The 51,532-nt window shown below is 30.7% G+C and overlaps 7 protein-coding genes, 1 long non-coding RNA gene and 1 pseudogene across 16 annotated transcripts; 4 read left to right on the forward strand and 5 right to left on the reverse strand.

Moving 5' to 3' along the window:
- Nucleotides 1-5,457: 5,457 nt before the first annotated feature.
- LOC103838620 lies at nt 5,458-13,127 on the reverse strand (annotated as a pseudogene).
- On the forward strand, nt 9,339-26,039 carry LOC103838621 (beta-glucosidase 15). Its single transcript, XM_009115073.3, has 3 exons — nt 9,339-15,131; nt 15,284-24,015; nt 24,054-26,039. The coding sequence occupies exons 1-2, from the start codon at nt 14,355-14,357 to the stop codon at nt 16,028-16,030; spliced, it is 1,524 nt and encodes a 507-aa protein (XP_009113321.1). The 5' UTR covers nt 9,339-14,354; the 3' UTR covers nt 16,031-24,015; nt 24,054-26,039.
- LOC103838622 (protein PLANT CADMIUM RESISTANCE 9) lies at nt 23,003-26,281 on the forward strand. Its single transcript, XM_009115074.2, has 4 exons — nt 23,003-23,121; nt 23,250-23,321; nt 23,806-24,015; nt 25,412-26,281. Exons 1-4 carry the CDS (start codon nt 23,028-23,030, stop codon nt 25,486-25,488), a joined length of 453 nt encoding a protein of 150 aa, XP_009113322.1. The 5' UTR covers nt 23,003-23,027; the 3' UTR covers nt 25,489-26,281.
- A 2,693-nt stretch (nt 26,282-28,974) lies between these two features.
- Nucleotides 28,975-31,410, reverse strand: LOC103838623 (syntaxin-71). Of its 7 annotated transcripts, none has more exons than XR_004451959.1 (4): nt 29,762-30,314; nt 29,494-29,624; nt 29,327-29,399; nt 28,975-29,213 (listed from the first exon to the last, which is right to left on the reverse strand). XR_004451959.1 is itself a non-coding variant. In XM_009115076.3 (4 exons), the coding sequence occupies exons 1-4, from the start codon at nt 29,811-29,813 to the stop codon at nt 29,207-29,209; spliced, it is 258 nt and encodes an 85-aa protein (XP_009113324.1). In that variant the 5' UTR covers nt 29,814-31,410; the 3' UTR covers nt 28,975-29,206. The 7 variants fall into 7 exon arrangements, 1 of the variants encoding a protein (XP_009113324.1); XR_004451958.1 differs by having other exon boundaries at nt 28,975-29,210; nt 29,734-30,306; XR_627181.3 differs by having other exon boundaries at nt 29,784-30,291.
- Nucleotides 31,411-32,866: 1,456 nt separating this feature from the next.
- On the forward strand, nt 32,867-35,432 carry LOC103838624 (glutamyl-tRNA reductase 1, chloroplastic). The gene is made up of 3 exons (XM_009115077.3): nt 32,867-33,337; nt 33,429-33,670; nt 34,039-35,432. Exons 1-3 carry the CDS (start codon nt 33,106-33,108, stop codon nt 35,161-35,163), a joined length of 1,599 nt encoding a protein of 532 aa, XP_009113325.1. The 5' UTR covers nt 32,867-33,105; the 3' UTR covers nt 35,164-35,432.
- Nucleotides 35,193-42,412, reverse strand: LOC103838625 (heme oxygenase 4, chloroplastic). The gene is made up of 4 exons (XM_009115078.3): nt 41,338-42,412; nt 36,871-37,097; nt 36,665-36,772; nt 35,193-36,579 (listed from the first exon to the last, which is right to left on the reverse strand). Exons 1-4 carry the CDS (start codon nt 41,768-41,770, stop codon nt 36,478-36,480), a joined length of 870 nt encoding a protein of 289 aa, XP_009113326.1. The 5' UTR covers nt 41,771-42,412; the 3' UTR covers nt 35,193-36,477.
- LOC117128590 lies at nt 37,502-42,700 on the forward strand. The gene is made up of 3 exons (XR_004451960.1): nt 37,502-37,515; nt 37,952-37,962; nt 42,577-42,700. It is a non-coding gene; the product is annotated as an uncharacterized LOC117128590 (long non-coding RNA).
- On the reverse strand, nt 42,659-46,647 carry LOC103838626 (cytosolic sulfotransferase 18-like). Of its 3 annotated transcripts, none has more exons than XM_033281321.1 (5): nt 46,608-46,647; nt 43,818-46,415; nt 43,448-43,639; nt 42,945-43,168; nt 42,659-42,859 (listed from the first exon to the last, which is right to left on the reverse strand). In XM_033281321.1, exon 2 carries the CDS (start codon nt 45,430-45,432, stop codon nt 44,404-44,406), a length of 1,029 nt encoding a protein of 342 aa, XP_033137212.1. In that variant the 5' UTR covers nt 45,433-46,415; nt 46,608-46,647; the 3' UTR covers nt 42,659-42,859; nt 42,945-43,168; nt 43,448-43,639; nt 43,818-44,403. The 3 variants fall into 3 exon arrangements, with proteins under 3 accessions (XP_033137212.1, XP_033137213.1, XP_033137214.1); XM_033281322.1 differs by lacking the exon at nt 46,608-46,647 and adding an exon at nt 43,250-43,370 and having other exon boundaries at nt 43,818-46,600; XM_033281323.1 differs by lacking the exon at nt 46,608-46,647 and having other exon boundaries at nt 43,717-46,600.
- LOC117127687 lies at nt 42,812-43,880 on the reverse strand. Its single transcript, XM_033278297.1, has 6 exons — nt 43,818-43,880; nt 43,717-43,721; nt 43,448-43,639; nt 43,250-43,370; nt 42,945-43,118; nt 42,812-42,859 (listed from the first exon to the last, which is right to left on the reverse strand). Exons 1-6 carry the CDS (start codon nt 43,878-43,880, stop codon nt 42,812-42,814), a joined length of 603 nt encoding a protein of 200 aa, XP_033134188.1.
- Nucleotides 46,648-51,532: the final 4,885 nt, after the last annotated feature.

The raw sequence follows: 51,532 nt of genomic DNA on the forward strand, positions 1-51,532 counted from the left end.
ATATAAACATATTTAGAATTAATTTCTATTAAAATAAATTTGTTAAGGAAATATAATCTTGCGTTGTCGTTGTTTATTTCTGTAGCTTGTAATGAATTGCTCTTATTTATAGATAGGCCAAAAACATTGATTATTAAGATGTCTATCAAGTATACCTAGATTTTTTGAACTAAAGGATAAATTTTGGAAAAAAGTTGAGATTTAGGAAAGATAATAAGTTAGATATTACGTGATTTTGGAAGATCGATCTTAAAGTTAGTATATGTGTGGTTTTTGGTGTGATATTGAGTAATAGATGTGATCTTAGGTTGACGAAAACGGTTTATTTTCAAAATCTATGTATATTTTAGCAGATACTCTAAATATACCATATTCGAAGGACATTTATAAATTTTATACCAAAATTATTTGGTATGGCCGATTCAGTTTATTTTATCCAATCCCGGTTTAGTTTTATCCAATCCCGGTTTAGTTTAATAATTGGAAATTTTAAATTGTATAGTGTATACCATTCGTAGGTCGAGAGATAAAGTAGAAGTGGATCATTCTGTAGGGAAGAAGAAACAAACCAATACAAATTCAGGTTCGGTGCAAGGTGCAACAGAATGTTTTTAGAATCTTACTACAATTAAATAATATGTTTATCATGGATTGAATCGGTTTCAAAACTATGTCCTTAGAGTATGAATTAAATTAAATTGGAAGTATCAATAATGGAGTGTACCGGTTTTAAACATGATACACATATGAAATACAAAATGGAAATATATCACATAATACGGTCGGTTTAGTTACAAGTTATTTTAGGATAAATAACGTCAATTTGTTTACGGTGATTTAGGAAAATTTTAAAAGGATAGATTTTTAAAACCAGTGGCAATCAAATGTAATTATTTGGCAAAAATTAGGGGTAAATACTATTTGTACTTTAATTTTAATAGTTTAGATGTGTCTGACAAAAAGAAAGAAAATAGGTATATATGTAATTAGTACTACTACCGCATGTTTTTTTACGGAACTTTTACAACTACTACTGCTCTTGTTCTTTGATAAAAAAAAATGTTAATAGTTTTTTTTTTGAGAAAAAAAAATTGATAATAGTTGTAAAATACGATAGTTTTACAGTAGAGAACCGTACAAAGTGGAATGATAAACAAGGACCAACTAAAATCACTAGCATTAAATATTACATTGATTAGACATATAGAACCTGTCACATTGGTACAAAACTAAGCATCAAAGGCTCGATGTAGAGTGGAGATGCGTTGCACCAAATCAAAGATGCTTTTATTCTACCACACTAAAAAGCAAAGAGTGAAAAAACCTGAAAAGCAAAAACGAATTAGTACTCATAGCACATGATAACGTTGCCTCAGTTAATTTTAATCATACGATTATTTAGACAAAAAAAAAAAGAAATTGTCTCATCGAGGGTGTCCATCACCTAAACTGCACACACGAATCCAATTCCTCCGCGCCAATTGGGTGGTTTCCCAATCTCTAAACCAAATCTTGCATCACAGAAAGAAGCATCTTTACGTACCGTTTTTTTCCGACATGTATCGCAGAAGTTGCATCTTTCAACAGTTCTTTCTTCAATCCCACAACTGTTTTTTTTAACATGTAGTAATCATGAAGCAACCGTGCACTAAGTATTGTACTACGCAGTAACGAATTATAATCCGTAATATCATGAGAATTCCCGAAAGTAAAGAAAGTTCAATAACTATAATGGACGACAATTCAATTCCGTATGTACTTATTGTGCTCATATGGTGCGACAAAGATTTGGATCGATTTTTCTTTATTAAAGTACTCATAAAGAATGAGTTTTCAATAGCTTCATAATGTTTAACCCAAGTGCACGAGTATTACACGCTCACATTAGTGGCAACTAGCTACTAGGCATTTTCGCTTCGGTTTTTGCTTTGTTTTTTAGGGTTTAGTATATTCAGATTTAAGAAAAACACTCCGAACTAAATATATGAGTATTATATGAGTATTATTTTGGCTATTTTGTTATGAATTATATGTTTATGTGAAGACATGAGCGATTTGTATTTATTAGGGGTGGACAAAACAACCGAACCGAACCGAGTCAAACCGAACCGAAACCGATTCAAACTGAACCAAAGTCTATTTCAAACCATTCGGTTGACGATTTCTCCAACCCGAATGGTTCGGTTTTAAACCGAACCAAACTGAGAAACCGATGTATTTTTGTAATTATTTAAATTAAAAATATTAGTAATACCAATATAGTAAAATTCTAATACCATACCACGTATTTTCCATTTTTCATTTATTAACATATATTCTTCTAACCGAATATGTAATCATTAAAATATTTCATTTAAAAAATAGAAAAGTATGTATCTTTATATTCTTATATATGTAAACATGAATGTTAAATCTAAACCTAAAACGTAAAGCAAATTTTATTAAAAACAAAAGTTTTTCTCCATAGCGTCACATGAAAGATGATTCATTGCTAGTTTTTTTAATAATGATGTAAGAGACATTACTAATGATGTTGGTTTTTCTTAGTTAACTTTCATTTGTTTTAATTCTTATATATGTTTACATAATTTATGCTTTAAAACATAATTTTTCTTAAAAAAATTAAACTAAGAAGAACCTAAGTAAACTGATCCAAAAAATAAATCCAACGGAACCGAATACAAACCAAACCGAATATAAACTGAACCGAACACAAACCGAGTCGAACCAAACCAAACTAACTATAGTTTATTTTAATTGGAAAAATAGTAGAACCGAACTAACCGAACCAACTCGAACCAAACCGAGAAAATAACCAAAGTGCCCACCCCTAGTATTTATGATTTGCGTAATAAAAAGTTTTCATATTTTTTAGGTTAAAATTATTGTATTATAATGTTGACGTGAGCATTCTCTGCGATGTTTCAATTTTGTTGTTGCTCGTATGCTTAACCTAAGTTATATTGAGGTTTAACTATTAATTTTTTTCTGGATATAGAAAATAATGGCACAAGGAGTAACATATATCAAAACGTATCTAAACATATTATATATTTACATATATATCCTTAGAAAAAACCAGAGAACAATACATTTCATGTTTAATGTAGTTTTTCATTTCTTATATTGTATATTTACTTATTATTTACATTTTCTTATATTGTATATTTACTTATTCTAATTATCTTGTTTTAATATCAAATGATTTATTACGATATATGTTTAATGTAATATTTTTTTCTTATATAGTATATTTACTTATTATTTATTTATTCTTATATTGTATATTTACTTATTCTAGTTACGATAGATGTTTAATGTAGTATTTTTTTTTGACAGCAAACATTTACAGATTCATATTGACTCTGTAAACCAGATCGATAACTCCGCATCCATGTGAACGACGAAGGACGTTTGTTTAATGTAGTAATTTTTCTTATATAGTACATTTAATTACTATTTATTTTTCCTATATTTTATATTTTATATTTCTGATAGATGTGTAATGTAGTTTTTCTATTTATTATATTTTATATTTATTTATTATAGGTTTCTTGATTTTATATCAAATAGTAATATTATTATAGATGTTTAATGTAATATTTTTATTGTATGCTTGTTTTTCTTATTTATATTTACATATAAAGATATTTGGAATTTTGCCAAAAAGGAATTAAAAACTAACATTTTGTCCCCTTTTATAATCATTTTAGGAGTTCTTGTCCACTTAGAACTAATATTATTGTTAATCCCATTCTAATCCTCTAATTGTACAATTAAATTTTTATACAAAATAAATTTTATTTTAAAATAAATTTTATATATTAATTTTTTACATGTGTTAAAACATAAAAGTGATTTAGGTAAAAAAAAATCGACGTTAACCCTATTACGTCTTTTCACCACTCCATCCAACCAACCAAGAAGAAGAGGTGATTTCCGTCGTTGTCGAAGCCTTCTTTCCGGCCTGTGAAGTTTGAGCTTTTTTTCATTCTGGGTTTTCAATTCTCTATCTTTCTCAACTTAATCGTGGTGGTTTCTCTCGCTGGATGGCGTCAGTTTCTACTAATGCACAAACAATAGTGTTTCACAAATTTGTCTCTGTTTCAATATTTTCTAAACGCTTGATCGGTTTTGTTTCGAGTTAACAACAATAGTGTTCAATGATCTTAACTCGATTTCTGATTTGATTCTTTGTTCAGCCGCGAGAACATATCAATTACGAAATGTGTGAAACCAATGTGTATATATACGTGTGAAGACAAACGCAAACACCTCACCAAAACTGTTTCAACGTTAAATTAAATTTTATAATTGTTAAATTCTCACATTTTGTGATTGAGGAACCAGACGTGCTGGATTTGTAAAATCTTATTAAACTCCAGTGTAATTTGGGTGACATCATGAAGATATCAAGATAATGGGTATGTTTATTTTTGAGGTAAGAGTTTTAAAAGATTCTTCACAAAAGTAGAGAAAATACTTTCAAGATCGCTAAATATTTACTAACTGTTTTTGAACTACATTTTTCAAAACATCCAGTAGAAATTAGATTCTACTATAAGTAGGTTATAGAGGACACCGTAGATCAGAGGCCCACGTGTAGTCGGACTCGATAAAGGAGTGACAAGGAGATGCCTTTGATGAAGTAAGTGAGAGACGAGGACTCGATCAGACCTCTGAGTTGTAAACAGGGAGCGAATCGTCATAAACTATTCCAACATCAGATTGAGAAACAACCGGATGAAGGATCAAAACGGAGAGCATGCAAAAACATCAGCAATGGAGATGAGACACATGCAACTTGAAGACAAACCTCCACCGTAGTTCTTGCAGATCCAGGACCTCAAAGCAAGCTAACACAAAACAGATCAAGGACAGATCTGAAGGTTAAGCTTACCACCATCAAAATCAACATGCAAACCACCCGATGAAAACCAAAAGCGAAACGAAACATAAAACTAAAAACGAAACCCGACTCCGGCTCTGAGGAAGCAGCCGGAGCCGGGGAACGGAGATGAAGTTTTGAAGAACTTTTAGAGAGACGGCGGAGAGATTAAGGAGATATAAAAACTGAGGGTAATTCTTATAATTGGGGTTTACTTGGTTTTTTACGCTCTTTAACTCATCATATATCTATACTATTATCTGCGAAGTGATTTTTCGTATTCGAGCTCTCACGTTAAAAGTTAGAGTTGTTAATATGGTTTATACCCTTAATGAATAAAATATATAAAGTAACCACAAAATAAAAATGAATTTTAATTGATTTAGGTAATTGATTAAAATTAATAATGATAAGAGTTATCCAAAATCAAAAATATATTTTAAAATAAAAAGATAACTCATATATATAATGTGTTGTTATCTGAAAAAATATTTTAATAAAAGTTAAAAATTAAAAAAAAAAACAGAAAACACATAATTAAATATTCATCAAGTAAATTCTTTTTTATTTAACATCAATTTATATTAATAAATCGAGTTTACAAAGTCTTTATGTAAAGCATCTGTTATGAAATGAGGAATATAGAAGTAGTATTCATACGGTACATCATTGGGTATATTAGCTTTTGCCAATTTATCAGCCACTTCATTTCCCGTACGCTTGGTCCATGTAAATGTAACCTCCTCAAACTTTGTGCTCCACCATCTTACTTCTCGATTCATCAAGTAAATTCTTAATTTATATAATTGAAAAGATGATGTGTTTAAAAAAAGAAGATATTTCCTAAATATACTGTCATATACAAATAAAATTACAAAAAATTATAAGACATAATAATTTTTAGATGAAAATATAAATTATAATATATATTATATTTTTTATTTAGTAATGAATGTATTAATCAGTAGTTATAAAATATTTATACCCGCATATGCGGGCCAAACACCTAGTTGACATAAATTTACATATCCTATTAAAGTATCTATATTATTTAAAGAGAAGTACAAAAATAAAATACCCCTTAGTTTTTTAAATTATTTACAATGGTATGTCACTGAAGTTATTAATTAACCTACTTTTTATAATTTTTCTCTTCTCCTCTTTAATTAATACATTTCCAAAATTAATTTCTAACTAAAAATTATGGCAACAATAATTTATATACCTAGCTTTTAGTATTCTTTGTCTTTACTTATTTTATTATATATATATATATATATATATATATATATGTGTGTGTGTGTGTGTGTTTGAAAATAATTAATTCCATATATAAATTTCGTAATTTAATACATACATTATATGGTAATTATTTTACTAATTCCTTATATACATAATAAATAGTATACAAAAATTTTATTATACATAATCATAAAAATTATATCCATAAAAATAGTATATACAACAATTTTATTATATATTATCATAAAATTTTGATCCATAAAAAAGAAAAATACATTTGCGCTAATTTACAGGTCATATTCTAAATTAATAGATGATATAATTAAGGGTGTACATGATAAAATAAAAATATTCAGTATAAACTATAAAATTATTGTATTTAGAAATTTCATACTAAATAATTTTTTTAACGGATAAATTTTAAAATATAGATTACCACTTATGCTAATAAATATTCATTTATAAAAAAAAATTAATATCCGCGCAGGTGCGCGGATCAAACTCTAGTTAAGCTTTACAATCACACACGTTTGTGTATGTCTTCTGAGGCCGAGGTTTTGACTTTTGAGTATATGGGTTGGTTGATACTTTCAGACGAAAAGATATTAAAATCTCTTAAATCCTATCAAATTTCAGTAAAAAAAACTGTTAAAATCTACTGGCCCGAAAAACTGCCAGTTATGTTTGATATTACATTATTAGGTTTTTAGGCCGTAATACGTAAATTTTTGCAACATACTTGAGATCACACTCCCATGATGTTATTGGAGTTAATTGGCTTCTATGCCCATAATCGGGTCCCTAATTAGCTCTATACACATGAGTGGATATTAATATTTGTATGACGATTTTGCCATTCCTTCATGTACATCCATAGGTCAGTAGTGTCAGTTCCTCTGAAACCTATTTGTGCATGTATGTTTTGTGATTCATTCCCCTAAACACATAAGTTACTCTCTAGCTTTCTCTCATCTCATTTTTAGTCCTTTTTTTTCCTAATTCTTTCTCATCTTTTTTCCTAACTATTTTTTACTTTCTCTCCTATTTTTCTTTCCTCTCCTACCTTTTCTTTCATCTCATCTCATTTTATAGTCATTTTCAAAAACAAAACGCAACGTTAGACAAGTGAATCAATTCAATGACTTGAGTTTGATACCAACTAATATGAAATAGTTAGATTATTTCTATTAAAACTGTTAAAGGTATAATAGTAAAGTTTAATATGTTACATTCATAAATTGCCTATAACGAATCACTACATCAAAATATGATTTATGTTCTAATGAAAAATAATATGAGGCTTAACAACTAATATATTTATTACCGTGTAGAAAAGAATATTATATCTATGTAAATATGTATGTTTATTATATGTGTTACAAGAAAAGTTTCGGCTAATACCTATGTTAAGAGCTACTATAAATTTTAAGTGATACATTAATTATTAACAACGTACCATAACCCTAACATACCATAACTTATATTTTAGTAACTATTTTATTTTTTACATGATAAATTATATATTTGATTAATAACTAATACTGAATTATAAAAACTTGTATCAGGTTATTGATTTGTGTAACGCCTACATATACCACTTAACTTGGTAATTAAATAAGTATCTTAACATATACTATAGTGTTAACATTTTTGACATGTGTCATATTTTTATAAATATATGATAATACATCATACTTAAGAAATATTGGTAACGCATGTGTCTAACTGTAAATAAAAGATATATGAAAATTACTAACTGTAAATAAACGATATAAGCTCTGATTTGAAGGTCGCATCGTTGACTCTGTGAAAAACTGTCAATGCTTGAAACTAAGAGCACTTTGGTTGTTGTTGACTTATTAAGACCATCTTTAACCCTATAACCCCATATGGATTTCTTAATAATTTTTAATTAATTAAATATACTTTAATTGTACTTAAAAACTCTAGTTAAGAAACCTTTAAAATGTGTGCTCCAGTGGTAGTTTCTTAATTAGGATTCTTAAAAAAATTTAAGTTGTGTTGTTAAGCTTGTGTTGCAAGCAATTGGAGTTTATGATGCCTCCAAGTAATATATATATATATATATATATATATAAATACAGGAGAGGTGGAAGCTGAGGCTGAAAACAATAGAAGATGGCTTGAAGGGTACAAACACGTTTTCTATCTGTCAAACGACTACAAAGACTGAAAAAACTGGCAAGATTTTAGGATTCTTGACGAGTGGCGGTGGAGGATCAAAGAAAAGGTCTAGTTCTCAGCCACGAGGCTCAGTTACAGGAAGAATCCATGCTATGAATCAGCCGAGCAACAGAGCTGCAGAGACTGATGGAAAAGAGAACTCAAAGATTTCAGCAAACGGTTTCAGGGTTTTTGTATGACAGGCTTCAGAAGGAACCATATAGAAGAAAAAAATGAAAGGCATGTCTTTTTACATGGTACTCAGTGTAAGGTGATGTTGCCTGCTGTGTAGAAGCGCAAGCCGTTTGAGGATGAAACGAGTTTGATACCTTTGTAAATCTTGTGAGAGCATCGGCACGGTTTAGGAACAGAGAGGGGTTTGATGGAACAAGCCTTCTCTAGGTCAGGAATTGCGTGTAGGTGAGAAGGAAGATCGATGTTGAACTGTGACAGCTTTGATCACTTTGGATCTATTCCTATGTCCAGTATGGCACATGATACCAACGGTAGCACCTGCATGACAGATGATGATGTGTTAAAGACCTGTATAAGGGATATGAACTAGTTTTCCAGTACGTACCAGAGATACGGTCGGCTGAGGAAGAGAGAAGAGAGGCGGTGAGGATGACGGAGGAGAGTTTGATGTCTTAGCCTGTGCCACAGCACCCTCAAGCACGAAGATGCAGATCTACTTGCTTCAACAGCTCTTCTTGCGTCCGTTTCTTCCTCAAAGCCGAGAAAGCCTTCTCCTTTCCATGTTCCCGGATTAATTCTCTTGCTCCTTCCTTCTCAGCTTCAATTACTTTCTCAACCTAATTTACAAAAAGTTATGAAGGTGGGTTAAAATGGAATAAGCCAAGAACTCAAAAGCTTGAGCCTTTTGTTGTCATCAGTACTAAATAACAATCAAAACCATTTATAACAACATAGGCTTATTCTATCGAATGAAACAAAACTTCAAATGGTTAAACCTATATGATCACAGTTCATATAGAAAGGAGATAAGATTGGATCAAACAATACCTTTGTTTCAACCTTGGAGGTGCGAAGGAGAGCTTGGAGGTGCAAAGGAAAGCCAATTGAACAAACAATACGTTTGTTTCAACCTTGGAGGTGCGTAGGAGAGAACGACAGCCATCGTCGTCTTGCGGAGACAACGGGGGAAGCGGCGGAGAAGCCGAGTGAAACCAAAGAAAAGAAAAAGAGAAAAGAATAATAGAAAAATATATGCTTTGTCTTTCGTTAGCTGACACGTGGAGGAAAAACCTCTTTAGTTATCGATCACAAAAATCCTTTCTTAAGGATCGATAACTCCCCTTTTATTTAGTTTTCATTTAATTAAATACCCAATTAACTTTAAAACCCCATTTAAAATCCCCCGTTAAAGATGCTCTAAGGTGGTTGATGCAATCAGGCAAAGGTCTTCGCATCATCTTCGAGAAACAAAAATATATGTTATGATTTAATATGTTCACAAACCAATTGCTGCAGATAGGAACTGAGGCTCTATTTCTGAAGCGATGATTTAGCATAGATGAAAGTTTAGTTTTCCGTTGAAATAATGACATCATTTAACATTCTGCAATATATGGATGTATGTCATTTAAGATTTATGATGAAGAGCCATTGGTTGGGGGTTGGGGCATAAGTGCCGAACCCAAATTGATCAGAATTTCGTTGTAATCAGACTTAAGATAATTTTTAGGGAATTTTGCTAAAAAAATGACAACTCATCTTAGATATTGTCCCCTTAAAATAAAATCAACTTTAGGCACTTTTAGACAATGACTATCCTTACACTTTGTAAAAATTCATATCAATTTAATGAGAAGTCAAAAAAGTAAAGAAAAATACTAAATCTATACTATTATTTATGAAGTGATTTTGCTTAGTTGTCCTCTTCTCCATGATTTTAGGTAATCTATACTATTATTTATGAAGTGATTTTGCTGATTTGTCACATTCTCCATGATTTTAGCTAATTTTGCTTATTTATCATATTCTTATTAGTTTTTCGATTAGATCATCATTTTATTAATTTAAATAATGTAAATATTTCGATTTCTAATTAATTTATTAATATAAATAATATAAATATTTTGAAATTTCTAATTAGAATTATGATTATAATTATTTTAACTTTCACAATATTTTTATTAGTTTTTAGCTTAAATCATTAATTCATTAATTTAAATAACATTACTATTTCAAACTTTCTAATTGGAATTACAATTATTATTATTTTTAAAAAGATAGGACCAATTCTTATTTTCATATGATGTAAGATGTTTTAAACTCTACTAGATTTTGACACGCGCTTTGAAAGCACGAATTATATGGTTTATATACGAAGTTGGATATGAGATAGTATTTTGAGTATATTGTGTATTATTATGTTATAAGTCGTATTATATCGAATACATAAATTTATTTAAAATTATATAACTTATGAATAGGTTTATTCGAGATTTTATATACACTCTTATGTAACTCTTTCTTAAGTATGAAAATTTTACCTAAATTTGATAAACGAACCAAACCAATACGAAATACAGGTTGAGGTTCGGGATTGGGAAAAAGTACCTATTAGATTTTTTGGACATGCAGGTCTCTGTTGGACTCCGAGTACCCAAAGTACCTAGAATGTTTTGTTCATATTATGTATATTTGAGTAGTTTATATATGTTATGAGTATAAAAATATTATTGTAAATTTTAGATTTGCGTTTTCTGTTATAGTTTCAGGTTTTGAGTAAATTTCAAATTTTAAAATATATTTAAAATATTAGATATTTTTTTAATGAAAGGGTCCTAAATACTCAAACGGAGCTAGACTCATTACGTAGCCAAATTACATAGTAAATTTTACAGATACTTGAATTATTGACTCATACTGACCTGAAACTAAAAAGAACCGATCTGAAAAAAAAGAAAATTCAAATACCTAGTTACTATTATTTATGAAGTGATTTTGCTTAATTGTCCTCTTCTCTATGATTTTAGGTAACTTTTACTTATTTATCATTGCTTATTGCTTATTTGTCATATTTTCAATAATTTAATATAATTTATTTATTTGTCATGTTTTCAATAATTATAGTTTTGCTTATTTTTCATATCCTCAATAATTTTTATTATTTATTATTTTTATGTTCTTTATAATTCTAGTTAGTAATTTTATTTATTTATCATAATTAAAATAATTTTAGGTGGTAATTTTAGTTTTGCTTACCTGTCATATTTTCCATAAGTTTAAGTTATTTTTATTAATTTCATGTTTTATTACTTTTAGAATATTATTTGTCATATTCCATGATTTAATTTAGGCTCAGTCATTAGTTTCAATAAATAACTTTGTGAGTTGTTAGTTTTGAACATATTTCGTGATTATTTAATAAATGTTTTCATTATATTCATAGATAACTATTATTAACGAGTATTAATTTTATAATTTTGTTCATATTATGTTTACTTTTGATATTAAATCTTTTAGTATTTTATTTATTATTTTTAAAATGAAGCTTGCTTCTCTTTTTTACCACCGAATTATCTTATGAATCAAAATATAAGTCCAAAAATATAATCTCTCGCGGTTAAAAATTAAAAAAAAAATACACCTTTTACTAGATATATATAATTTATTACTTTTAGTTTATAATTGTTTTATTAAATAGAAGTATGTTTTTAATTATAGTAAATTTGGTTAATAGGTGTCAATATGAACTTCGAGGAAGAAGAAATTCATATAAAATGCAATTAAGACTTTGATGAAGAGGTGTTTGATTTCATAAGCTTCATTAATAATTTGGTAATTATGGTTTATTTGTAGATTTACCGTCTATATTATTTTTAAAGTAATAACAAAACTTTATTAGATAATTATAATGAAGATACTTTTACATGTGTAGTTTAGTGATAGAATAAATATAAGATTTTACAAATACCAACCATTATTTATGTTGTCATGTGATAGAAAAAGTAAATTATATCTCTACTTAATTTGATATTTGAAACTAATTAAATAATTTAGATTAAAATTAAAAATTATGCTAAATTTTGAATTAGTTGGATATATATTAGTGCGCACAAGTATGCGGGCCACCATCTAGTATGATGGTAATATACATGTGTATTTAGGAAAAATATATTTGTTACTAAATTGTTGTGTAAAGAGCCATTTCAAAAATTGTCTAAAGGTTGTAGAAGATATGATCTTCCATCTACGATAAATTTGAAAGAATGATTTGCAGAAAACACAGTAATCTACTGGAACTAGAAAAACATAATATGCTGCATATGTTTCCATCTACTTTCGTAGAATATTCAATCTATTATTTGTACTATGTTCTAAATGACGGCAGATCTGGTCGTCTACACTTTTACTCATGTCTACTATTTTATCTTTCAACTACTATCAGCAGAATATAACATCTACGGTAGTGGCGGATCCAGAATTCTTTTTACCAGTGTCATAAATTAATTTAATAATTTAAAATTAAATATTATTTAAAATATTTATTATATTTAATATAACTTTTAATTTATTTTATTTTGTGAACAGTAGAAAAATTGGCTAAAATCGATACTACGGTGGAGGTTTATCTTCAAGTTGCATGCGTCTCATCTCCTTTGCAGATGTCTTTGCCTGCTCTTCGTTTCGATTCTTCATCCGGTTGTTTCTCAATCTGATGTTTGAATGGTTTGTGGCGATTCGCTCCATGTCTACGACTCAGAGGTCTGATCGAGTCCTCGTCTCTCACTTGCTTCATCAGAGGCTTCTCCTTGTCACTCCTTTGTCGAGTCCACTCCGCCATTTCTGGGTAATTTTGAAAAAGTATTAATTAAAGAGGAAAAGACAAAAAATTTTAAAAAGTAGGTTAATTAATAACTTCAGTAGCATACAATTGTAAATAAGTTACAAAACTAAGGGGTATTTTATTTTTGTATTTCTCTTTTAATAATATAGATATTTTAATAGAATATGTAAATTTATATCAGCTAGGTGTTTGATCCGCAGATGTGGGCATAAATATTTTATAGCTACTGATTAATACATTCATTACTAAATAAAAACTATAATTTATATTATAATTTATATTTTCATCTAAAAATTATTATGTCTTATAATTGTTTGTAATTTTCTTTGTTTACTACAGTATATTTAGGAAATATCTTCCTTTTTTAAACACATCGATCATCTTTTCAATTATATAAAATTAAGAATTTACTTGATGAATATTTAATTATGTGTTTTTTTTTTTTTTTTAACTTTTATTAAAATATTATTTCAGATAACAACACTATATGATTGAGATGTATTTATGTTTCACTAATTATAACTAATTAACCAGTAATATGATTCAGATAAACTATAAATCTACTATTCTATCTGTTTCATAAAAATTGTTACTTAGACATATCTCATACATATTAAGAATAATGATTGAGATGTATTTATGTTTTCATTAATTATAACTAATTAACCAATAATATTTGAGATAAATAAATTTATTTATAAAATTAATGCATTTTTGCAATTAATATTTAGCTAAAAGTGATTATAAATTACATTGAAATTATAGAATGACCGTCTTTTTATGTAACAATAAAAAAATGCTAAATTGACACTTATTCAGAGATATAGGAAGTATAAACTTGTGTCCTGAACTAGTTTCTCAATAAGGATATACAACCAGATTAATTCTAGACCATCGGGTCATAATCTAGTTTCTCTTTAAATTTAGGATAAACATGAACAGTTAGACAATCGATCAACCTTGTTGAAAAACTAAAAGTACAGAACAGATGGAGATTTGAAAATAACTAGATAAGATTAGTTGAATATTATATTTTACTAATTGAGAAACAACTAGAAATTAGAAAAATGGTGATTACTTTCTATCTTATCAGATTATCTTTCTAAATTTGCTCTAAAAGATTCACTTTCCTTCTCCAAATACGCGCTTTATTCCTGTATAAATACCGACTTAGTTAATCGTCTTGTAATATAACTACATTTAACATCAAAAGAAAAATTAAGAATGAGAGGTAAATATCTTTCTTTACTAGTGGTGCTGATTGTCTTGGCCTGTAACGAAGCCATTGCCAAGAACAGCTCTTCAACACCTAAACTGAAACGAAATGATTTCCCAAAAGATTTTATTTTTGGATCTGCAACGTCTGCTTACCAGGTAGAAGGAGCAGCTCATGAAGATGGTAGAGGACCAAGTATCTGGGATACCTTCTCTGAAAAGTACCCAGAGAAGGTAAAAGATGGTAGCAATGGTTCTGTTGCAGACGACTCTTACCATCTATACAAGGAAGATGTGGCTTTATTGCATCAAATTGGTTTCAATGCATACAGATTCTCAATCTCATGGTCTCGGATCTTGCCTCGTGGGAATCTAAAAGGAGGAATCAACCAGGCTGGTATTGACTATTACAACAACCTAATCAATGAGCTTTTGTCCAGAGGAATCAAGCCTTTTGCCACAATTTTCCATTGGGACACGCCGCAAGCCCTTGAAGATGCTTATGGTGGATTCCGTGGCGCAGAGATTGTGAATGACTTCCACGATTATGCAGATATTTGCTTTAAACATTTTGGAGATAGGGTGAAGCATTGGATGACACTGAACGAGCCATTGACAGTAGTGCAACAAGGGTATGTTGCGGGTGTAATGGCCCCAGGAAGATGCTCCAAATTTACTAACCCTAATTGTACAGCCGGGGATGGAGCCACCGAGCCTTATATCGTAGGTCACAACCTTATCCTTGCTCACGGAGCAGCCGTCAGGGTCTACAGAAAAAAATACAAGGTCAGTGTTAATAAATTTCCGGGTTTTTCTTGTTAGACAAGTTACAAAAATTGATTGTGTATAATTCTATGAATCACCCGATCTTAGTATGTTTACTCCAGTTCTGATTATATATTTAAAAAAAATGCTATTGAATGTTGTATAACGTACAGGCGTTACAAAAAGGTCAAGTCGGTATTGCTTTAAACGCTGGTTGGAACTTGCCCTATACAGAATCAGCCAAGGATAAGTTAGCCGCGGCACGCGCCACGGCCTTCACATTCGACTACTTCATGGAGCCACTTGTGACCGGTAAATACCCGGTCGACATGGTCAACAATGTGAAAGGCGGTCGCTTGCCTACATTCACGGCAAAGCAATCTAAGATGCTTAAGGGCTCTTATGATTTCATTGGCATAAATTATTACTCTTCATCGTACGCGAAGGATGTCCCTTGCTCCACTGAAAACGTTACAATGTTCTCTGATCCTTGTGCAAGCGTCACAGGCGAAAGAAACGGAGTTCCCATCGGTCCAAAGGCTGCATCGGATTGGCTTTTGATATATCCGAAAGGAATTCGTGATCTTGTCCTCTATGCAAAATACAAGTTCAAGGATCCTGTCATGTACATAACCGAAAACGGTAGAGATGAAGCTAGTACCGGTAAAGTTTTCCTTAAAGACGGTGATAGGATTGATTACTACGCTCGACATCTCGAGATGGTTAAAGATGCTATCTCTGTTGGAGCAAATGTGAAGGGATTTTTTGCTTGGTCGTTGCTAGACAATTTCGAATGGGCAATGGGATACACGGTTCGGTTCGGGCTGGTTTATGTGGATTTCAAGGATGGATGTAAGAGATACCCAAAGAAATCAGCTCAATGGTTCAGAAAGTTGTTGAATGGGAAGAAAAGCATGTGATGAGATTATGCATCATTCCATTTTATCAACATCTCTATTATTCTGAGAGATTTACTATTATGTTTTTCTACTTTGGAAATAATAAGCAGTGGTTATTTTATACAACTGAAATAAATGATTGGCAGCACTATAAATGATGAGTAAAATGCACATACATAACTACGACTAATTTAGCTGACCGAAGCGACTATGGTAACAGTATGCCTACACACAGATGTTGGTCAAAGGGGAGTCATGACATGGATGAGAACAGAGAGCTTATTTCTTTGATCACTAATTTAGCTGACCGAAGCGACCAAAAAGCGGAGCCATGACATGGGTGAGAAACTGAGAACAGAGAGTCTAGAACCTTTTTAGCGTGAAAAACGATTTCCAGTGAGAAATTGAGAAACTTAATGATTGGAGATTTCAACATGAAATTCAGAATCATCTTGAAAGTGGGTTTCTAACATTTGAAACGTCATGTTGATCAATTACATTGGAATTCAAAAAGATTACCACTTAATCTGATTATCCATTATCAATTTTTGAGGCGTATTATATTAATAATATAATGATAAAATTGGGAAAATTTCATTTTTACCACTTTATTGGTACCATTATTCATGTTTATCATTACTAAAGAAACATTTTTAAAAATTACTTCTTCATGAAGAATTAAGAAGCAAAAAAACTCGTATACCTTTACTTTCTATATATAATAAATAATTATTTAAATAAATGAAATATAATGAAAAATATTTTTTTTATGTTTTTGAAATATACATTTTCAAATTTGAACTTTTTTATTTTTTTTTTCGATTTTTTTTTTAATTTTCTTTTTGAGATTTGAAAATTCTTTTTGAAACTAATTTTTTAATTTATATATATATTAGAACCCTAAACTTCACATTCCAAAAATCCTACTCCACCCATCAACTCTAAACTCTAATTCTAGATTGATTAACACGATAGTTATAAATGTATTTTCTCTCTTTAAAAGTGAGAATAAAAATGGTACCATGAATGTGATATTTTGGCACTCTAAAATTTAATATTTATTAATAGTATACCAATGACTTTAATCACTCAAAATTTTACGTTATAATTTAATTTCCTTTTTCCTTTTTTATATTTTTAATTAAAATTTTGTGATGGAAAATAGTTTTTGGATAATAACAGAATACATAATATTTTCAAGATAATAACTATCAAAATCACTAAATATTTTTTCTATTATTTAGAATTTAATTTCTTTTTTACTTAATTAATACATAACTGAGTTTTAAAAAAAAAGAACATGTTCAAACCCTAATATTATTTTAAAAAAATGTTCAGCAGCTCGTTCAAGATTTCCTCAGATATTTATAGTCAGTTTGTCGTCCACATGGATGCGGAGTTTCCAAATTAAGTTTGGAGAGTCATCATGAATCTGTTTATCTTGATGACAAAAAAAATAAAATAAACTTTAACTTCTTATTCTTTATATTCCCTTGTAACAAACTCCAATGAAAAACTTAAAATTGGAAAAGTACGAATTCAAAAACAAGTTCGTATTACTAATTTCAACATTAGATGTTTTTCTGTATATGCGGCTATAATCTTCTTACGAATGTTTATATTTTATTAATTCAAATATTCTTGACAATTTTTAACCAGACATCAAATATTTGTATATGAAAAAGTTTTTCATAAAAATAAATATGATTCTATTGAGTCAAATTTTTTAACACTCACATATTAAAAATATTTTTAAAATATCTTTATTCAAATTTTTTTGATTAATTATTTTTTAATTATATTATCTTAATTTTTTAACTTTTATAATAGAAAAATATTATTTTCAAAGAAAAACATAATATATATAAGAATTATCTTTATTTTTTAAAAAATATGATTGACAATAAATAAATAAATGTACCACTGGTTTGATAATATTTAGGCGAATTCTTTTGTTTTAAAATATCTTTTTTTTTCTTTGCATGTTCTTTTTGTATGTTTCTTTAGGACATGTAAATGTGTACTGCTTTGTACCGGTAGAATATAAACAAGAGCTTTTGTGATAACCAGGTTGTGGTAACACATATTAGCAAAATTTACAGTTGTGAAAAAAGAATTTTTACAGCTAAAGACTAATAAATTAAAATAACAAACTGTATATTCTATCGATGATTTTATATTATTAAAATCCAAAAATATATAACTTTTTAATACCAAAAATATAGATATAATCCTTTCATGACATATAAGAGAAGAATATTTTTATATAATTTTAATAAGATAATATCAAATATTTGTTTAGGTGATAATTATCTATTTTTTTAAAACTGTTTATTATTTAATATAAATATTATTAAAATTATTTAATAAAACCATTGACTCACCTAAAATGTTTTTTTAATATAATAATAAATAAGATAATATCAAATTTTTTAATAGATGAAATATTGTAATTTTCATGATTCCAAAATTGCTTATTATTAAGATATATAATAAAATATTTATGAGAAAACTATTAATTAAGCTCAAAATCATAGAGAAGATGATAAATCAACAAATTCACTTCTCAAATAATAGTATAGATATGTAGATAATTAGTTCATAGTAAGAAAATAAAATCTAAATATAATTTGTAATACAAATTTTATTATTTTAAGATTTTGGATAATTATTATTAATTTAATCACTAATCTAATCAAATTAATTTTAAATTATTTTTTTTTGCTAATTTATATATTTTATTTATTAATGGTGTAAATGATATTAGTATATATACTTTAATTAGAGGTATAAACCTAAAGAAAACTATAACTTATCAAGTTTAAACTGTGAATCTTAAGGGTATACATGATTTTTTTTTATGAGCATTATTTTGTGACCTTATGTATGTTATTTTGGGATTAAAAACTTTTTGGTGATATTTATAAATATTTATCATATGTATGTATTAGTTACAGGCCCGGTCCGTTGCTTTTAGGGCTGGAATTATTATCTGAGATCCGGATTCCATCCGAGATCCGATCCAGAGTTGGTCCAAAAATCCGGATATCTAGAGGGGTGGATCCGGATTCGGATAGTAAAATGTTGGATCCATCAAAACCGAATGTGGATCCGGATATCTTGATTTTTTTAGTCTGGATATCCAAATCTGTAATTTTTATTGATAATTATTTCATATAAATTAATTTTATTTATTATATTTTCATTTTATAATAATATATATAAATTTTGTAGTAGCATATATAGAAATAATTAAAAAAATTATTTACATTTTTCTTTTTAAATTATTGTTAATATTTTAATATTATTGTTTATTTTTTTAAGGATCCAAATCCTGATATCGCCGAATATTACAATTTTTAAAAGGATATCCAATATCCGGGAACCCTGGATATGGATACCTTAAAATTAATTTTCCGAATACCCACGAACCTTGCCACCATGAAAGACTAATGACAACTTCAACCACTATGCCAAAGTTAAGTTTTACGAATTTGCTGACCTTTAAATAATTAACGTAATTTGACGCAAGCATGGGCTTTGCCAGGTTTAACCAAACTCTGATTATATATAATGAAAAAAACTAATAACTATTAGTTTCATGTAATCAAGGATATTATACCAGAGGGTGAAAAGGTAGATCAATTGTACAAGCAAAGCTCAAAACTTGGTCGCTTATTGTATCTACTTAGATCATTGTTGGAAATTTTCATAGACATTGACATATAATTTGACCTTTAATCGTCTCAATCAAATGACTTACATTTATAAATTACTTTTTTTGGAGAAATTTTGAAAATCAAATTTTTCTACAGCAGATTACATTACTTAAGATTATCTTATTGACAAAATTGACATTTTTTATCTTTCATTGAAATTTCGGCGTGAATCAAGTATGAACATCGAAGTTTCAGATACCCCAAATGTACAAATAACTTACATTCTAACCAGACTTTGACGATTTCGTCGTCTGAAAACAGTACAGAATTATCTGATTTACAAAAACTTCATAGAAGTTACGTTTAACATTTCAAAGGTAATATAACCATGACGAGTGATGAGGCAATGTCCAAACATATGAATGAAATAAATAGGATATTAAACCATGTGCAAATCTAATCCCATATGTTTAGAGAATAGATTAGCTATCTTGCAATTGAATGTAAACAAAAATGAGTAAGCGGAAGTGAATCGTGTGGAAACGTGGAATCGGTTTTAAAAATAGATTGTATCAGTTTTAAAAGACAATTAAAAATTATATGGTTCAAAATCAAAATCATAATCAAAATCATTATATTCCTTTTAAATACACTATCACTACTATAAATATTCGCTACAATTAGGGCCTAGTCATAGAAAAATCATGGTTATAGAGTCGAATATCATGGTTATATAAATAATAGTTATGTTTCTCAAATGAAAAAAAAATCCATGACTATAGCTTTGCGGTTAAAAAAAGTGTGGATATTTAGCCATGAGTATTGATTTTGCCACGATAATTTTGTAATTAAAATAACTACGGGTTTGTCACTATTTTATCGTGGGTACAAATGATTCAACCAATATGTTATTAGAGACAAAATCGATAGTTATAAAGGATCTTTTAATAATATATAAAATATATGGTCTAGTTCACTTATCACCAATTGATTTTGGGTTGGAAACTCATCTAGATTAATATGGATCGATTCACATCGACCCGATCCAAATTTGGACGTCGATCATTGTCCGAATATTTCGAGGTTGACGCTAAAAAACCATCATTTTGAAGGGATGTATTAGAAACAAAGTCTCACATATCGATAGGTTGAAATGTTCTTTAATAATATATAAGATAGATGGTCAATTCACTTATTACGAGTTGGTTTTAGATTGGAACTATATCTAACTTAATATATGTATGTTGATATTGCTGGAGTTTATTAAATTTATGTCTAATTTTATATTGTTTGATTAGTACAATATTGTTCATTTTGGATCTTATGCAAACCTGCATAGTTTTAGTTTTGTTTTTTTTTTCCAAAATGTCTGATACTAATAATAGTTAGACATATTTTTATATATTAGACTTTTCTTTGCATAATTTTCAATGTGCTGATTTTATTTGATATCTTGCCGATATTATGTAAACAAAAACAAAATAAATTTTGTTAGTTATTTATAAATTAAAATAAAAATATTAAATATATATAATTACATATATTATACATATCACCGTCACTCCACACATCCATCACCGTCAAGCTCGTTCCATCCATCTCTGACATCTCCAGCACCACCAGGTCCACCACTGCTTCTTCATACCGTCGCATCTTCTTCCTCTGATTATGCATGTCGTCATTTCCTTTCACGCATCCAAAATCTTTATCGACGGTATCTTCTTCAAGCTCAACATTAGATGCAATAATCTCATCTTCTTTTTTCTCCTCCTCCTCCACTTTGGGTTTTAGCTCTCCAGTTTCCTCCATATCTTACACCCATCCCGGCCTCTAAGCCAAAGAAGGTTGTTCTCACTGCCCACTAAGTGAAACGAGCCATTCAGTCCGTTTTATCTTAAGTTCAAGTCGACCAATTAGTGATTCATGTTATAGAGTCAATATGATGAAGTATTAGAGATAAGATAAACTGATTCTTTGTTTATATCATAAAGGATTCGTTACAAATGGGCGTTTTACCATAGTTAAGGAAACTAATCACATCATCAGCCAAGTGTTTTTCTAAATACATGGAATCTCTTAAACATTATTTGATATTTGTTTTTTCGAAGTTTGCTTATGTGTCGTCATCACATTCATTTTCATTAGAAAAGATTATATTATTTACAAAAAATGACATGATATGAAAATAATTGTGACATAGATATTTACATTAATATTAATTTAACTTTTTAGTAAAAATTTTAGAATATGGTAATAACTCATATATCATCAATAATTTAATATTCAAAAAGAAGTATAATAATTTTACAAATTTTGAATTATTATTTAATTATATTTTTATAGTCATATAATTTTCATTACTAAAACATTCTTCAAATTGTATGCAACTTTTAAAAATTATAATTTTCTAATCCTAATACATTAATTTCCCTTTAATATCTACAAATTTTATAAATACTATTTATTTCAAAATATATTGTAAATTCAAAACTTTTGTTTCTGTACATGGTGCAAGAAAACACCTAATTTGATTTTTACATGATTTGATATACTATTAGAAAGGTTTATAAATATAGGAAAGAATACCTAAGACCTTCAACAAAATTTAAAGTACAGTGAAACCTGTATAAATTAATACTGTTGGGACTACATCAAAACTATAATTTTTTATTAATTTATAGAGATATTAATTTATCGATACACTAATTGAACTAAACTTAATTTGGGACTATAAAATTATATTATTTTATAGAAATTTTTAGTGTATATTAATTTATAGAGTATTAATTTAAAGATGTTATACTGTATGTTGAAAAAAAAAATTCAGATAACATAGACCAAATAATTAAAAAAAATAAATTTACAGTCAAACTGGGTTCCATTAGTATAGATCTGTGAGACCACCTCCAATGGAGATTCTTTAATTAGAATTCTACTATTAAAAAATACAGAAATAAAAAAATAGGAGAGAAAGTGAAGAAAAGTTCTAAAACAAGTGTTTTTATTACCACTTCTAAACTTTTACATTCCACATGTCTTGTAACTAACATTTTAGAATTAAATAAAAAATAAAAAATTTAGTTATTCAATTAAATTTCTTCTTTTTTTTTAAATCTCACCGAGTTTTTAATGGTTGGAGATGTTCTGAATCACTTATAGTGACCACGCCAATGCAATTTCTAAGAAGTTTGTTTTCTTCTGACCAGCAAAAATATATGTATAAAATTTGGAGTCAATATTCAAAGCTGAGACCGAATGTATAAATCAATTTAAATTAAGGATCTATAAATAACTATAGGAAATACAACAGATTATCTAAAAACACCACTTTCAGTAAGTTCTCTCTATTCAACACAAAAATGTCTGAACATGAAGGAAAATATGCGATGAAAGTCACTGAAGGGCAATGGACCACCGGTTTATACGATTGTTTCTCCGAAGATATCCCTACATGTAATAACATTATTCAGCTTTATAACTATTTCCTATTCGTGTTCCAAAATAAAAATTACTATTTTCTTATTCAAATGGTTTAGTCATAACCATCTTTTTGGTTTTTGCTTGTATATATTGTTATAAAGGTTGCTTTACATGGTTTTGTCCTTGCGTTGCATTTGGGAGGATCGCTGAGATTCTTGACAAAGGCGAAACAGGTATGATCTTTTTTATACTACTATTATAGATTCTCACATCACTAATGAGATGAAACCTAATCCAAAACATGTAAACTGTATTTTGGGTTAAATTTTCTGGACCATTTAACACTTTTACAGAATTGTTGCCAAAAATATATATTATATTATATAACTATGTATTTAAATCATTGTCAAATGGTTATTAGTTAAAATCTTATTATTTATAATAAATACGGGTTAGATGAATTTTACTATTCTGAATGAATAATCATTTTGAGAAAATGATGATTATTTTAAAAATGAAAGTGTGAGACATTTACGCCAAAAAACAATATACAATGCCGCTATTTTTACAGGGTTGATATCATATGTCACTTTCAAACATCGTTGCTTACGATAAGAAGTAAAAACTTTTTTTCTCATCATGATACCTTTATATGCAATGTATTTGTATCTACAATACGTGTTAGCAAATTGGTTAATTGATGGATATGGAATTAAGGCCAAGGATTTGCTGGATTAATGGTGGTGGCAATGTCTCACATTGGATGTGGATGGTACTATGCTTCAACATACAGAGCCAAATTGAGGCGCCAATACTCCTTGCCCGAGGAGCCTTGTTCCGATGGCGCCATCCACTTCTTCTGCTGTTCATGTGCTCTTTCTCAAGAACACCGCGAACTCAAATATCGAGGTCTTGATCCCTCTCTAGGTAACCAATCTCTTTTTTTTTTTTTTTGTCACATCTAGGTAACCAATCTCTATTCTCTCCTCTTTTTAGCAATGATGCTATTTTTAAATTTAAGGGCACCAGTAATCATAGAGACTGTATATACTTTCAGAAAAATGAAAAATATAATATCTAGTTATATAATTTTATTTTGCTTTTTAAAAATGAATTAGTATATAAAATGCCATATATGTATTATGAGTTTCTAATAAAAGAAACTTTATTTGCTCTCTCTATTACTTTTGGATACTTTTATTTATTCTAATGGTGAGAACAGACTGCCAGTAATAGTTGATTAAGGGTGCTTTTCAACACATAAAGCCACCACAAACAAATTGGACTAGGGAAGGCCATTGACATTCTTTAATTAGTATTAAATTCTTGTTTGAAGAAATTCTTCAAACTAGAATACACTATTTATGTAGAAAACAAATAAACTAAACGACAAAGACTTTTTTGTTAAAAAAAGACTTATTTGTTTGTTTGTTAAGAACGACTAAGACAAGACTTTAATTAATCTTTTTACAGAGACTACCACTTTAATAACATAGAAATAGAATATATCAGGAAACCAGCTGCTGCAAGTCATAGGAAAATTATATGTCTCGAGAAATGACATAGTTGATTTATCGATTCGTAATTACATATTAAACAGACTGGAAAATACAGAATGGCTAGGGTAAATATTTTTATCATGTTAGTGTACAAATTCCAAGTAGTAAATTGCATGTACATTATATGCGAAATAATTAGCATATATCTATTTATGGGTAGAAATTTATATACCAAAGTTTAATTTCTAAATAATGGATCTAAATAATTTTACTTCTTTAATACTCCCTTTGTTTCAGAAAAAAATATGTTTTAGAATTTTTACATTTATTAAGAAAATATATGAGATTTTAGTTATCAATACATTATTTTCCGTAGTTAGCTATTTCCTACAATTTTTAACCAATAAGATTTTAACAAACACAATTATATTTTTTGAAGTTTACAGTTTACAATTAGTTTATGCATAATGAAACTGTAAAAAATGTATTTTTTTGAAACAGATTTTTTTTTCTAAAATATGGATCTCTTAGAAAGAGAGTGAGTATATGAGATTAGCACCATATTATCATAACTTGATGAGTAAAACCTACTGGTAATGGTTTGTAAAGACTCTCTTTTTTGGCATCGTTTATAGACTCATGGAAACAAATGTGATCTCGTATCCTAAAATCAATTATCAAAAGAAATCGAAGGTGTGAGAAAATTTTGATACTCCATAAGGCTATAGTTAATTAGCTCATCTATTGATCAACAGAAACAAAATTTAGTTACTATTAGCAGCTTAACAATAATAAAAATATTTTTATTATTTTGGAAAATTAAGGGTGGGAAGGAAACATTGAGAAAGGAACATCGAACACTACTACGCCACCGTTTGTAACGTCAAGCATGGACCGCTGAAGAAACAAATAATGGTTATATATAATTTGATGTTGTAAATATAATATTTGTTTTAATGATAATTTTGTGTGATATCTTCTATGTGAATATCCTGTAATAAAAGAATATTTGCAATCCTGTTTGGCTGTTTTAAAGTACTGTATATGTTGGCATCCGGACGCGGGTAAGATGGTGCTTTGATACATGTTTTTTCTAAGGCATCTACCGAGAAAAAAATTGTGGTAACTTCTGTTTCCTCTTTTCCAATATTGAAAGAATTTCTATTTCATTATGAAAAAAAATTATTCTCTCTGTTTTTTTTAGTAAGTGTTATTTTGACATTTTTCACACAGATTAAAAAGATTGATTGAAATGTATTTAAATTGTTATTAATTACATCTATTTAACCAATAATATTTGAGATAAATAAAATTATTTATAAAACCAATACAGTTTGCAATTAATTTTCAGATTAAAATAAATATAATTTGCATTAAAATTTTAAAGTGACATTTTCTATGTAACAAAAAGTGTTAGAATGACATTTATTATGTAACATAAAGAATACTTTACAAAACCCATCAACTAATTAAGTTGATTGAAAGTGATAGAGATAATTGGCCACTAACTTCGAAAAGAGAATAAGAGATGATAAATGTTTTCAAACCAAAAAACTGATGGCATAGTTGATTACGTTAGCCACTATATCTATGAAAATTTACCATGATTTTTTTTGACAAAGGCTCTTATATTACTCAAATTTGAGGTGTCCAAAGTAATTTGACCAGAATAAAACAAATAATAAAATAGAGAACTCAATGAAAAAACCTCTCTTTTCTAGATAAAAAATCAAAAATTTCATTTTGCGCTCGCGAGATATAAGAGATCTTGAAGGCCGGGAAGCATAGCTGGAGATTCTAAATTGCATTCAATTATGTTGTAAAACTTGGCCATGCATGAGACTCCTTTATCATTGCGATCAGATCCTTGTTGTCTGTCCCAAAGCTCTGACATGTCGAATATTGGATCATGCTTTCCATAGTCCATTGTAGTGCTTCTAATTCTGTATGAAAAGCAGTCTCTCGACGTCTTAAGTTTGGTGTCCCTTTAAGTTGAATATTCCCGAAACTGTCCATCCAAACCATCCGCATCTACTGAACTGAGGTGTTGAGGTCCAAGAGCCATCTACCATACAGATGTTACACAAGCTTAAGACTTGTGATTCCTCATTAAAATGTTCTTACGGAGATAAAGACATCTTTTCATTTGCATTGAACCAAGCTTGCATTCGTTTGACACACTTAAACGGACTACTCACGACTCTACTGTCCCAACTTGTGAGTTTTCTCATCAGTTTTCTTCCTATGAATTTAAATATTGGTAATTTTATAGCTGGTTATTTGAAATGATTTCGCTCTACTTTATCTGGTTCATTTTTATAGCGAATTTATTCAAGAATTCCATAATTAAAAGGAAAAAATATGCACCATACATGAGATGATCATAAGTAAATTATTAGGATAGCAATATGAGTTCATAATTGTTTCCTTTTTTTGTCAAAAATAAATATGAGGTCATAACTATTTGTTTATCATATTCGTTGATATAATATTTTTATACTAATAAAGTTTTATATTATGTTAAATAAATATTGCATATTAGTAATTATAGTTGGCTTAGATAAAACTTATGTTTTCGTATGATTTCATGGTTATATATTGGAATTTGGAAAAATATACAAATATGCAAAAAGCTTGTCCTCTTACTTGGGTATCCCTGTCAATAACTCTGTGTTTTGGTGTGTAGATGCTGCGTTCAAAAACACGAGAATGGAAAGGACAAATAATTTGGGCAGGGATTTGGAGTGGTTCAAGGAACAAGGTTACGACATTCCCGAGCAATTGGCTCACTGTGAAATATATTCAAAGTATTTTAAGGATATAGTAGAGAACGATCCTCCAGCATTCATCTCTGACTTCTACAACATCTACTTTGCACATAGAGCCAGTGGCCGAAAGATTGGGACAATGGTAACAAAAACTTAACTATTCAATAAAATTCACTAGGAACTTCTTTTTAAAATGGTTTACATGCTGTGCAGGTATCTGAGAGGATACTCGACAATAAAGAACTTGAATTCTATAAATGAGAAGGCCACATTTCTGAGTTGTTGAAGAACGTGAGTGAAGAATTGAACAAAGTATCTCAGGTATATAATATAACAAACATTATTATGAAGAAAGAAAGTTTTAAAAGTTTGATGCATTCTTATTCTTAAGCATATTGTATGTTTAATGGGCAGTTGTGGACGAGAGAAGAGAATAATCATTGTTTGGAAGAGACAGAGAGAGCGTTCAAGTTTTATGGGGAGCTTTTTCGTTCCTTGGGGTCCTGATTTGTAACTTCTAGTGGCAACACAAGCGGGAAGGCCATTAATAGTAAAAACACTAAATCTCAAATAACTGAAGTAAGTCTCTATTCACTTTTTTCTCTTTATTGCATAATAACATATGAAGTCTATGTGGTTACTGAAATGTAGGTATCTCACTTCCTTGGTTGTTTCTTTTAAATTTTGGATATTTGTTCCAACTAAATTTTCATCGTTCTATTATATTACCAAGAATAAAGGCAGAAACTGAAAATTTTGCCTATTGAAACATGTGTTTTCAGTTTTTAAGGTTATGATGTTGAAATTCAATGTTAAAACATGGTGCATCTGTGCATTTCCGAGTAACTTCCGATAAATTTATTTCACGGAATGATCGAATTATGAGAGCGAGTGATCGGTGCATCATTGCAAACACTATCATTGAGTGTACTCACATGTAATATTGAAGTTTGTTTGAATGTAAAATATTTATCTTATGCTTGAAAGGCATAAAATGACATATATGAATTGTGGAGAATTTCTAACTAAGTTAAAGACTTTTGGATGACTGTAGAAAGAGCGAACCCATACTAAAAAATGAACGCAGGCCAAGTCGAGCCAAAATGAACACGGGTCTTAGATTTATTTTCGGTATCTTAGAGCATGATTATCCCTATCACCCTTAATGAGTTTCTTAATGATTTTTTAATGAATAAATGTAACTAAGAATCCTTAATTAAGAAACTTCCATTTTAAGTGGTCCAGTGGGAGTTTCTTAATTAAAAGTTCTTAAAAGAATATTTAATTTTTTTTAAAAAATAAAATTTATTTATTAAATAAAACATATTAAAAATAACATTTAAAACATAAATTTTTTTAAAAAAACATAAAAATAAAGATTAGTATATATAATAAACATCAAAATCTTCATCAAATGATCCCTCAAAAAGTGTTTTGAAAAGAAGATGCCATATGTGTGTTTATATGTGTTTTACTTAGACTTTGTGATGAAAAATTTGATTAGTTGAAGAACAGGAAGGAGAATGCAATAAGACATAAGCTGAATGCGGAGGTTTTGAGTAAAATTTTGTAAAAAGAAAAACAAGAATGACAATTGGAATAAGAGAGAAGCTGAGGAGTGGTTCAAGAATGACACACGAGCCTTTATAAGGGAAGCTGATATTTTATTACCAAATCTGTTACACATAAAATTACGAAGAGACACACGAGACTTTCTAGTCCGTGACACATAAAAATACAAAACATTACAAGACTTCCACTCCCAAGTCCGTGACTCGCTATCTCACCTCTGTCAATCAAACATGCAAAATTTCAGTCCGTGATCAAACAACACTTCCACTCCCAAGTCCACTACCTGCTGAGACATAAACAGAAGGCTCTAGGTCAATAACATACACCACAAACAACACTAACTAACCAAAATGAAACCAAACCATAACATTCTTTTAAAGTAATGACATTTCCACTTACGCTCTGAATTGACTGGCCATATTGACTACCTTTGAGTCGATTTCATCCCTCAGAGGAACTTGACGGTCCAGCTCTTGCATTTATCAGTGTCACGTGACATGGTTCATCAGCTCAAATACTGAATAAGTTGGAAGTCTGTTATAAGAGATGTAGTTCAATAAACTCACCTCGTTCATATCAGATGCCATGTTCTTCAAAGCATCTAAACCTGCCTGTTTAATTTTCCGCATCTCAAACTCATGTCTGAACTGGCTGGACTCATGTGATTCTTGAAAGTAATCATCATCAAAACGCCCATCTAATATCCACATTAGAGGTGTCAGATTGCTCCAAAAAAGAATAAACAGTTCATATTATTCTAAGACAATACAATAAGGAACACAAAGCTAGTTGGGTTTTGAATCAACTGAATCAAATTTGATATCAGGACGAGACATTGTAGAAGGAGCCCACGCACTAGTGCTTTTAGGACCACCCGCAGTCCCATCAGGTATAGCTTCAATCCTAGCCGGAAGCGCAAGTACCAAATCGTTTCTAGCAGCAAGCTCTTCCGTTGTAAGGCCCTTTACCTAAACAATTTAATAGATTGCCACCAAGTGTACACAAAGTTAATCAGAACACATAAAGATCAGAACACATCGTGTTTAGGGTTTCGTCTGACGGAGAACACGGAGGAGACGCCGTGATGACCGACAGAGTCGTCGATCGTCTCATACGGAGAAGCGAGAGCAGACATGGTGGGTTTTGACTTTCGATCGTCTAGAAACGGAGAAGACGAGGAACACCAAACGCGTGAAAAGAAAAGAATGAAACAAAAGAAGAAAAAAAATCTTGTTGCATTTCCTCGCCGACACGTGTACCAAACACCCCATTAAAATCGATTCCCAAAACTCCCAGTTAAGGATCGGTAACTAACATTATAATTACTTTTGAATTAATTAAATCACCTATTTTCCTTAAGAAACCAGTTAAGGACCTGGGATAAACATGGTCTTATCAATATATACTGAATTCAAGAAACATTTACACATAAAGACACTTTTCGGAACTTTTTTTGGTTTCAGAACTTATTACATTTAAAGGCACTTTATCTATGCTACACACTTTATCTCTTGTAACATTACTCTATTGTCTTCCAACCTCTTCAACTACACTAACCATTTTTACTTCCATCTCTCTTGGTGTTTGTTTTCATCACTTTTTCAAATTTTCTTCCTTTCCTTAAATTTTTACTTTAGTTATTCTTCAGTTATCTTTGCATTTATAAATATTTATATGTGTCAACATAGACAATATTTTATCATACTATTCACCAATAGTTTATCCACCAAGAACATGTACACCCAAAGTATATTCATAAATACACATTCATGTCGCAATTGTTAACTCAACCTTTATGCCATAAGCACAGTCACCAAAAGGATATCCACCGAACACACATCGGTCTTGTAACTCTTCATCCTTCTCATGTCCTTTTACACAGTTACTGGGCACTAGCTATCCGAAAGACTGGAGACGCATCCTAGAGTTGATCGTTGGATTCTCTTTGGTTAAATTTCACGCTTCTTACTATGTTATGTGTTTCAAATCACAATATATTAAATCTGCTGGGAGAGACATAGAAGGCGACTGGCTAGACAAACATGGGGCTAATGCTACCTCAACAATGCATTGGTAAATAACTTTGCAATCGAATTCATTTCTGGGGGGAAGTAGGTCGCAAACAACATGGAAGGGCCATGGTGATGTGGTTCGCTGAGAAAAATTAATAAAACAAACAAGTGAAGCTTTGTTTCTATCAATATGCTATGTTTTTAGCCCAAGCCCTTGATTGGTAGAGCATTAGCAGTAACAGTATGCTATACAAGCAGTATGTTGCAGGAGCTGTATGCTTTTGCTAAACTGTTTAATTGGATGATTGATAGAGCAGTATGAGTATGTTATTTAAATTATTATAAAATTAGTATATAATATATAATATATTTATTTTTAATGAATATATTTCTAATATATATGTATATATATAAATATATAACATATAAAATTAAAAAGATATATAATTAATTTATTTTATTTAGTAATTTAAAAATATGTTTATATAGAAAAATATTATTTTAAAATAAATTTTATAATTAAATATATAGTTTTAAAAATAATTTTTCAAATTTAAAATAAATTATATTATATTTTAAATGTGAATACTATTTAAAAAATATTGAAAATTTTAGAAATCAAAATTTTTTTATTTTTTGGATATAAAATTTATTTATGATATTATTAAAGAAAATAAATGAATTAATTATATATTTTCTTTAATTTTATAAATGCAAATGCTTTTCTAAAAACTTCATATGAGAGCATTGGCCATAGAGCAATTCGAGAACATTAGCATTTAGTAAATGCTTCTCTAAATGCTTTTCTAAAGATTGTTGATTGGATAATGTAGAGCATAATGCTAATACAAAAGAAAAATGCTATGTTTTTTTTCATCTCTCAATACTTTGGATAGAATTGAATTTATGTTTTAACTTTAAACCAAAGCGGTAATTATTATAAGAGTATTTTTGAAGTGAGTAAATTTTTACTTTCACTAAAAATTTAAAAGCAGGATTAGTTAACTTTTATTTTAGTTGACAATCTTCAAAATTTACTTAGTTATTTTGAACTTCTGACACTTTTATACGATGGAAAAGGTTTAATTCAACATAAACTGTACATATCATGCATTTTTCTTCAAAGACTTTGTAATAGTGCATATTTCATAATGAAATAAATAATATTTTTAAAACTATTTAAATTCTCAAAATCGTGCTTATATATATACATTGGATGTCAAATGTTAATCAACCGTTTATTTATCAAAGCAACATCGTTTTAGATAACTTCTGTAAAATTAAAAAAAAAACTTGTTACTTCTGTGACTCAAACTAGTGCACTGAAACACAAGTAAGAAACATCTTAAGTTATTAACCGTTGTACCAAAATAACTTTCTTGTATTAATGAAGTAAAGTGTAAACATTAAGATATATATATATATATATGTTTAGTTTTATCAAATAAATGTTATCAAACTTTTCTGTTTTAGTTTGACCAAATAATTCTGGAATTATTTTTTTTTTAATTTAAATTTATGAATCCTTATTTTATAAATTTAAATTAATTATTATAATTTATACATTTATTTAAAATGATGTCGTTACAATATTTCTTTTTGAATTTTTATTTAGTTTTTTATAAAATATGCATTATTGCAAAGTTTATGAAAGAAAAGACACAATGAATAAAATTTATGTGGAAATATTCATTTTCTCCTTCATATGGTTTATCTGAAATCTACATTAGATTCCTTTCAGATATCCGAATCATTTGTATGCACACATTATATTTCAGTTTCTTTTTAATTAAAAAAATTCAATTTATTTCTTCATAAAAACAGGTAAAATGTTTTAAACATACGCCGTCTCATAAGAGTCACAAGTCTAATAAGAAAATAACAAACTAAAAAAAATAAAAAAAAGTTGCCGTGGAATGACAAATGCCACCACCAAATCAAGAACGAGTGTGGATAAAACGTGTTCTCCCCCCTCCAATCAAAATCTCTCCATTTCCACTTTAAGATTTCCATCCAATCAGAACCTCCAATTTCAACCCAACTTGTACCAAACCGGTTTGACCCGACCCAAACTCACCTTTTCAATCATATTCCCAACGATCTCCTTCTCCCACATCGCACCCCATCCCTCTCTGCTTGCTCGATTCCTGATCTGGGAGAAGCGATATGGCTGTCTCGAGTGCCTTCGTTGCTTGCCCAAAGCTCGAGACTGTACTCAACCACCATAAGCTCGAGACTCCTTTTGGTCTCATTGGTGTTCGTGCTCTTCCGAGTAACAACAACAGAAGCAGACGTGGTCTGATCCAGAGAGCTCGTTGCGAGCTTTCTGCTTCTGAATCCGCACCTAATGCCGCAAACATCTCAGCTCTCGAACAACTCAAGAACTCTGCAGCTGACAGTAAGACGTTTATGTTTTGGTCTGAAAACGACCGTTCATCGGTTTTGTCATTAAGTTTCTTGTTCTAAGTCTCTGTTTTTTTGTTTATTAGGATATACAAAGGAAAGGAGCAGTATTGTGGTGATTGGACTAAGCATTCACACAGCTCCCGTTGAGATGCGTGAGAAGCTCGCTATCCCTGAAGCTGAGTGGCCACGAGCTATTGCTGAACTGTGCGGTTTGAACCATATCGAAGAGGCTGCTGTACTCAGTACCTGTAACCGTATGGAGATTTATGTTTTGGCTCTGTCTCAGCACCGTGGAGTCAAAGAAGTCACTGAATGGATGTCAAAGGTGTGCCTCTTTTTACTCCCCTACCGCTTTATATGGCACATTGGAGTTGTCTTTGTTAACCGAACACAAATAAGAATTGAAGTTATATGGTACGTGCAGAACAATTGCGGTCCAGTTCTAATTGTAACAAAATCGTATAGATATATATACTAGTAAAACTCCGAATGTTTACAAACCGCACCAGTTAGTAGTAAAAAAATATCTACATATACTGTATCTATATGTTTTTGTTACTATTACGACGGCACCATCCCGCATGTTGCCATTCAGACCCAAGAGTGGTGCGGTGTTATCATTTGGAGCCATATATTATCTTAGCTGTGTTACGATCAGTATCAAGTGTTGATAAATGCTGTGTCTTTTTTCAGACAAGTGGAATACCTGTTTCGGAGATTTGTCAGCACCGTTTCCTGCTCTACAACAAGGACGCGACGCAGCATATATTCGAAGTCTCAGCTGGTCTTGACTCTCTCGTCCTAGGAGAAGGTCAGATCCTTGCGCAGGTGAAACAAGTTGTTAAAGTCGGCCAAGGAGTGAACGGCTTCGGGAGGAACATCAGCGGGCTGTTCAAACACGCCATAACCGTCGGGAAGCGTGTCAGAACGGAGACAAACATCGCCGCTGGAGCTGTGTCCGTTAGCTCAGCAGCTGTCGAGCTTGCTCTGATGAAGCTTCCGGAATCTTCGCACGCCTCCGCTAGGATGCTGATCATCGGTGCGGGGAAGATGGGGAAGCTTGTGATAAAGCATTTGGTAGCGAAAGGGTGCACGAGAATGGTGGTGGTTAACAGAAGCGAAGAGAGAGTTATAGCTATCCGTGAGGAGATCCCTGGTGTTGAGGTTGTGTACCGACCTCTTGATGAGATGCTAGCTTCTGCTGCTGAGGCGGATGTTGTTTTCACAAGCACAGCCTCTGAGACGCCCTTGTTCTTGAAGGAGGATGTAGAGACTCTCCCTCCAGCTTGTCCAGAGATCGGAGGGGTGAGGCTTTTTGTTGACATCTCTGTTCCGAGAAACGTCGGGTCTTGCGTCAATGAAGTGGAAACCGCGCGGGTTTACAATGTGGACGACCTCAAGGAAGTGGTTGCTGCTAATAAAGAAGACAGGTTGAGGAAAGCTATGGAAGCTCAGACCATAATAGCAGAGGAATCAAACCAGTTTGAAGCATGGAGGGACTCGTTAGAGACTGTTCCTACGATCAAGAAGTTGAGAGCGTATGCAGAGAGAATCAGAATGGCTGAGCTGGAGAAGTGCATGTCCAAAATGGGAGATGACATCAACAAGAAAACGACGAGAGCGGTTGATGACTTGAGCAGAGGTATTGTGAACAGATTCTTGCATGGTCCAATGCAGCATTTGAGATGTGATGGGAGTGACAGTAGAACGCTGAGCGAGACCCTTGAGAACATGCATGCTTTGAACAGAATGTACGGTCTGGAGAAGGACATTTTGGAGGAGAAGCTAAAGGCCATGACATCGGGACAACAAAAGTAAAACATAAGAAAGATGTTCCATCTCTTTTGACATACAAAGATTACACCTTAAGCTGGGGATCTATATGATTCACTTAATTTGTGTACAAGAGACTGTTTCTTCAGCTAACATTATATATCGTCGATGTGTTGTGAAGATAAGTGAGTTTTGTGGCATGTTTTGTGCTTCATAGACTCTTGAGTGTAACGGTATTGATCCATGTACCGTTTACTCATGTGTAAAATGTATAAACTTTGGTTCATGCAGTATAGAGAAATGTGTTTTTTCCTTTCGTTTATTTTTTGGCAATACTAATTTAATCTGTTATTTATGTTGGTTGATTTCGTCTGCCAAAGCATCTCTGTTGACGCAAACACCAATGCCAGCAATGTTATGTTGCCTTTTTTTTTGACAAATCTTTGATTTGGTATTTCTTACTCTCTCTGTTTCTTAATGTTACATATTCTAGATTTTTCACACATTTTAATAAAACACATTAAATTTGCATATTTTTTTGTGTTTATCTTCGTTTTATAATTTTAAGCCAATAACAATTCAGTAAATGCAATTAAGTTTTTTTGAAATTTACAATTAGTTAATAAAACATGTCTTGAAAATATAAAAAATAGATCTTTTTAAAACAATTTTTTTTTCTAGAATATATAATATTAAAGAACAGAGGGAGTATCTTTTTACTTCATCGAGTTTGAGTTTCCAAATTCACGTGAGGAGAAATTAATGACTAAAAGAAATTTTATTAAAGAGTAAAAATACATTTAAACTTTAGGCTTAACTAATTTAGACTTAAGATTTAGAGTTAAAAGTATAATTTTGAGAATAGAGTTTCAAATTTTTACAAAACAAAAAAATAAATATTAAAAATTTTCAAAAATAAAAAAGAACTATTTTGGCTATTTTTCTTTTTTGAATGTTATTTTTATGACAAAAATTAAAAAATGTCTATTTGAGAGAATTGCCTTTATAAGTATCGTTTCAGTCTATAATCCTTATGTATTCTGTCTTTTAATTTAACATTTTGTATCTATCTACTCTATTAAATTAGAATTTTTTTATCGACTAGTTTTTGACTATCATTAAAGTTGTACTAGTACAAATGATAAAATGATGGAACTTTAATTAGTTGCAACAAATTTGGAAATGTAAAAGAAACAACCAAGGAAGTCAGGTTCCCATATTTTGGTAACCACAACATAGACTTCATATATTATTATGCAATAAAGAAAATATGTGAATGGAGACTTAGTCCAATTATTTCTAATTTAATTTTCACTCTTGATGGCCTTCCCACCTACTTGTATTGCCACCGCAGGGTCATTACAAATCAGGGGAGACCAAGGAACGAAGAAGGTGCCCATAACACTTGAACGCTTTCTCTGTCTCTTCTAAACAATGATTCTTCTCTTCTCTCGTCCACAACTACCAATGCAAACATAAAATATGCTTAAGAAATCTACCATATTATATTTAATTTCTTTCTTTACAGTAATGGTATGTTCTATACCTCAGAGACTTTGTTCAATTCTTCACTCAGGTTCGTCAACAATTCGGAAATGTCGCCGTCCCATTTATAGAATTCGAGTTTTTTATTGTCGAGTATCCTCTCAGATACCTGTTTTTAAAAGAAGTTCCTAGTGATAAGCCTTTTTTCAAAAAAAAAAAAAAAAGAAGTTCCTAGTGAGTATTTAGTGAATAGTGTTTTTTTATTACCTTTGACCCAATCATTCGACCACCACCAGCGCTATGTCCGAAGTAGATGTTGTAGAAATGACAGATGAATGCTGGTGGATCATTCTCTGCTATATCCTTTAGATACAGAGAATATGTTTTACAATGAGCCTTTGGCTCAGGAAGCTCGTAACCTTGTTCCTTGAACCACTCCAAATCTTTGGCCAAATTATTTGCCCTTTCCAATCCTGTGTTTTTGAATGCAGCATCTACACACGAAAAGACACAGAATTTGACAGGATTACACAAGAAAGAGGACAAACTTTTTGCATACTGGTATACATTTCTAATCTAATACATAACCATGACGTACGTAATGCGAAAGCATAAGATTTTTTTTTTTTTAAATAACTAAATTTCCTGACATGCAATATTTATGTAGCATAGAATACAAAAGTTTATTAGTGTGAAAATATTCTATCAACAACTACGACTACTTGAGTTAAAACTTGAAATATTATTCTAACTAATTTATCATATTCAGTATGACATGAATGATGCATGCTTTGTTTTAATTTATTATGTTACTGTTGAACAAATTCTCTAATAACTCCTTTGAATATATATATACACTACGTACCATATTATATTTTTCAAATAGAAATATAAGCAATATTACAAAAAAAAGTTTTAAAAACAAAACTGAAAATATTTAATGATAATTAACTATATATCAATTCAGAAAAAAATTATAAATAAATAGAATACTAGCTAATTATTATGATTTAGTTATTTGTAAATATTTATATCCATGCAAGAATACAGAATAATCACCTAAATATGTAGTATCAATCTAAAAGAATCAGTTTAACATAGGGCTCTCACAAATAGAAGAAATTCAAGTATTGGTGCAGAAACTAGAAAACATTTTAAAATATTCTGAAACCGTCTAAAATGCTTTTCAAATGGAGGAAAACTAAGCCGTGTATTGTAATTGATAAATCCAAATATAATTTTGCATTTTGTAAGTAGTTTTTATTTTATATATATATATATATATATATACAAATTTTCACACGTTGATTTTTGCTAGTTTAAAAGATTTACATATGTTGTGATGTAGAATCAAAATTTGTGTGGTATTTTAAGTTACTTTTCTTTATTAATTATTAGGGGCGTGCATATATTATTTTTTTGTTGTTAAATATGATTTTTTGATGTTATGTGGTTGTCTTTATTTGTTTTGTTAAGAACATTATTTAATATTTTTATTTTTTTATATGGTAGTGGGTGATATGTCAATAAATTATGTATTTTTTCAGTAATGTATTGTTGTGTGTATTGTAGTATTTGTTAATGGTGAAGTGAACCTTTGATGTAAATCATATTGAATTTCAATAACTTTGCATTTAGGCATCTATTGCTTTTAAGATTAACGGTTTATGCGTCAAAATTATATTTTTTCTTTCATATGTTTGAACATTATTATCTTAACATGTTTTTTGCTCTCTTCCAACCTTGGGCCATCATCATCTATATGTATCGTTTACCTTTATGGTGTGAAGAGCTTCTTATCATCACCGGAAAAAGACTCATCTCATGTTGTTGTTCTTCTTCGCCTTCTTCTCATGTGTGATTATCTGGTGTTTGTTTTAGAACGAGTTTATGAATTTCCAGTTGCGGTTGTTTTTCACAGCATTGTAAGCTGTTCCGGTCAATATTGGGTGTTCTTCTTCTTCCTTAGATTTTGACTGATGTTAGGAACTACATTTCCTTGGATTAGATCAAAGTTTAGTCGTCTTTGATGTTGTCTTCCTCTTCGTTGTCTTGCCGCCTTTTGATTTGGTTTCCTTGTCGAGTCAATTCGTTCTTCCAGTTCTGAAAGACTAGTTATGTCGCAGAGCTGCAGTTTTCCTTTTCTTGTTTTTCGCATAAAAGTTGTTGATTAATAGAAAGCGATCACACCCGTTAATCTCCTATGAATCAAGTAAGGGGGGTCTTGCTTTGATTTCTCTCAGAAAAAAAGAAGATACATGTCGAAGAAGATGAACTATAAGTTGACTACGTTAATTAGCTGCATGCGTCTTGCGTTAAAGAGGTGCTTGCTTTATGAGACTGAATGAAACCTTCTTTCTTCGAGAGGGGCTGTGTAACTGCTCTAAATAACACTATTTGTTGAGTCAACTGGCAACTGGGATTGCAGCGGTTCTAGTGGTTCTCCTAATCTATGGTCTTCCTGCTGAGAGAATAAGAATAGAAAACAGAAGCTCACCCGCGGGCAAAAGACAAGGGATGATTCTTCTAAGATACAAACTTGCGGAAGGAATGAAAAGGTATTCGACTCTCAATTCAATAGAAGTCCAACCAAACAGGTGAATATAAATGTCATGTAGTAAGATGAGTAGTTATGAACCCTGTCGACCACCTCCATGGAGGTGGTCGCCTAATTTGTTACGTCAGCTCGATCGTCCATGCTTGTCTTGGTTTTCAAGATCTGGTTTTTGGTGTTCTGATTCATATGCTTTTTTCATAACTCGAGGACGGCTCAACAGTTTGCTGATTTCTTTTTTTCTCACATTCCCTCTTTGTTCTCTCATCTCGTTACAGATTTCATCAATGCTTGTGTCTCTGGTGGTTCTCCCTTTCGCCATTTTTTCCACGCCATGTTTGAATATATTTTTCCTCTGTGTATGGTATGTGATCTTGTAAGGTTGTTTCTGGTCTCAAGCTTAGGCTTTTGTTTCTCAGTTGTTGGCTTCCATTCTCCCTTTTTAGGTTATTTCTCTTCGTCCCTTGCTTCCCTTGGTATAGGTAAGCGTAGTTAGTCTTTTAGAGCTTTGGTCGCTTCTATCCAGAGCTTTGTGGTTCTTCGCTAGCATATGAGTGTCTTGTATGTGTTTGTTTAGTTTGTAAGGTGCTTCTTATATCTTAGCTGGTGGTTGTGCTTCCGGTGCTTTAGGCATGTGTCTTTCTGTTTCGTGTGACTTTGGGCTTCGTCTTTGTTCTTTGCTTTGGTGTTTTGATCGCGTTCATTTGTATTTGAAAAATTACTTTGTTTAAGATTGGTATATTTATAAGTTTTTCTGACATCTACTTGTTTTGCTCAAGACACTCTATGTCAGGTGAGATAAGTTAGTCTTTGATTTTCAATCCTTTCATCTTTGAACTTTTATTTAGTTAGTGTTCCCATGATATTTTATTTTTCTCTGTAATTATTGAGGTTTTTGATTTAAATTATGTGTAGTGCTCTAATTGCTTCTTTTTAGTTTGGTTGTTTTATGATTTTTAATAGTAAAATAAATATATAATTTGTAAATAAAATAACAGATAGTTATAAAAATAATAAAATAGTAAAAATTATGTTATTTTTAGTTGTGAATAAATAAAATAAATATATTTTAAATGTTTAATGACCAATAAAATAGATTATCAAACTTCAATGATGATGGTTAGTGCGAGAAATATTAAATCATGCACAATTAGAAAGTATAGGATCAAATTGCACTAATCTCAACAAAGAACCTAAAATATAAAAAAAAAATACGAGGACGGAGTGTAAATAAACTATTTTTTACGTGTCATAAGAAAAGAAAAAAATCTACTTTATATATAGATATAGATTTGGTTCTTTTTTTTTTTTAAATTTAGTTTGCGCACACCTTGTTATTTAATATGTATAATAATAATTTAAATGATCGCTTCACTTATACGCTATAAACTTTTTTTGAAACTTATAACCTAAAACTTACTATCGAAGATATGTCTCAAACCAAGGTGTCTCAAAACTTAAAACTATTTTCTTAATTAGGCCAAGCATGTGCATTCTGGTTTTTTTTATTTAGGTGCAGATCGATTCCCATCAAATCCGGATCCTTCCATTCTTAAAGATCTGGATCCATATAGGTATTTGTAAATTTTTGGTCAATTTCAGATTTGATTCTTATCTTTTCAGATCTAAGCTTTTAGAACCGCCAATTACCCCCCAAAACTTTTAGTTATAGTTTGGGTATTACGTACCCAAAGTAGCTGAACTATACGCAAAGATCCGAAAAGTACATGAACCCCAAAAAGTTGATTAAATACCCAAGATTACCAAAATACCAAAATACCTATAAAAACATATAAAGATCCAAAATCTAATTTGAAAATTTGAATCCAAAATTCAAAAATATATGTAATACCAAAATTACCTAATACATATAAAATGTTTGAACTATTCGGGTTCCAATCGGATTTTGGATAGGATTTGGAACTATCCGCAGATCTAAATAAAAATAACCAATTGGTTGAAATGTATATACCCAAAGCCGATCCAAGCTAATTTTTTTTAGATTGATCTAGTTTAAATTTTTGAGTCAAAGTAAAATGTCCATGCCTACTCTTAATTATGTCCAAGCTGAAAACGATTACAATTGAACCAGATCTGAAAGAGTGAAACATGTTTTAAAAATAGCTATAAAACTTACCAATATTTCAATTTATAAGAAGGAAACTGACTAGAAAACTCACAAGTTGGGACGGTAGAGTCGTGAATAATCCCTTCAAGAGTGTCGAACACAAGTTTATTTTCCACGAGAAACTTCAAGTACCCTTCCACTGTGAACTCCCACGTCGCCACAGGACTGTCTTGGGGAGCTGTGGACTCTCTTTTTCCTTCTTTTGACTGGGTTCTCGGGTGCATTTTCATCGCTACGGACCTCATCTCCTCTACAAACCCCTTCGGTTCTCCTGGGTACCTTTTGTTAGGTATCTCCCCAGCTGCAGCTCTCACCACCAAAGTCCGATCTTCGTTTGCTATTTGGACAAGATGGTGTCGACGAGTGGCTATGGTTAGGGGATAGCTAACCCTCGCCGTCCTAGCTTTCAGACCAGCATAGCTCTCGCAGTCGAGTCTTGGACTCGCAGGGAAGCGGAAAGTTACAGTAAATCTTACTGTAGTCATGAGTTTACAATACACAAATCAAAATTGAGATCCGAAATTAGGGGTTGTAGGAGAAAGCCAGAGGAGTTGTTTGTATATATGTACTACTCCTGCATTAAATCTTAAGTTTATATAAAGGTATAGTCTTTCATTAAGTCTTGAATAATAGACTTTCTATATCTAGTTGACCAAAAAAAAAAGACTATAGATCTAGTCAATGGCTTACGAAGACAGCTTTGTATTAGAGTGCGGTTTTCGACAATTTATAAGATAATAGAGAACTGAGTCTGGTGTATAAAGCACGTTCAATATCTGGAAAAAAATGACCAGTAAAATGAAAACTTAAGTTAACTTTTAACGTATAAATCAATAGATCGAATAAGAAAAAATCGAAACGATGATTTCTTTTGGTGGCCTGATGAATGCGTGTATATATGTTTCTAGAAAGCAAAACCCTTGACTGCGGCACGATAACTGTCTTTGTTGCATGGAAACAATTACTCCATGCAAAAGAGGGAGTTGATCAAGTGATAAAAGTTTGATAAGAGAGTTTTGAAACAATTGTTTTGGGCACGTGACTTGGTCAGAAGTCCCACCTAAAAATGTAGTATTTTCTAGGTCAAATTTTAATAAATATTTCTGAATCTGTCTACATCTTTATTATTGGGATTTTGATCAAATATTTGATATTAGTCAGTAACATATTTACCAAGTTTACAAAAAAAAAAAAAACATATTTATCATTTAATTTTTTACAAAAAAAAACATATTTATTATTTTATCAGATTTTTGCTCCTCGCTTAGTGGCTCAGGGTTTACACTTGGAGTGTAAGAGCATCTCCAATGGTGTTACCACCATTGGAGTCCTTATGATTATTAAACTAATTTTTTTTTTTTAGAATAGTTAAGGATTCTAATCAAAATAGTATGTCCAATGGTGTTTTCCTATTTGGAGTCTTTAGCTTAAAAAAAATTAAATTAAAAAACATGAAAAATTTAAAATTTTATTTATAACTAAATTTCACTTTGGAGACTAGCTGCTAACGTTTCAGGTTTACCACTTCAATCGCTTCTGCATCCTTGAAGAAGATATGACGCTTTGGTACGAACCTGTGTCAATAACCACAAAACAAAGATTAAAGACTAGGATCAAAGCAAAAGAAGACAAGTGTTATTTATTTATTTTTCTACTCACTTTTGATGCAAAAGGCCGAAGATCGGTGCTATTGATCTGACAAAAACAGTTTCTGAGAAACACAGCCCACATGTCTCTCAGTACTGGCTTTTCCTCAACCAACTTACTTGACAATAGCCAGTTCTCTGACAAAACCAACATCATGTACTTTCTGAAGAGGTTGCAACTCTTCTCCTTCAGATTGATAGACATCAGAGCGAGCTCATCAAATTCTCGTCGCTCTCCTGAGAATCAAAGACCAGAGTACTGTGTATAAACGCATTGACTCAGAGACTTAATTTGCTTTGAATTGGTAGATAGCTTACCTTATGTTCAAGTAAAACAACAAGCATTTGATTAGCGATGGTACTTCTCAAATGCTTGCTTCGAGCATCAACACCTGCTACGGATTCCACTATCCTCAAACAGTTCATGTCTCGAGGCACTCTGCAAATGAATCAAAACCAGATAAGACAAACGGCACAAGGGTAATAATGGCTACAAGTAAAAAAGGAGGTTCGAACCTGGAAGCAAGAGAGTTTGCTATGTTTTTGCAGCTTGAAACCCATTCTTCCTCTTTGAAGGATTCATTAACAGATATCAAGCTCTCTTGTAGGAGAAGCGAGAGACCTTGAAGACCACGATCTAAGAGCAGCCAAACAAGGATTTCAGCTATTTGCTCAAGTTGAGATGCGGTGAAAATAGGCTTTTTACATCTGAATCAATGAAGTAACAGAGAAGGCATTAGATAATTAAAAGAGTTATACTCAAAAGGGAGTTTTGCGTCACAAACCTAATCTGACAACAAGCAGAGACAAGTTTGAGCCAATTCAACAAGCAATCGAATACTTTTCAATCCCAAATCAAAAACGAAAATCCTCTCTGAAAAGTTACCTGAATCCCGAGAGATCGGAAATCAGAGACGGCGGCGTCGAGGACTTGTTTCCTGCGTCCCATGATGGCGACGGTAGCTCCATGTTTGCCGAACTGAGAAGAGATCTCGAAACTGATTCTGGATCCGCCTCCGGTGATGAGAGCTACCTTGCCTTTGAAGACGTCAGGCTTGAACGGAGATTCCACGTCAACAAGGACCGACTGATTTTAATCCTTAATTACGGACTCCTCCTTAGCTTATTTAGGTGTTATATTATTATTCTAATCCTAACTGCTTAGGAGTATGTGTTAAGGATTCATTATAATCCCCCGTTGCAGATGGTCTAAAAACCCTGACTCGTAAAATTAAGAGTCTATAAAAAAAGCATACAGGGATACACCAACAAAAGGAATAAGCATTATCAAAGCGGAAGGTTGAGGACAATCTAAGCAGCAAATTCAGATTCACACATAGCGAATCAAAACGAGAAACAAGATTTATTCTTAACTTAACACGTGGAATTAAAATGAAAAAGGAGCCAACTTCTGTTGTATAAGAAACATATAATGGATCCCATCATCACCACTCGGAACAAGAACCGGTTACTTACCATTCAAGCAAACCGGAGCCCTTCAATTTCTCTACCATCAATCCATCGATTCGAGCTGCCATCTCCCGAGTCAGGTAGTTTTGCCAATCTCCGATCTCACCCTTCCTAAAAAACGCACTATTCGCAAAACTAGAAGGACGGTTCTCCATATTCTTCTCCCCTTGGTTGGGTTCAAGATTCTTCAACGTATCGAAACTACAAAGATTCACAACTTTATCAACAATCCCTTCCTTCTCTTCCTCAGCTGTGAATCCATAACCCATAAACTCAGCCAGTCTCTTCACATACAGCAAAGGATCAGCTCTCATCTTCTCATACTTGAGGAAAAAGATTTGATCTGGATTCTCTTGGTAAGCTTTCCAGTACGTCAAGACATGATCTAGATAAGGACCGTTGCTAGATAAACCTCGACAGAACATATCAAAAGACTCCTCAAGACTATTGAGAGGGCCATCCTGTGTCTTTTGCTTCTTATAGAAAATCCACATGGAGATGAAAGTGTCTTTAGGGTCTCTCCAGATGTAAACCATTTTACAACTAGATCTTGAAACCGACTCGGGTAATAATCCGTGCGGGAGATGAGTGGCAAACAGAGTGTTCTCTTTGTTATTGATAACATCAATGTGAGGGAAGAAAGCGAATTCGATCTCAATATAAGGAACAAGCTCGTGAGGATTACGTTTTAAGAGAGGGTTTGTGGAATCGTTGAAATGAGATCGGTTGCGGATAGCAAAAGTGAGGGCTTTGAGCCAAGTGGTACCTGTCTTTGGGTAGCTACAGAGGAGTAAGTCACTAGGTCGTGCTTGGAAGAACTCTTGCGCGTACATGCATCCTTCAGCGCGAGGCTGCATTAGCCAGTGACCACCGTACTGGATCAAGGGATTTTTTGGTCTCCAGCCTTTCTCGTGAGGAAAGGTAGCGATGAGTTCTTGGTACCGTTTTTGATTCCTCTCGAACTCTGTTGACTCTGTCACGGTCTCTTCCTGGTTGGGTAAGGTAGTGTCGGTTACAGTTAATAACCCCATTGGAGATAAATAATGCTGATTTGAGGACAAATATCAGAAGAGGAGGTGATAATTTTTAGGAGAGTTTCTAGCGACAAGCTGGAGAAGAGGTGATGACAGCGTTGATTATAGCTTTGGTCTATTTGTATCTATTTGTATAATTAGGTCTGCAGCAGACCAGACACACACTACACAATAAATAAACATGGGTATATACATTTGTTTTTAAAGGTTAATAATTAATTAAAGGAATCAAAGCCTGTTTGATTAAACCAGGTTACTAGGTGACCGGTCTGCAACCTGTGCGGGCATAAGAACATGACCGGCCCGCACCCTGTGTTCCTTTTCGGTCTGCACCTCACGAGAGGGAATACAATAACGTCAGTATGAAGAGGCAGATATTGTGTGTATGTATAATTGCAACGTCACAAAATATTTTATGTGTTTACGAAGATACTTTCATTCAAAAAATGGAATAAAGAGTGTATAGTTTTATAAGTAACAGATTTTATATTATCATTAATTAGAATTGTATTGTATATGTGTCATAATTCTTTATTTTAGGTGAATAATATTATTTTTCCATAAATAATAAACAAACATTTATGTAGATATATTAAAAGAAAATATAATAAAAATCAAAATATTATCCATAAAAAATATAAATTATGAAGTACATTTCTCGATAAAGAAAGCAAATTCAATTAGAAACCTACAAAAAATTATATCTACCAAGCTCTTCTGTCTGCATGCAGATGAAGCAAACATCAATAAGTTAAACAATTCTTCCATATTTGGAAAACATATATATATATATATATATATATAACAATGACAAATTAAATGGTAGAGTATGTAAACACATGTTTTCTACAAGCATGAGTTAGAACACCGCCGTATTTAAGAATCATAAGGGCCTCTACAGGTCTTTCTTCTTCGCCTTCACCATCCCACTTCAGCGGCTTCAGTTGAACCTTCATGTATATTCCTGAGAAATTTCCTCCCTGCGCCATTCCAAAAGGTTCTCTGCTGTGAGAAAATGACCTCATGAATTAAATAAAAAATGCATAATGCTAGCTTACTTATAAAATAGTATATTCAACAAAAAAAATGATATAAGATAGTATTACTAAATGTAACTATGTAATACTTTCCCCGGACTATATTCAACAAAAAAAGAGAAAGTACTAAAGAACCTCTTCAAGAACTGCTTTAACTTGGCGAAGCTTCTCAGCATGTTCAAGGTCTCCTGGATCACTATCACTCTCACGACCTGGTCTACATATAAAAAAAAGAAGACCATATTGTCGTTACCAGTATTCAACACATGAAAAAAATAGATCAGTCATGATTTTTGGAGACAAGACACAAAGAGTTGAGTTCAGGGTTCTAAAGATGAGGAACCTTTGCGTCTAAACACATTTTTCTTAGCACACAAGCAGAATCGTCGTAATACCTTAATAGTATGAGAGGAGAGATTTGTGAATAATACTTTAAAGAATGAAAAGAGAATGTTTGTATTTTAAGACTATGGGCGTCTCCTATATATATACAGTCGATTTATTTCTCATATTAATGACGGACAATATTTTGCACAATAAATAATGAAATCGTTTAAAGAAAGATATTAAATGTATATTGTCAAAAAATGATTTGAATATGATATGATTTTAACTTGCGCAAGTAATCTATATTAAAAAGGTAATTTATTAAAAACAAACAACCTAATTAGAAACATTAAACTATTTTGTAAGCAATGTAATAAATATGATATCAACATGCGCAAGTTTACCGTTTGAATAATAAGAAAAGTTTTTAATATTTGTCTAAATTCTAAATCTTGCCCAAGGGTAAACTAAATCGATAAAATTTAATGATTTCAACTTGCGCAAGTAATCCATATTGTGAATAAGTGATTTGCATATTTAATGATTTCAACTTGCGCAAGTAATCCATATTAGAAAGGTAAGTTAATAAAAACAAATTTTGTCAATAAGTTATTTGCATATTTAATGATTTCAACTTGCGCAAGTAATTCATATTAGAAAGGTAAGTTATTAAAAACAAACAACCTAATTAGCAAGGGTGGGCACTTTACCCGATATCCAAAGTGGCACCCGAACCCGATCCGAAAAACCCGAACTGAAATCCGAATCGAAGTAGCAAAATACCCGAACGGGTATTGAATAAGGAGAGATTGGATACCCGAACCCGAACGAATAATACCCGAACCCGAATGGATATCCGAAGATAACCGAACATATGTATAATTAACCTTATATTTCTAGTTTACATCTCTCATTTTATATAAAATATTTATATTGATACTACACTTACTTTAAGTTCATATGATATACATACAATTACGGAAAAAAATGATTTGCTACTCACTTAAAATGCATGTCAAGTTTTTTATTCCAAAAATTAACAAAAAGTTACATCCAAAATTTTTTAAAAAATAACTAAATTAATGTCTTTTTAGTTTTAAAATGTTATGTCCAAATCTATTAACCATTCAATCTATTAAAAATAAAAAATTAGTTAACTGAAAGTTATATTTTTAAATATAAGAAACTTGAGAAGTGAAAATTTTAATTTTTTTTTTCAAAATCTAAATATCCAAACCCAATCCAAAATAACCGAATCCGAACTAAAAATACCCAAACCCAACCAGAAGTACAGAAATACCCGAACGGGTTCTACACCTCTATACCAAAATACCCAAAAATTCGAAATACCCGACCCGAACCCGAACGGGTACCCAAAGCTAAACTAAATCGATAATTATTATTGTCTAGCTATATATGGGCTTAACGAAATCGACAATAGTTTTGGGTTTGTCTACAACGATTGATTAAAATAAATGAAAAATAAAATTCAAAAAAATCGACCAACAGAATTATAACAATTTTTCTGAGAAGCTCTATATTAATGCCATGTCAGCAGAAATCACTAAAATGACTTCTCTTTTGATGTATAGGAGGATTACAGTTTCTTATTGCAAAAAGTTAGAAAAGACTGCTAAACATTCATTAAAAGAGTTGGTTACACTATAAAATCAAATACAATACATATCTCTAACTACTGGCCTATCAAAACATGAGACATTTTTTTATAAGTCCCCATGTTTCTTTGATTATTTACAGCAGTACAACTGCTATTTAATTTAAAACAATATTATTGTAATTATTTGAAACTAGTAAAGAAATATTCCCTAACAAAACGACACATTTAATTAAGCTGTCATAATTTTCATTTACCTAATGATTTGTTTATAATCTCACCATTTTTTTTGTCGACGGTTAATTATGTTATTATAAACTATGAGAAATATTACAAGGTGATTCTACAGCCGGCAATTCTACCTACCTTATGAAGATTCACGTCTGACTGCATCATCCTGAACCGTCTTGTGAGATCAATGTCTGACGGTACTCCTTACTCCTTGCCGAAGATCTTACGAATGATTTTCTCTGTAAATCTGCATAATTCGCTTTTGTTGTTTATAATCTCACCTAATAATTGATTATATACACTAAGAGCATTTTGGAAATAGAAAGATGCACAACTAACCTCGTTTAACATATTCATATCTCATTTTAGTGCATAACGAATCTCACCTAACATATACATATTTCAACTAATCTCTCTTCTTATATATTTTTCTAATCTCCATTTTCATTTATTTCAGAAATAGAAAAATGCACAACTAATCTCACCTAACATATACGTATCTCAACAATCTCCATTTTTATATATTTTTATTTACCAAAAATGAACTATATAATTCACAAATATTTTAATTAAAATATATGTTCCAAATATTATGTTTATGTTCTTAATTTCCTACTATAGCACGCAGCATTATTTTTGTTTTAAACAAATAATATTTTTAATATTTTATGTATTTTGTGAAGTTATAAAATTTATTTTATTTGTTTTTAAGGTGTGCTAAATATCTGAGATTGAAAAGAATTATGACCCACACCTAAAGAGATAAAAGTTTAATAAGAGAAAATTTTGAAACAAATGTTTTGGGATCATGGAAAAAGTTAAAAACGATCAAATTTTAGAAGTTACAAAGCGATCAAAAACATCATAAATTTGGATCAAAAATCATCCATGTTATTAAAATTCAAGTAATTTTTAATACTATCTGGAAACATGGATAGCAATAAGATGGCTAGGCTCAGCTCAGCTCAATTTTTCATGAGTATGAACTCTATTTTTTAGGCTCATTTAATAAATGAGCTTAATATCGAGCTGAAATTAGAACACGAGTTATATAAACGATCTTTAACTAACACGAGCTAACTCATGAGCTTAGTCGTTTAATATATATATATATATATATATATATATATGTGTGTGTGTGGATGACTTCTGTTTTTCTTATGTAAGAAAAGATAATTTCCATATTAATCATATTTATCTTATGAAATTAAAATGTAAATCAAAAAGTTTTAATATATATATATATATATATAATGTAAAAGAATATTGATATCAATCTTCATATCATATATCTTTACAATTAAAATGTTATTTTTAACAACAAGAATTAAAATTTTAAGACTTTCATGCGGAATATATATCTTTATGATTTGAATAGAAGAATACTTTGAATGAATCATCTTAAGACTTTTATGTGGAATACATTTTTGGATCACTAATTTAGCTTTTATTTTATTTATTATTAGGTTTTGGTTTTATTCAGTATTAATATTAATGTTTTAGTTTTTTAATATTTAAAATTTAAATTAAATTATAAATATTATTTATTAAATATATATATATATAATTTTTATTTTTTATATCTGAACGCGAGTTAGCTCATTTAACTCATGATCTAGATGATCTAAGTTCGAGTTTACATACGAAAGCTCATATAATAAATGAGCTGAGCTAACTCACGAAAGACCCGAGCTCACTATGAGCTGAGCTTAGTTGAGCGAGTCAGCTCATTTTGACATCCCTAAATATAAATGAGAACTGTTTGAAAATACATAAATTAGTATAAAAAAGAAATATATTGTTTTTTTAGTAATTTTATTAATATAATTACATTAATTATTTTCCATGTTTCACTCTGTTTAACAATTTCATTAATTATATTATCTTGGCAATACATCACATCATTAATTATATTACCATAATAATAGTGCAGATTTTTATTTATTAGTTAATCAACAATACCTTTGTGTCAATTATAAAATCAAAATTGTAAAACAACTAGGTTTTGGATATGGTTAAACGTTCAGTTTAGTTTGTTTTACTAAAACGTTTTTTTTAGTTTCAATTCGGTGTAAGATTACGTAACCAAAAACATAATTCAAAGATATGTATTTGTGAATAAAATAATAACTTAAATCAAAACAATAAAAATATATTACATTTATTGTCACTTAATTTTTCACTCCATATAATTATTTTACTCAACAAAAATCTCTTTATATTTTATTTAATTTAGGCAAACACATAGAAAAAATCATTTTTATTAGTTTATAAAATTAGTTAGGAATGAACATTTGCTATCCATTTAGGTACGGATTGTTCTTTTCGGATATTGTTTTTTTTTTGTTTTTTGAAATTAGGCTACGCTTGAATATCATAATTTATATGTGGGTTTTGAGTTAGGTTCTTCTGGGTCTAGATGAGTTTGGTTATGATGTATAGGAACCTAAAAATATCTAAATAACAAATGTATATGAAACGGGTTCGGATATTTGTACCAAATAATCATATTACCCGATTCATTTCAGGTATTTTGAATACAATTTGTTATATTACGACTAATCTAAAATATATAACACTAATTAATAAAAACAAATATCAATATATAAAATATAAGAACCAATATACCGTGGGTGCGCAGTCAATATCTAGTAAGTTGTTAAAAATCATACTCGTAGTTTTAAGTGATCTAGAAGTTAAAAAGCGATCAAAAACCTGCTATGATCAAACATCACACAGCTGGATACAATTTAAACAGAGAACCTGGGGGTTCATAAATAATAGATTACAGTAAATTAAGGGAGTTGATTAAGTAAGTGAAAATTTAGTCAAAAAAAAAAGTTTGTAAGTGAAAGTTTTGAAACAATTGTTTCGGGCAGATGGAAAA

Source organism: Brassica rapa, chromosome A09 (genome assembly GCF_000309985.2).
Source record: "Brassica rapa cultivar Chiifu-401-42 chromosome A09, CAAS_Brap_v3.01, whole genome shotgun sequence".
Classification (NCBI taxonomy): Eukaryota; Viridiplantae; Streptophyta; class Magnoliopsida; order Brassicales; family Brassicaceae; genus Brassica; species Brassica rapa.

Excerpts from the sequence above, each read along its gene's own strand:
- LOC103838621 (XM_009115073.3), top strand. The coding sequence starts at position 14,355 with ATGAGAGGTAAATATCTTTCTTTACTAGTGGTGCTGATTGTCTTGGCC. Across the intron at positions 15,132-15,283 it reads TCTACAGAAAAAAATACAAG|GCGTTACAAAAAGGTCAAGT; the intron begins GTCAGTGTTAAT and ends TATAACGTACAG.
- LOC103838625 (XM_009115078.3), bottom strand. The coding sequence starts at position 41,770 with ATGACTACAGTAAGATTTACTGTAACTTTCCGCTTCCCTGCGAGTCCA. Across the intron at positions 37,098-41,337 it reads CGACTCTACCGTCCCAACTT|ATGCTGCATTCAAAAACACA; the intron begins GTGAGTTTTCTA and ends TTTCGTGTGTAG. Across the intron at positions 36,773-36,870 it reads GTCGAATGATTGGGTCAAAG|GTATCTGAGAGGATACTCGA; the intron begins GTAATAAAAAAA and ends TTTTAAAAACAG.
- LOC117127687 (XM_033278297.1), bottom strand. The coding sequence starts at position 43,880 with ATGGGACGCAGGAAACAAGTCCTCGACGCCGCCGTCTCTGATTTCCGA. Across the intron at positions 43,371-43,447 it reads GCAAACTCTCTTGCTTCCAG|AGTGCCTCGAGACATGAACT; the intron begins GTTCGAACCTCC and ends ATTCATTTGCAG. Across the intron at positions 42,860-42,944 it reads TTCGGCCTTTTGCATCAAAA|GTTCGTACCAAAGCGTCATA; the intron begins GTGAGTAGAAAA and ends TTATTGACACAG.
- LOC103838626 (XM_033281321.1), bottom strand. The coding sequence starts at position 45,432 with ATGGGGTTATTAACTGTAACCGACACTACCTTACCCAACCAGGAAGAG.
- LOC103838623 (XM_009115076.3), bottom strand. The coding sequence starts at position 29,813 with ATGGGACTGCGGGTGGTCCTAAAAGCACTAGTGCGTGGGCTCCTTCTA. Across the intron at positions 29,625-29,761 it reads GCGTGGGCTCCTTCTACAAT|ATGGGCGTTTTGATGATGAT; the intron begins GTCTCGTCCTGA and ends TGTGGATATTAG. Across the intron at positions 29,398-29,493 it reads TGGCATCTGATATGAACGAG|CTGGACCGTCAAGTTCCTCT; the intron begins GTGAGTTTATTG and ends TAAATGCAAGAG.
- LOC103838624 (XM_009115077.3), top strand. The coding sequence starts at position 33,106 with ATGGCTGTCTCGAGTGCCTTCGTTGCTTGCCCAAAGCTCGAGACTGTA. Across the intron at positions 33,338-33,428 it reads CAAGAACTCTGCAGCTGACA|GATATACAAAGGAAAGGAGC; the intron begins GTAAGACGTTTA and ends TTTGTTTATTAG. Across the intron at positions 33,671-34,038 it reads TCACTGAATGGATGTCAAAG|ACAAGTGGAATACCTGTTTC; the intron begins GTGTGCCTCTTT and ends GTCTTTTTTCAG.
- LOC103838622 (XM_009115074.2), top strand. The coding sequence starts at position 23,028 with ATGTCTGAACATGAAGGAAAATATGCGATGAAAGTCACTGAAGGGCAA. Across the intron at positions 23,322-23,805 it reads TCTTGACAAAGGCGAAACAG|GCCAAGGATTTGCTGGATTA; the intron begins GTATGATCTTTT and ends TATGGAATTAAG. Across the intron at positions 24,016-25,411 it reads AGGTCTTGATCCCTCTCTAG|GGTGGGAAGGAAACATTGAG; the intron begins GTAACCAATCTC and ends TGGAAAATTAAG.